The following is a 72,089-nucleotide window of genomic DNA, read 5'->3' on the forward strand; positions in this document are numbered from 1 at the left end:
TTGAGCGTATATATAATATATATATATATTTTTTTTTCTTATTGAATAGAAATTACGCAAATTTAATTTTTGAAGTTATAGAAATAAAACTTTTCTTTCTTTTTTTAATATCAATATTAATCTTTTATAAATATGAATGTATGTACATGTATATGTGTATATATAGAGAGAGAAAAAGAGATAGAAAGGAGAAAAAGAGAAGCAGAGGAGACACACACACACACACACACACACATACACACACACACACACACACACACACACACACACATACACACACACACACACATGATAGTTATTATTATTGTATTTTTTTATTTTATTATATATATATATATATATATATATATATATATTATTTTATTAATGTAGTTATTATTATTATTTCATTTTTATTTATTTAGAAAACAATAAAAGAAGATAATAGCATGAAAAAATTAGATGCTTTACAATATATAAAAATGTTACATCGTAAATATTTAATACACTCTATAAATCTCTACTAATTGTAAAATTTAACATAAATTGTATTAATTCAAAAAATCTAAGAAATATGAGAAAGCGGTGATAGAATTAAATTACAACATCTGTAGAATTTTTTATTTTATTTTATGTATTGTTAAGATTAATGAATTAATTTAATAATTTTAATTTTTTAAATCTTTATTATACTACACATAAAAAGAGCAATGAATAATTAATTAATAAAAATAATTAATAAAAACACGTTAAATAAACAGCAGTGTTTAAATATTCAGACAAACAAGTAATACGCAAAATTTGGGTCAGTAGTCTCAGATGTTTTGCTTTCAATGGTGAATGTGGGTTAGTGAAACCTGCGGACCGCATTACCGATGATTCTTGCCGAATTAAAGTGCAATAAATATGCTCAATTAAAAGGAAAAACTCAGAGAGAGAGACAAAGAGAGACAGAAAAAGAAAGTATGCAAATTTTATCTGTAATTTTCATGATTTTTAAGTGCTCCAAATAATATTTAAATGCCAATACTTATCTCTCACAATCAGTGATAATATTATATATTTTTATGTTCAATATTTTTAACATACTTTTCTCATTATTTTTTACTGTCTGAAATAAACTAGAAAAACTCTGGATTTATATTTTGTGAAATGTGTTTTATTATAACTTGCTTTTATTATTCCAAAATATCTTCGCTGCGCAGGCATGTAAAATTTTTAACAAAATTTCCCCTTTCGACAACATTCTTGCCGTCGAAAGAGAAATTTTCTGTATACTTCACACGAAAGCGTGTCTCAAATTCTATGAGTGGGGATAAGTGAATTGCATGGTAAAAGCAATGTGCATGTGATATATTGTAGTGAGACGAAGCTCTCTAACAGTATAATACCAAGATTCGACCTTTCACCTCCTCTCTCAATGATTTCTTTCAGTTTATTTTCTATATAACCTTTATCACATACAAGAGAAGATGTCGCGCAAATAATCATATGTATTTAGTTCACGACACGTACTTACTTTTCTTAGTTAGTGATAGTATGATTTATATTACACATCTTTAATAAAAGTGAAATACATTTAACTCAAAAAGCTATTATTTTGCATTAGATAATAATTGAAATTTCATAATATCAATTGTTTAATTATAATATTATATACTATAAATTGTTTAAATTAGAGCTAAAAAATTTGACTTTTTATTTTGAAAGATATATATACTGCTTTGAACAATATCTAATTAAAAATAAAAAGAGATATTATTATAAAACTTTCTAATATACAACAATAATATACAATATACAAATAATAATTTGTAAAATTGTCATTTGATACATTTGATTACTTTATTAAAATTACGCACACTCTATCTCTCTCTTTCTCTCTCCCTCTCTTTCTCTTTCTCTCTCTCTCTCTCTCCTTTCTCTCTTTAACATTATTTTAATAATGAATTATTCGAAAAAAAATAAGAAATGAAGAAAATTGTTCAATTATATAAGAAACAACATACGAAAATATTGTACATAGTGAACATTTTTGGAATATAAGATTATTGGAGGAGTTTTGCTTCGCATTTTTATGCAAAAATAAAAAAATACGCCGTTATTTCTTCTGATTCTTTGACAAATTGAGAAAATTTACAACATTTGTACTGTGTGTACTGAATGGGACCGGGGCGATGGTAGCGGAGTGATAGTGAAAGAAGAACTTTCTTCGCAACCATAAAGACCGGCTAGCTCTCGGTCGATCAGTTCAACTTCTTTGTGGAACTAAGGTGAAAGCGCGCAAGAACGACGGTCATCTTCGACGGACTCGAGTATCTCATAGCTTCTCCACAAAATTCACAGAAACGAAAAGGACGGTGCTGGAGAGCGAAATTGTCACCGAATGTTCGTACGTGTGCAATATAATGCATGTTTCTTGTGGAATCCTGAGAAATGCATGGTGTATAGTGCTATATTGATAAAAAGAAGAGCATATTTATAATTTTGAATGACATTTGTGAATGACAAATGGAAAATGTTTTTGCACGTGTTTCGTTACAAGATCCCGATCTTAATCACTTTCTACGTACTGTCAATCAAAAGTCATCGACTTCATCGAAATAGTGTAATAGCATCAGTGATCTCTACTGTGAGTACTAATTCGACGGAGATAAAAAATTTCAAGACAGCAAGAGATTATGTAAAAAATAAATTTTATGTATGTTTTGTGTTTGTGGAATGGTCTTATGAAATTGGAGTTGTTATAAATAGTTATCATAATCATACATATATTATTGACTTTTTTGTCAGTTTACGAAAACCTTTCATTATACCTTTCAGTTTATCTTTTCAGTAAAAAAGTTTTATGTAATTAATCTAAATTAATCTAATTAGTAAAACTTATTTGTATACATATACACATAGAAAATATATCACATTGATATCTTGTCTCTAATTTAATTTTTTCTTTAAAATAAAACAAGTTATATATATATATATATATATATATATATATATATATACATTTTTTATAAAATTTATTTATATTTATGTACTTATTTGTATATATTTTATAACATTTGTGTATACAGAAAAAAAGACAAGAAAAAGAAAAGTGTGTTAATATTTATAAATTTATTATAAATTTCAAATTCCATAAATATGTGCTTATAACTTGCTTTCATTTAGCAATTAATTGTTTACAAAACGCCATATTATGCAGTAGGTTTAATGAAATATAAAATGGGATTTCTTCATTCTCGTTTATTCTAGCAATTGGGATAAATTATGCATCAGCGAATTAAAGAATACATATAAATGTTACGTGCACGCAATGCTTACGAGATATTTAGTTAGTCAATACCGAAGACAATTTGACAGCTTAGACCTTGACCTATAATTCTGATCATGGTTACTTTCTCTCATCTTTTATGTCGTTTTTGCGGTGGAAAGTGAGCGCGCTTGACTAGCGCCGATCATTTGCATATTGCTTTCAGGAAAATTCTTTGAATAATTCGCAAACTCGTAACGGAAGGTTTTTATTTGATGAATTATTTGGTATCGACATTGCCACTGATATTGAAACGGATGACGAAAAATTAAGAAACTGCACATGCGGTAAGAATTTTTCTATAAATTAAATTAATTTTTTCTAATATGATAATAATAATATCATTAATTGTTAATAAAAATATAAAAATGTCAGTTTATCTTTTACAATTACATTATAATCTTATAGAAAAACTTATGCAATAAGCATACAATGCAATGCTCTTTTAATTTATTTTTACCAGAGAAATGATAATTCTTTATAAATTTAATATTTTACTCTTCTTTATACGTATAAATAAAGTCACGTTAAAATTTTTTGTAAAATATTTAAAATTAATAAAATAATAAAATATCTATCTGGTATCATTTTTAGAATGCGGTTTATTTAATCAAGAAAATCGAATTGTTGGTGGGCGTCCTACGCTACCGAATAAATATCCCTGGGTTGCAAGGCTAGTATATGATGGTCGTTTCCATTGCGGTGCTAGTCTGCTTAACAACGATTATGTAATTACCGCTGCTCATTGCGTACGCAGGTATATATTTTGTATTTCAATATATATATATATATATATATATATATATATGTAATAAAAAAATTGCTAATAATTAACAATAAAACAAAATATTGTAATATATTGTAATAAGAATTAAAAACATTAAAAAATTACTAAAAATAACATTATTTTTAAAAATACCATTTTTAATATAATATAATCTTAATCGTGCAACAAATGGTTTTTTATTAATATATCGATCTCCTTGAACATATTGTATCATGAATTAATTTAATAATATATTAACATATTTTTAACATATTAGATTGAAGCGTTCAAAGATTCGCGTAATACTTGGCGATTATGATCAATACGTAAACACTGATGGAGTTCCTATTATGAGAGCAGTGAGTGTTGTAATACGTCATAAGAATTTCGATATGAATTCCTATAATCATGACGTGGCTTTATTAAAATTACGCAAATCCGTAAAATTTTCAAAGAAAATTCGACCGATTTGTTTGCCTCAATCAGGTAATATGGATATAAAATAGTGATCTTCTTTAACACATTAAATATTCTTGTATTTATTCTTAATATATATTATCTATAATATACAGGAAATGATCCTGCTGGAAAAGAAGGAACAGTAGTGGGATGGGGTAGAACATCGGAGGGAGGAATGTTGCCTGGAAAAGTGCATGAGGTACAAGTACCTATATACAGTCTAACGCAATGTCGAAAAATGAAATATCGAGCAAATCGAATTACTGAGAATATGATTTGCGCGGGCCGAGGTAATCAGGACTCTTGTCAAGGTGATAGTGGTGGTCCCCTTCTTGTTCAGGAAGCAGATAAACTTGAAATAGCAGGTGAAATATATTTGTATTCATTATAATAATTATATTATATTTTTTAATTGTTATATTTTTAATTTTATAAACATATAATTATTAATTTATAATTATTGATTGTGAGGTTTAAATAAATAAACGTTGCGTAAAAAATATTCTTTCTCTAAATAACTTTATATTTATGTGATTAAATATAACAAAATTGTAGAAATCACGTTACTGTTGCAATATTTTTGTTCGCCTACAACTTATGTGTATTATACATATATAATAGGTATAGTGTCTTGGGGTGTAGGCTGTGGTAGACCTGGTTATCCCGGAGTTTATACGAGAGTATCACGATATCTCAATTGGATACATACAAACATGAAGGAAGGCTGTATATGCAATTGAAGATCTACTTTTGCACCTTAAATATATAAATTTTCAAAGCATTTCAAGTATATAAAATTTCAAAACACATATAGTGATCATAGTCAAACGTGCTGCAATAAGTACATTTTATATACATGATTTACATCTGATCAATATCTACTAATCAATCAGCTGATACTACAAAGAATATAAAAATATCTTATGAGAGAGAATATCAAAAAATCGACATTTAATACTAAAACATAAGAATTATACAAGATATATCAATAAAATGCAAGACAATTAATAAATATATATATGGACAGAAAGATATATCACTGCAAAAATTATGTGCAGAAATTCTCGATACTAATAATACTACAATTTGAAACTGCAAGTTTAAAGTTATTATTACTAAATAAACGAAAATCATTACAAAGATTAAATGAATCAATTTTATGAGATAAATGATATTACATCTCATTGTCAGTTAAATAGAACTACAACAAAGTTTTCATTGAAAGAACAAGATTCTTTTCAAGATAAATTTTTATCTTTAAGGCACAAATAATTGACTCGGGAATCGAATCCGAGTTTTTTGCTTTCCGGGCAATTGCTCTTAATTACTGAGATAATCAGATCTCACACCTAATAATAGCTACTACTGGAACCTCACTCAATGGATGCAATGTCGATTGCTACAGAGATGGACCGACTATTAAAATGATCATTTGTTAACCAAATGAAGCCGGTGGAAATATTTGCATGCAATACTGGCTTCCGAATGATCTTCCGTAGATACGGTATCGATGTTGATAACAATTGCGTAGAAACTGAGTTCAAAACTACTCAATGGAGTATTTAATATAAAGTTCCTTGCATGTAGGCCATTATTATTGTTATTAATTAGCACTTGTTTATATTCTCACTTGTATATTAATAAATAGTACGAAAAATATATTATATTTTTATGGAATAATGGAGTATGGAATATTTTTGATAATCTTTGTACGATTTATAGCACAACCATACTTAGCTCGCTCCACACGTTTCTATCACGCATTTCCAATCGTATGAATAGCGGTCGAACGTTTCCGGAATAATCAGCAACTGATAACGGTTCACTGTCAAACCGAGCTAAAATTAACGTATGCAAATGTAAAAACACCTTCGCACATGCAATTTTGTACATAATTTAGCGTTGGTCGTAATTTTACATATTATTATAATATATATAATTTATATATTATATAACATATAGTACAATAATAATATAAACTTGAAATATATTCGAAATATGTACACACACACACACACACACACACACACACACACACACACACACACACACACACACACACACACACACACACATATATATATAAGTTTAGAGTAATATTTTGATAGTTCAAAGAACATTACGTACATTTAAATGAACCGCAATAATAATTTGCAATAATAATTTGTTTTATATTTACATACAAGTCAAATCTTATAAAATATAATTTCAATATCTTTATCAATATATTTTACAATTAGATGTGTGTGCATGTGTGATTCATTAAAACTTATCATTTACGCTCAATCAGTTTTCAATGAGTTAAATTTTATAAGGAATTGAAATAGTATAAAGTATAATATTAAAATATTTATGTTTTACATGTATTATTTATTAAAACATTCATTTCTTAATTATTATTAATCAGTAGTTTTACGATATTAATAATAAATAAAGAAAATTCTAAATTCTACAAATATTATTTTAAAATTTTTATGTCCTTTTGCAGAAATATAAAATCGATGGCCAATTATAACGATGACGTAGTTGCAGAACCTGATCTTCAACCGAAACTAGTTCTAAGAGATAGTACAACATCGGGTACGATAGCAAACAAATAAATTTCGTTATAAATTTTAGTCGAAAGTGGAATATCAGGGTTTAATCTACGCTATATAATAAAACTATTTTCTTTTCCCAAAACTCGACAAAAGATATCATTAATACGAATTATTCCTGGTTGACGCACAAAATGCATATGAGCATACAATAAAATATATAAATGAATATTCATATACAACCTGTTCTTCTGCAATCTTTTTTATTTCTATTAAGAATTTTATTTCTATTTTTTATTTCTATTCTTACTGGCATGTTGAAATAATATATGTAATAGTATATATTAATTAAATCTATATAAAATCATTGTTTTAAAAGATACCTCATATTTAGCAATATTGTAATATATCTTTACTTAACAAATAATTATCTAAAGAATTAATTTTTGTACTAGAAGAAAGAAATAATTAATCAACCTATTAACGTAATCATTTTAATATCCATGCTTTACAAATTTCAAAAAAAAATAAAGAAACAATTAATATAACAATTAATATATATAAATTTCTCTTTATTAAAAATATTATATTTTATCAAATGAAAAAGACATTAATATCAAACGTTTATTAATATCAAAATTTATCAAAACATAAATCACATCTTTGAAATAACTCCGAATATGATAATTGACGATGCCATCGTGGCCATGATGACGGTCAATAACAGTCATCCGTGATTCGACCCTGAACATGAACGTGAACTGGTCAGGTACCGGCCGACCGGCTGTGCCCGTCTTGCCTTCCGGAATAGCAATTACCTCTTCGACCTCAGTCCTCCGCACTCGGCGTAGGACGTCGACGATAGTCGCTCTCAGTCAGGGACATGTCCATGACTCGTTCTTGACAGTGCCCAAGTGGCAACTTTCTCCCAAAAATATCTCCTTTAAGATCTTAATCTTTAAAGTGAATTAAAGTGAATTAAAAGTGTCACATTATCAGTGCAATTATCAATTCATGAGGGGTTCAATCAGGTCGCAGAACATGAAACTTCTACGTTATTTAGGTTTATTATTCATTCTACTTTTGACGATGGAAAAATGCCAGGTAAACAAATTTTTCTCGTGTACATTCTTTATAAATTTCTTTTCATAATATGCAGTCACTGCTGTTCCATTTTCAAAGTAAGGGGAAACTTTGAAAACAAAAATCTGCATGTTTAAAAATTAAAATTCTTTAAAGAAATAATGATGAAAAAAAGATTTTAATTTTGATTTAAAATCTTAATCTCGACTTAAAGTTTTATCTATCACGATTATACTCGAGATATTGCCAACAAATTGCAAATATATAATTTTTAAATAGCTTTGACAAAATAAACATTTTTTGCTGAAATAAAAAAAATATGTGTGCACAATTATGAATATGTATAATTCTTTCCTAAAGTTAAAAATAATTATAATGAATATTATTATTTCTTATTATTCTTGACAATGTTATTTATTATTATTTATAAATCCATCTATAAATAGAAATTTATATATCTTTATATTTAAAATATATATGATATAAGTAAAATTATAGATTGTATTCTCAAAATGATTTTATTAGTAACGCACATTGATCAGTCAATATTTATAATCACTTCGATTTTAGGCTGGGGCATTCAATAATAAAATAAAAAATTTCTTTGGACTTTTTGGTAATAAGCCACCTACTAACTCTAATGATTCACCTGCTCCTTGCTACTGTAGTGAGTAACTTTAATTTGTTCCTCAATTTATTTTGTTCGCCAATACAACATTAAGAAAACATATTATAGAGAGAATATATCATTTAGGTTGTGGACTACGAAACGAAGAAAGTCGTATAGTTGGTGGTACAACAACGAATATGAATGAATTTCCATGGGTAGTTAGATTATCGTATCTAAACAAGTTTTATTGCGGCGGAACATTAATAAATGATCGTTACGTCCTGTCAGCCGCACATTGTGTGAAGGGGTAGGTATGATTTATAAATTTTACGTATATTTAATGGAAGTAAAATTAATATTAGGATCTGGTTAATTTTAATTACAACTACTGTATAATTTTTGTCATAAAAACCTTATATTAATGCTTTATTATTTCTTAAATATTTTTAATAAGAATTTTTAACATCGATTTTTATTAATAATATAATATAATTACAAAAAAATTTAACATATTCTATTACTTGAATATAATAATACAATAGGAGATATGTTTATTTTTTATCTTTTTGCACATACATAAAGGAAAATATTGAAAATTTAACATTATTTTTATAATTAGTATAAATGTATAAAATTGCTATCATTGGATTCACTACAAAATGCGTAAACAAGTTGAACTTCATATTTGCATCCTCAATTAGTGTCACGCTATAAGGAAAAGTTTAGTGCCGTTAGCTTCTCTATCCTGAAGCTAAATTATTCAATTCTTAACGATTTGCTTACAATTTGCTTAATATTTTGCTTAACCACATATCAATTTACTTTGCCTATTTAAACTTTAATAATATAAATCATCATATAAGTACAAACATCTCTTTAACAACTAGTTTATACATTCAATACATAGTAAAATAAAAAAGACAAAATTTAAAGTGTAGAGAGATCTGAAATTTTTGCTTAATATATAATTTATTGAATATTTATGTATTATTAAATATATTTCTTACTAATATAACTTTTATTAATATATACATGTTAATAATATAATATATTCCTTGAAAAATTTATAAAAAATTTAATCTGAATTTTATATTGCTGATAAAAATTGCAAAAAATACATTTTACTAAAGGCCTTTAAAGTTTGGGGAAAAAATTGAAAATTGGCTGTATTTCAGAAAAATTATTATTTGATCTTGATTTTGACGTTACCCCTCTCTTGAGAAATAAATAAATTTGCATTGCGGGTGTTTGATCAATTTCACACACATCAATTTTTAAATTTTAGCTTGGAGGGAAGTTCATTTGCGGACCTATGTTCATAAAAAAAGTCTTATTTTGACCTCTAGAATATGCTTCTAAAGTTTAGTGCATCATTTCAGATACACTCTGTATAAGTAATATAAGTTTTAAGATTTTCCTGTTAAATGTTCTTCTATTTTGAACAAATTTTTCCATCACAATCTTATTTGCCAGGCGAATGTGATCAGTTTTTCTAGTCTTATTTTCAGATTTATGTGGTTCATGATCAAGGTTACTTTCGGAGAACATGATAGATGTCTCGAAAAGCCAACAGAAACCAGATATGTGGTACGTGTCATGACCGGTGATTTTAGTTTTTTGAATTTTGACAATGATATCGCACTACTTCGTCTCAATGAGAGAGTGCCATTGAGTGACACGATACGACCAATATGTCTGCCATCAGTATTGGGTAAATATTATTTATTAATATTTCTTATATAAATATGTCTATATACACACACACACACACACACACACACACACACACACACACACATGCATATACGTGCACACATACGATAAAATAACGAGATATATGATAAAAATATTATTAAATTTCATTGCATTGAAGGAATTAAATAACTATCTGCTCATAAAAGTTATTAAATCTTAATTCAATATATTTTTAATAATTTCCATGATTTTTCTTTCTAACTTTATTATGACATATAATTTTTGCTGAAGCATGTGCCTATTATAGTATAGTCACAATCTTATATGCCAAATGCATTATCGATATATCTACCTTCGATATACACTGATAATTTCATGCTTGATCGATATTAAATTAGCGTATCTACAATTAATTTTAACAAACACGATTTTTCATAATCGAGCGTAATATTGAACAATAATGCGCGCTCTACGACGAGCCGTCATGTTTATTATGCCACGATTACGCGATAGTCGGCTATAAATTAGAGAATATATACGGGTACCTCTCTCGATTGTAATGTGTATATGTATCATCGAAGCATACATATACACATATAATTGCGTAATAATGAAGATTTCTGTTTGAAATCGAGGTCTTAAATTTGCATTTTGAACGCTCGCGATAATATTTTTTGAATTTGTTAATGTGCAGTGACATGGTACATTTATAAACATATTTACTGCAAACGTATTCACACCAATAATAGATTACATAATAGATTCATATCCAAAAATTCTCTCTTTCTTTAAATGATTTTCATATAACTTTTATTTTATACTTTTAATAAAAAAATAATTATAAATTTTTTGATGAGAGTTTTAATTATATCTATGTGTGCAATTATATATTAAATTGGACAATATTAGTTAGCCAAGATGTTAAAAAGAATCTTTTATTAATTGCATTTTTATAGAATGCAGAATGTTTTATAGTTGTTTAATTATTTATTATAATATGTAATGTAAAATTATCTTCCAGATAATGAATACATAGGTGTAAATGCAATTGCGTCTGGTTGGGGCACATTAAAAGAAGATGGCAAACCGTCCTGTTTTCTCCAGGAAGTCGAAGTTCCGGTTATGAGTCTTCAGGCTTGTCGAAATACCAGCTATAGTCCCCGAATGATCTCGGATAATATGCTATGCGCGGGTTACCTGGAAGGAAAAAAGGATTCGTGCCAAGTAACTATCTCTGAAATATATATGATTAATAAAATGAAATATATGATTAATAAAACGAAAAGCAAAACAAAATATTGTCAAAACATATAAATATACGATAAGAATGCAGCTAATTACGATTTAAGAATATTAAATATTAAAGCAGATATATAGAATATAAGTGTGCGATATAATTCTTTTATAGGGAGACAGCGGTGGACCCCTTGTAGCGGAACGCGAAGACAAGAAATATGAACTTATTGGTGTCGTGTCATGGGGTAATGGATGCGCACGACCTGGTTATCCAGGTGTATACACAAGAGTCACACGCTATATGGATTGGATTTTGAAGAATTCAAAGGACGGCTGTTTCTGTGAGCACAATTGAATATGATTACTCGGCACTCCTTAATGGTAGATATGATGAAAAGCGAACAAAAGGATTTTTGCATATTACCGAATGTTCTTTGAATCTATTCTCAGGATGAAAATAATATCTCGCTGACGATATTTTTTATGCATAATTTATATATTTGACAATATGAACATTATGTTAGACTCGAAACTGATAGACATAAAATATTCTGATTATTACATTATAATAGTATAATATTATTTTCGCATTTTGATTTATTGTTATTATTTCCTATCGCTTCTATCTATCTATTAAGTGACATAAACGATCAATATATGAATAGAAATAATATTATAGAGAAATCATTGTAATATTAATTATGTTACCAGAAAAAAATGTTTGTGGAAATAATATTATACTACATAATTATTTTATTATTGCTCAAATATGGCCAAAGGCTAAAATATTCAATTTTACTACCAAGGAAATTAAATAGTGAGATTGAGATTGTAGGTTTAAGCTAGCCAGTGTCATATCTTTTATGAAAAATGTTTATTATTAAAATATTTTATATAAAAATGTAATAAAAATTTGAATAAAAAATTATCTCTAAATGCATTTACGTATATTTTTTTACAAAATGTAATATTTATTACATTCGTAATTCGTAACTTTTTATTTTATATTTCGACTTTTAAGCTACTATCTTATTAATTTTAATAAATTTTAACAAATTTTTATAGAATAATTTAGCTTAGTTAAACGTCACATATGTATAAAAATTAATAAGTGCAAAGATTTGTATTACATGATCAAAATTTATTTCTAAGCTTCTTCAAATATCGGAGTTATAAATAAATCTTGTTGATATTAATTGACATGCTGGTCGCGATACCGCAATACCGCAATATCGCATGTAACGGGATCAGCGGACCGGTTACTGATCAGCTTTAAGCCAAAATAAAATATAAAAGAAGCGAAATATAAAAGAAGCGAAATAAATATACACAGATACGAGGATAAAACCCGCAAAGTGCGAATTTGAATGCAAACATAAGGAATATGTGGGATGTTCACTTTATATTCTCGAGGATTTATTTCCTGAGATGCGGGCGATGATAGTCCCGCTATACGACGCAAACCAGTTACTTGAACGAAGACCAGTATCGCTTCGACTACCGACAGAAAAGTCATGAAGCTACAGGATTATGTCAAATTTCTTGTTTGTATTTTTGTAGTGAATTTTGGTAGAACCTTTTGCAACAAAAGCACTATTTCTTCTCTCCGTTCCGTAAGTGTCTCCATATTAATCTTGTTATATTAAATTCTGTTATAGTAATTTATTTTTACAAAATTTTTCTATACACTCTCATAAATTGTATATATTTGGTATTGCAACAAATAGTTATTATTTTAATACATATTCTACATATTTTCATTCTATGTGAATAATGATTACAATGTTTTTTCAATTTTTTTTTCTTTTATATTTTTTGTCCTTCCGGCGAAAACATATTGCTATAATCAAATAAACCTTGTAATGCAAACATATGCTATAATCAAATAAACATTGTAATGCAAACATATGAGAACTCGCAAATGCATTTGTTAACTAGGATAATGATCAAATTGTATCCAGACATGAACGCAGTGTTTTGGATTTACTTTTTGGAAGATTCCGAACTTGTGGTGCCTGCTGTGAGTAACTCTGATAATTATTTTACAATTAAAGAACTATCAATTTAAGCCACAAAGCAAAAAATTTATTTATAATATTTAAAATTAAATATTTTTGAAATTGTAGAAGCATTTTCTTAAAAGCTTCCTATATATTTTACGGTATAAATCAAATAATATTATTGCATTTCTGATTGAAAATACATTTTGTGTTCACAGTTTCGCATATAATTATTTATAATATTCTTTTCGTATATATTTAATTTAAGTTATTATACATATTTGATAAAATATTTCTTTCGATATTTTATACTTGTAGTATGTGGCCGACCAAATCGTAAAGCAACGCGATTTTTGGGTGGTGAATATACAGAATCACATGAATTTCCATGGCTTGCAAATATTCACATAAAGTCTAAGTTAACTAGTGGAATATTGATAAATGATCGTTATGTCATGACAGCAGCTAGCCAAATTATTGGGTTTGTATATATATATATATATATATATATATATATATATATATATATAGAGAGAGAGAGAGAGAGAGAGAGAGAGATTTATATATATATATATATATATATATATATATATATATAAATTATATATTTATATATTAATTATATATATTAATAATATATATTAATTTATAATATGTATATATAAATGTATGTATGTATATATAAAACAATACTAATCAAATAGACTTTTGGAGAAAGTTGAAGAAGAATTGGGAACGAGTCATATGTAATTAATATCTTTTCCAATAGAGCAACAGCACCTGAAATAAAAATATCTTTGGGAGAATATGACAGATGCACGTTGGACATTTCATCAGTAAATATTAGCATCGAATCCATAGTTTTGCATCCAGAATTCAATCCGGATTCACATACTCACGATTTAGCTTTAATTCGTTTAAGTCGACCAACTAAATTTGAAAAAAGAATATCGCCAATATGTCTACCTAATCCAGGTTTATTTAATCTCATAATTGCATTATAATTTGCATTATAAAAATATGTGAATATCTAAAAAATATGTAATATATATTTTACATAAGATATATGTTTTATTTTTTTTAGATATTCACAAATATTTATAATAAAAGTCATTGGATTACATATCCAAATTTTTTTCTCTGTATAGGTTCAACTTATCTTGGTCAAGTTGGAACTTTAGTAGGTTGGACTACGAGCAAGTCCGAAGATAATATTGATACTTGGACATGTAGACCACGAAAATTAGGACTTCCTATTCTAGGATATAATGAGTGCATAAAGTCAGGAATGAATCCGATGAATTTTAATGATGATTATGGATGTATCGGCATTGTTGGTACAAGTTCTTTGGTATGCGAGGTAAATTAAATATATTTTATTATAAATCTACTTAAATTGTATGTTTGAATAAACGCAAATAATATGGCAGTAAAATGATATTTCTTTTAATTTACAATCATTTGTCTTGCGTAAAAAAATTTATTAATTTATTAATATAATATAAATAATTTACAAATTTAATTATATATTATAAAAAATAATGTTATATACTTGTAGAATGATGTTGGGTCTTCTGTGCAATATCGATCATACGCTGGAGTTTACGATCTTATTGGTAAGTATAACCGTTTGCCTTATACGAAAATGATTTAATAAAAAATATAAAGTTACTTTAAATCTTTATATGTAAAAAAGGTACAATTAAATGATAATATATATATTTAAAAATACGTTTTATTCAAACGTGAATCTCTCAATTTATAAATCCCAATCGGACGCGCGATTATATGTATTTTTATGATTATATGTATTTTATGATTGGTACATACATATATGTATATATGTCAAATATTAATTCTTGAGAAACTTGAGGAAATATATGTCGATAAAATGTATGTATTATATGTGTTACAGGTATTATTCCAAGCGTGAATAAATGCGATAATGTTACTAGATCAACTGTCTTTACGAAAATTGGTCCGCGTCTCGACTGGATATTGCAACACACTAAGGATGCATGTTATTGTACTAAATAATCACATGCAAATTTTCTTAATAATATTATACAAATATTTTTACATAAATATAATAACTTACATTTTAGAGAAAACAACTCTAAAATTATTTTTCATATCAAAGTACATCAAACTTGGTATAAGTATATATGTATTACACTTTTTATTATTATTTATACGCACAATTTATATGTACAAAATATGCATAATAAAAAATAATATATATATTAACGTGTTGTGTATGATATTGTAATATTATCAAAATATTTTTGCTCTATTACGAAATATAAAATTGCATCATATTTGTTTAAACATCTCCACTTAAGAATAATTTAAAGACACATACTCAAATTGTTAACATATAATATTCTGATGTTAATGCATTTCTGAACGCACATCTGAATAATTCATGATATTTTACAGGAAACAGTTGTAAACCTTAAATATTATCTTATCTAAGAACTATTAGCGGGTTAAACCACGTCCGCAGTTTACTCATGCACATTAGAATATTATAGGCATTAAAATATTTACAGCACGCATATTTAAATATTGCGCATGTTAAGTCAGTAAGAAAACTTTCGTCTTAGTGTAAATATAACAAGCCTTCCTTTAGCATTACACATGCAGTATTTTACACTAATTAGTTTGTTGTGTTTAATATTTGAATATGCAAACACATTACTGTGGTTTAAACGAATGAATCGGCATACGGATACGTCTTATGAAGATCTCGATTATGAATATTGTGGTAAAGTCTATTTTGAATAATTTCAGAGTTTTTCGCATATGATAAAAGAACATAATGATAAAACATTCCTAATATTAAGTGAAATTGAATATTGAATTTATTATAAATTACTTTTATTTTTTATAAAAATACTTTATTCCTTATAAAAGTTTATTCCTCCTAAAAAATTAAAACGTGATAAATTATTTAGAATATTTTAATGATTTATATATACGTAAAAAAAGATAAAAAAAAAAGTTAAATTACTATAACAATACGTAAATGCAATTAAACTGTTATAAACATATTATTTATGTGATCATTATCCTAGAATGCGGGAAGAAAAATGTATTTTTACCATCATCCAGAATAATTGGAGGACGAGAAGTTTATGAAAATGAATATCCTTGGATGGCTAGTATTATAAGTGTTAATAGATCACAAGTAATTTGTGGAGGATCAGTTATAAATGATCGTTATGTGGTAACAGCAGCTCACTGTATTATTTATGGGTATATATATATATGTTATATAATAATTAATATACATAAAAAATATCATTGTTTCTTATCATAATATGTATTTAAATTAAATAATATGTAATTTTACACAGATAAATTATATTTGCAAAAATTGTCCAAATCTATAATATATATATATATATTTATATTGAATATTTCATAGTTTCAATAAAGATGATCTGAAGGTATCTGTCGGTGCTCATAATTCATGCAAATGGGATGCGAAGAGTACAATTTTTTCTGTTGAGAATATTTTTCCACATCCAAATTATAATAGCCAAACAAATTTTGCTGATATTATGCTGGTTAAATTAATTATGCGAATTGCCTTTAGCAAATTCGTTAGACCAATTTGTTTACCAAAACCTGGTAATTATTATAATCTCATCATATATATGATATATATTAATATACATACATATATCTAATTAGCACTAAATAAAATTTACAATTCTATAAAAAAATTAATAATTGCTCCTAACTTTTTTCTTTAAACAGGACTTAATGTTGTCTCTCAATTTAAAGAACAATCCGTATCTGCACTTGGCTGGGGATTCTCAGAAACTGACTCTTTATTTAATAAAGAATGTGGTTTACGTGTAGTGGATTTAACATTGTTTAAGCGATCGGAATGTCCTACCGACATCTCGAGTTTAATCTGCGCAGGATTTAAAACATCACCACGCGGTACTTGCGGGGTATTTAATCAATTGTAGCATTATCATAATTAGCCATAATTTAATTTCTATTTTGTATTAACATTAAATCATCTAAAAAGTTATCATACATACATTTCTATCTCTATTATACATACATTTCTCATGTATAATATTTCTAAAGATATAGATATTATTTCTTTAATTTTTAAGTATATAATCTTTTATGCGCCCTAGAGTTTAATAATTTTCTTGATTTTTACTTTTAATTATTAAATTATAATAAGCAATATTACAATTATATAATATCCCCTTCTCCCTAAAAATTTTCAAAATACTCTCTCTCTCTCTCCCTCTCTTCTTTATTCCCTCTTTCTATTTCTCCCTCTCCCTCTTTTTTTGATTATATAAGTAAATTTTATTTTTTGTACATTTATTTTTTTAGAAAAAGTATACATATACATATACATACACATATGTGTATATGGATAATATATTTTAATTTTTAATTTATACAGAATACTTAATATATAATATTTATTAATTTTACTTAATGTTTGCAATAAAATTAATCATATTAGTTAATTAATTAAAGTTATATGAATAAAATAAGTATAATATTATATTAGAAAATTATAATAAATTATAATTATAAATATAATTCAGGGTGATAGTGGTGGTCCTCTTCAAATATTAAAAGATAATCATAAATATATTTTAATAGGTGAGTTATAACATAAATAATAATTCAATAACTATATATATAATATGGAATTAATAAAGTTTGTTTTGCAGGAATTACTTCAAATGGAGTATTATGCGCCAACGTTAATTATCCAGATTACTTTACGGATATCGCGCAAATGGTTCCATGGATATTGCAAATAACAAAACATGATTCGAAGTATTGTTGGCATTAATACATAATTAATGATCATTTTTTACATATCTTGTAATAATCTTTGTAATATCATATACCTATAATTTTATAATCATTTACAACGTTTTTCGATAAGAGGTGGGATAAAGAAATAAATAAGTAAATTTCATTTTTAAATACATAAGATAAAATTATTATGATTATTTTAGTGAATTTCTCAACACCTAGTCCGCAAATATTTACAAATTTCTCACAATACGCGTCGACCGTTTATCAGTTAACATACAACATAAACCTAGACGTCTTCGTTGACCGCTTTTCTATTGTACATAACTCATAAAATGTTCTCGTAAAATTTCCGGTATATATTTCTGCTATATATGACCTAATCGATAACGTCTATGATATGGTATCTGCAGAACCGTGTCAAGATTCGTTCGTATTTACGACGAGGGAAGCAAAAAAATGGTAACTCACCGATAAATGTTCACTTAAGCTTAAGAAATATTAAAAATTATATAGGCAATAATACTGTTATAATTATAATTTTATTTATGTTGTATCGTAAAATTATTTGGCAATTACACAAACCTGCGAGAGCTAATTATAAGGGACAGAATAGGTGAATGTAATAGATTTTTTGACGCTGAAAACGAATCTGACCGCACAATTTCCCCAGCATGTCAAATTTTTGAGTAATTTGTAGTTAAATAGTTCAAAAATGACTATTTCAGCAAATTTTATAAATTTATTATGAGGAAACCTAATTTTTTGAAATATTTCTAACAATTATTCAAAAATCTAACGTGCTAGAGAAATTCTGCGAATAGATTCGTTTTTCGCGTCAAAAAATCTATCAGATTCATATACTCTGTTTTTTATAATTCACAAAACCTAGAATTTCGCACACAGCTTGTGTTATTAATGAAATCATTCTTAACTTATACACATTCATTGCATTGAATTTTTCACATATTCTGAATTTAAATATTACATAAAAGACAATTATTTTCTCGGATTTTTCTTCTTTTTTGATTCTTTTCAAATCTTCCGCTTTTTTCTTCATGCACTGACTTTGGCTACAAGCATATAATATATAGAAAGTACTTAAGAATTTATCTCCCATATACTATCTTAACACTCAACCTTCTTTCCAGCTTTTTCTGAGAATAATTTATAACGCTTTCAAGAGAAAATCGAGCAATCTGCAAAATCTGCAAAGAATTTCCTGAAACATAAGACATTTAATATAAAAGTCTAGATAAAGTTCATATTGAATTATATCAAAAATATTATTTCATTACAAATTGTTTTATAAATACGAAATAATATTTTCTTCCATCATCGCAGAAATTTTGTTGTAAAGAAATTTTTATGTATATAAAAAATTTTTATTGTTAAAATTTTTATGTATAAAAAAAATTTTTATTGTTATGAGAAAGAGAAAAAGAACATTTATCTTATAGAATTTATCTTATAGAATATATTTTTATCATATTTATGTCCAATATCTCCCTTTTAAGATTAATTTGAATTGTATAGCTTGCAATGTATTTCGTATTGTACAAACATTCGTTAGAATTTGTCATTCGATGTCAAACGTTAATAAGAATAACGATTTACGAGTACATGTTTCTTACGATATAAAACGTCGACGAGACGATACGCTTACCGATAGTTCGACACCGAAATTGGTTACCGTTGTTATTCGTAGATTAATATAGAAATAAAGTGTTCTCCGCTATCGCATTCAGTAGTTGCATCGGTTTTAGCAGATGAAATGTCGCAAGAGTCGCGCAGCATGAAGTCCCATTTAATTTTGATGGTCTTGATTGGAGTCCTTCTAATCCTAGACGTTCGTTGAGAGAGTAATTAAGTGAAATTATCATGAGGACAAATTTGAACGAAACACGGTTGATAATTCACGATTTACTGAATAATTACATTGTGCTCATTTTCAGGCGTCACGCGCGTCAAGACATCAGCTACGTCTACGAGTAGATCCAAATTGTGGTAATCATTATGCAAGTAATACACGCATATATGTTCAACGAAGCTCTCGTTTGCACGAAAAGTGAATAGACGCTAACTTTAAATTACTATCATTCTGGAGCACTTTGTTATTTTACTTAATAAAGATTTCAATTCAATTAATTTTACGTTAATTAGACTTTATATCGATAATAATACCAACAAAACCATATATGTTACATACATATATGTTACAAAATTGCAAAATAAAAAAGTTGACAATAAAGTCCACAATTAAATTTATCTGAAAAATTTCTAAAAATATGCACAAAAAAGTATACAATATATATATTGCATAATATTATATACATTTATCACATGTTTCATATACATGTAAAATTTTAACCGATTTATTGTCTTTGCAACATTTAATCTCTGCATTTAATCTCTTTGTAATAGAATGTGGAGTATCGGGAGGAATATCAAATCGCATTGTCGGTGGAAATATAACAATCCCGCATATATTTCCTTGGGTTGTAGTAATATACAACAAAAAAATTCTTCATTGTGGAGGCACATTGATTAATGATCGATATGTATTAACTGCCGGACATTGTGTTAAATGGTATTTATCTTTCTCTCTTTCTCTCTCTCTCTCTCTCTCTGAAAAAAACATTATCATCATATAGTTTCTTGGAAAATTTATATGCAGTATATGCTCTTATATATGTAATATTAATATATATAATTACTTTATGATAAAAATAATGATAAATTAGAAAGAAATATATTAGATAGATCTAAAGAAAACATATAAAATAAAATTCTAAAACATTTATAATTTTAAATACATTAGCTTTCTCAATATGAAACGTTTATAATAATATTGTTAAAACAAAAGATTTTAATCAATTTTATTAAATATACTATTTTTTATTCTGGTATAATTATATTATCGTAAATATAACGCGATCTTGTAAAATTATTATTATAAATAATAATTTATTTATAAATAATAATTTTACAAGGCTGTAAAATGTATTCTGATTCTCCCTCGTATTTTCCTGTGAGTTGTATAGGGTTCAATCTGCCGATCTCACAATCGGCTTAGGAATACACGACATTGAAAATTCAAACGAAGGATATATAGTTCAAATTGATAAAATAATCTTACACGAAGACTTTGAAAGTGATGATCTCCATGATACAAATGATATTGCTCTGATTCGGCTACAAGATCCAGTTGAAATCAATGAAAATGTGAAACCTGCATGTCTTCCGCATAAAGGTCAGTCTCTTTCTACAATATTACAATAATTCTTACAATACTTAATATTTGAACGAACATTTGAATTTGAGAAATTTATAAAAATATTTATAATTCTTTTTTCCACATATTTCAAAATTTCTGACGAATATAGAAAAGAGTAGTAAAAGTAAATTTTCAATGATAGAATCCGATTACACGGGATACCATGTTAAAGTTACTGGATGGGGACGTGTTCAAAGGGAAGGAAATACATCCAGATTTCTGCGTCAAGCTACCTTAAAAGTGATGTCCTGGGCCTCATGTAGAAATACTTCATTTGCAGAGCATCTTACGAAATCGATGATATGTGCTTATAATGACAATACTGATGCATGTCAGGTATTGTCTCACATCATGCTCAATTTAATTCGTTGATTCTGGATATTCTGGGATCAAAATAATATTATATCCATTGTATAGAATTTTTTTACATATATCTTTAAAGAAATTATTTTCCTACAAATGTTGTTTCAAATTATATCATATGAGTTTAAAAATTAATACAAAAAGTCAAGTTACATTGTTTCTTCGATAAATACATATGTATATCTCGCATTTTAATGATATTAATAATATTGAAATTTTAGGGTGATAGCGGTGGGCCTCTTTTATATGAAAAAACGGATGGAAAATATGAAGTAATTGGTAAGAGTGTCATATAATTTTTTATGTAAGACATTTTCCATCTCAACAAAAATAAAGAATGATTACAAATATTATTTTTAAGATTGTTAAAAAACATTATATATGCAATTATCAAGATTATTTTCTAATGATGTGACTTCTCAGAAAAAAATATTTTTAACTTCCTTTGTCATTTCTAAGTATAAATGATTTTTCCTTATAATTATACATGCAGTCTTATAATTATGTATAATACTGAAACGCAAAATTTTCCTTCAACATACGTACATTTTGTTATCATATTTTTAATATTGAATATTAATGAAAAAGATTTATCTTGTGAGATCATGTCATAAATTATGTCACAAGATTTAATTCATTCATGTAAGATTATCTTCTCCATGATTCTAACAGGAATAGTCTCCTGGGGTATCGGATGTGCCGAACCTGGAAACCCTGGCATATATGTGAAGAACACGGATTATGTGAACTGGATAAAATATCACTCTAATGACGGTATTTATTGCATAGATAGATAGATTTCATGCAATAAATATTAATAGAAATAAATGTAAAAATTTAATACTAAATTTTATTTATTTTAATCATATATATAAAATATAAATATTCCATGAAATATATATTCGAAATGTGAAAATTTTATAAAAAAATTCTTATACATAAGGACTATGTATTCATAATCATTATTACTATGTATTCATAATCATTATTCATTTAATCACGAAGTTAAATATTATATCTTATTCGATATATAAATAATCTAAAATACAAATTTGATATTTGCAAGTTATATCAAAGAACAGCATCTCATTATAAATGTTAATACAGTTTGTAATCACTATTTTTTCTATTTCTGTTGATGGATTTCGATGGGCAATTTTCAATTTTATTTTATCATCCATATAATTTATAACTTTTGTGTCGATGATAACGCAATTGTTTGAAACAGTCAACGTTGATTAAAACGCATATGTCTCAGTCTTACTATAACCGATGATACGCTAATCTAAAAAAAACAAAACCTTTACGTAGCATATTATTTTTCTTAAAGAGTTAGATATGTAAGATATTCCATAAAATATTTTATTTTGTTAATGACAGAATCTTTATCCAATTTTCTTTAACTAAAATATTGAGGAAAATTAGCATTTATTAATCGAAAAATTAATATAAAAAATTCACAAAAGTTCTACGAATTATACATTAATATCTTGAACAATTAAATATTTTTATTTTGTTAAGACAAGTAGTGTCTGCAATTTAGTATTGCTTTGTATAAATGTGCTTATTTTATATGTACATTTATATTTTAAAATGTATATAAATATAAATTATACAATTACTCATAATATAATTAATATAATATAATATAAATTATACAATTACTCATAATATATTAATATGATCATATATTAACATATATCAAAATGATAAAAATATTAACTAATATAAAGTAGTATAAGTAATAAAGAAATAATTATGAAAATAGTTATTACATTGCAATTTAGCTATTAAATGTTATATACAAATAATTATATTACTATAAATAATTATTTATTTCCAATAATAATAAAGAAATTAAATATAAAATAGAAGTAGCACTTGCAAAAAGAAATATGATAATTAAATGAAATTAAATTTTGCGACTCCTATATTATTTTTGAATTTAAAAATCCTGTTCGTCTTCTAATATCATTTATTTCATATTACTATACATATTTTAAATCCATTATTTATAAATTGTATTGTATTGTACATTTATAAATTGTATTGTAAAAACTTACAATAGTAGCAGTGAATTATAATTAGATATAATTGGACGGTTCTTCTTATGTTGATGAATATAATATCAATTAAAAAATATCACATAAATATCGTTTAGTTAAAAACTAAATATTTTAATAAGCTTTCGAAAAAATTAAAATTTCAAATTAAAAGATCAACTGTGCATTTTAGTAAATCATAGTGCATATTCAATATTGCATATTAGAAGCTTTTTTTTGTTACAAGAAACCAAAAACGAAAAACGCATAATACAAATAAAAATAAAATATTAAGTAACATCATTTAGTAAGCATTGTAAAATGTAGCAATTACTGAAACAATTATTAAAAATATGGAAAGGATGTATGTACACACATTATAATATTTATACACTGCATAAGGTTATATAAGAGCGAATAAACAGAAACGTAAAAAAAAATTTAATAAAGGTTTATTCAAATTTTCCAATATGATATTCTTGAAAATGATAATCTGATATCTTTCTGTTAAATATGTATTATGAATTCAATGTCTTATAAAACTTATATATTAGCTATATCCATATATATTAATTTCTTAAAGCATATTTTTTCTGCAACAATAATACATTTAGCAATTAATAAAAAGTAAAAGATATTTATTATAGACATTATTATTTCATATATTTTTAAACTTGAAAATATAATATAGTTTCATAAGATCTTTTTCTATCTGCGAAAGGTACTGAAATATTAAGGCGAATTAATTAATTTTTCGACAATATATGTAATTATTTTAATATGCATAATCGCTTCAAATGATTTATCAAGAACCATAGCTTTCCAATTTAGTTATTCATATTCAAGATGGATCCTATTTTAATGAATCTTAAATCTTTAATGAATCTAGATTGTTCTATTAAGAATATTTATGAATAAACTTTAACATATAAACTTTAATTTTTAAGATGAAATTTGATAATATAATAAATAATATATTATAAAAGAACAGAACTACATTAATAATATTTGAACATTAATGCTCTAAGTAATAAAATTAATAAATGTTACAAATTAATGAATGCTATATATAAATGAATATCACACAAATTAATGCTGATACTTATTAAGCAAAAATACAATTTGAAACTATTACATATACATAGTGTGTGCGTGTGTATATACATATATGTTATCTAATTAATTATTCATTATATTACTATAAATAATTAAAGGATTGTCTGACATATTAATTTGTGTAAAAATTAGTTATATTTAAACATAATATATTTTTTATAATTATAATTTTAACAAATTTAGATATATATATATATATATATATATATATATATATATATATTGTGATAAATTGTTAAATTCACAAAATATGTATATATATACATATATATATATATATATATATATATATATATATGAAAAAACTTATTATTATTAAACAATATTTTTATAATATATTATAATCTACTTTATGTAAACAACCAATGGATAACACAAAATCATTTAAAAACTGAAAAATATTAAATATTAAATAAAGTTTCGAAATAATTTTGTTTCATGATTTTAGAATATTTAAACTTTAAAGAAAAAAAATTTTTTTGCAGATTTCCATAATATACTATTAATAAACTATATTTTAAATCTTAAATTATGCATTCGATTTAATAATTTAAAAAAAAAAAAATATATATATATATATATATATATATATATATATAATTATGTGTATTAATTGTATGTTAATATCATTTTTTGAAATACATCGTATCATCACGTATATACATAAAATATACATATATATATTGTATATAAATTTTGCTGTCGTGATGGGTCAATATACGATTTGCTAAAATATAAATAATCTTTAGAAAATTAAATGATATACTAAGAAAAAGTATGTGCTTAAATACAAAATATATATTACACTTGCAATACTATAATACAGATATAAAAATTCGTGACATTTTACTCGCGTTAATATATGACATGAGTAACATTAGCGTTACATTGCGATGTAACAGCTTCTTCAAGCGTACAGTCCAATTTTCGGTAATTAGCCGTGCTTGGTCGTCGTCTACTACGATTACTTCTGGATCTTCGACCCTCTAATACAATAGCAAGTATCTAAAATATAAAGAAATTGATAAATGAAACAAATTAAAAACAATAATACACAATGCTATATAAATGTGTATGAATTAAGCTCACCTTCTGCTTATTATGATAACCTATATATCCAGCAATACATGCCACTGTAATCACAGTGAAGTAAGTAAAGAAATGAGAATCATCCTCTGTTCTTATATTGGGATTCCGCAAATTCTCCTGTTTAGAACTTTCTGCATTTTCATTTTGATTCCCTTTTAAAAAAATGTATATATAAGTAGATCATTATATATAATTAATTAATATAAAAACAATTGTGCAGCATTCTTACCTGTTGATTGTTGATTTGTATCTTTATCTGTATCTGAAAATTAAGTAAATAATATACATATATTATATACGTGTATTACATTTATAAAAAAAAATATTATAAAGTACATTATTTGTAAAAATAGATTAGTAAATATAAGATATACATTTTATATTTAAATATACATGTGAAATTTAATGTTCTTTAACAATAATTATGTACATACTTCTATATAAGTTATTTTGTACAAAAAATTGACACAAGTTGATACAAGTTGATTATTTTGTACAAAAATATTGACACAAAATATATAATTATATAAACATATGCGATTCTCCAATCAATTTTTTTAACTTTTATTCAAGATATAATCATTTTCAATTTTCAAATATTTTCAAAAATAAATTAGATAAATATAAATTTATCAACATTAATACCTTCTATATTGCTAGTTTCTATATCTCTAGTAGTGTCTATATCTCCATCTGAATTTTTAACATCTTGTATATAATCTTGTGTATTTTCAGATAATGTACTAGTTTTTAAATCATCACTATTTTCTTCCTTAAATTCTTCTCCTTTTTCTTTACTTATATCCTTCTTTGGCACATTACTTGTAGGATTGTTCATTGATGAAACTTGCAAATCACTTGGAGGGATTGGAAGGATAGTTTTTATAGGTTTCACAATTTTAACAGTTTCAGTTTCATCAATCTTTTTATTTTCGTGAAGCAGTGGAGATGATTTATGAGCAGATGTTTTTAAATCAGTATTTAATTTCTTTTGGGCCTTATTTAACTTCTCATCATCAGATTTTTCATTCTCCATATCAAGTTCTGCATGTATGGTTGATTCAGTTTGAGTCACATTTAAGGAAGTTTTTTCAACATTACTGTTTTCAGAAATATTAGATATAAGTTTATTATTGTTTCTGTATTTTTCTTCATTGGATTCTTTCATTTCATTAGCTTCTATTGTTTTATACTCTATTTTATTACTTGTTGTCTCATTTATTACAAAATTTTGTTTTGTTCCTGTTCTATTTGCTTTTTTGTCATCATACTTCTTGATCCAAGCAAATACTGCACATAACGGTTTCAATTTATCATCGAAGTCAAAACACATTTTCTGACATTTATTCAATTCCTTAAGCATTTCAATCAATGTTTTCAAATATGAATCTATTTGATTGTATGATGATGTGAATCCTTGTAAATTAACGCAAAAATCCTTTTCTTTTTTCAGAGTTGCATTAAGAACAAATTTCTCCAAATTTAGAGTTAATATTGTTGTATTAGAGTTCTGACTAGAATATTGACAAATCTTATATGCTGCATCATAAAGTCCTAAACACAGGAAAATATTTAAATTCTGTTCATTAAAGTCCAAAGGAACTGTAGGATACGGCAATGATGCACAAAGTTTTGCATATTCTGATTCATATAAACATTTAGATGCCGCACATAGATTTGTGTCATTCTTCATAACTTCGATGATATTCGGTTTCTGGATTATCGATGCCTTCGCGGGAGAGCTTATCACTCCCGTGAAGGAAACAATTAGAATAAGAATGTTTAGCACTAATGCAACATGAAATAAAACGTAACGGTTTTCCATTATTTCCAGAGATAAATTTCCAGCCTCTATTGTGCAAGTCAAGTAAACCGTCTATCAGTTACTCAATATTATTCATAATTTTGTCGCCTTAATTTTTGTGAACACCGATCATTTCCTAAAAAAAGTCTCATACACTCCCACTCTCGCACAGTCCGTATTGTTCTAGGAACGTTGTACGTCGATTAATATATTTTTCTCTTTCATAACCTCTTTTATGTGTTCAATTTTCTTATAATACGTATCCAGACAGAAACTCGAGAGAGCGACCATTTTCGCATTTTTCGTGCAACCAGAGAGAAGACTGACAGATGTCATGGCCTGCTTTTAGATGATCCCTGAAAGCGACACTCTCTCTATGGACATTGAAAACGTGGACATGAACTACAAAGCCAATGTCCATGATTGTTTTCAGAGGGTAATATATAATGTGCACAATTTCTGGTTTCATTCCGTGCTATGTGCACGAAATGCCGGTAACACCAGAGTATAACAAGACACTTATGTATATAAATTGATAGTAAATAAATTATTCAATCGCGAAAGATACTGAATCTTCTAACGTAATGTTCAAAAATGAAATAAATATTTTTCTATATTCATTGTCATATTTATGTTATATTTTTATTTACAAAACACAAAAAATGCCTGCTGTGGAATAAAAACATTTTTTTTAACCGTATTTCTATAAATTCTAATTAGCAGTAAACTTTAATCTTTAATATTTATTAATCATTTTTTTAATTATCTAAAAATTTAATTATTAATACATGTATAGAATTTGTCAAATTAATCACTGATTCTTCTAAAGTTTTTATAATTAAGATTCGAAAAATATAGATGTTATAAAATATTTTAAATGTCTCTTCCTTTATATAAAATATAAAGAATTCATATGTTCCATTTTAATATAGCCAACATTATTTATATATTTTTATTATAATTTTTATACCAGCATAATATTTTTATGATTAATACTTTATATAATACAATGTACTAAATTATAAAATTTAATTATAAAATGTAATTACAAGATAGTATTACTATTAATAAATAGATTGTATGCATACTGTCTTTTAGTTTCTAATCATTTTCAATCACTATGCATTTCTATCCAATATATTCTCTTCTTCGAGTTCTTGGATTATTATGGTTTATTGTATTCCTTTGTGTTAAAATCATAAGCATTACCATTTGTCATGCTTATTCCTTTCTAGGAAGTACTCCCTGGAGTCCAATATTAGAGTCGAAATATTTTCTATGGACATTTGTTCTCTCGGTTATAGATATTTAAATCACTCAGAGAGAGAGAGAGAGAGAGAGAGAGAGAGAGAGAGAAGAAGAAGAAGAAGAGAGGGTTCCGATTTATATCGAATTTGATGTCATTTTAATCGCAAAATTCTCATTATTTCATTAAAATTATTTTCAAAAAAAATAAAATGCATTTTATTTTTTATAGTAAGATAACATACATATATTCGTGAAATGTTATATTAGAGAAAAGAAATCTCGCGTAAGAGATTTCGGAACTCTTTTTACGATACATCATCTCGCTTGCTCTATTCGTTCTCGCTCTCGTTTTCAATGATATCGGGAATTTTTTTGTTACTTATAATAATTTACAACTTTAAATATCCATAAAATAACAACTAAAATTTTTATATTTTATTTAATCTGTTTGAAAATAATTAAAATAGATTAATGAAATGAATTTTTATGTTTAAAATGGCATCAAGCATGACATAATTCAGATAAATTTTCCTTATTGTTAGATAAATAAAAAATTATATCTAATCGAAAATTAATATTCGAATGACAAATGTTGGGTTGTTAATATGATTATTTTTTATTTTTATTTTTTTTTTTTTTTTGCGAGAATCTCGATAACTTTAAAATTATGTTCCATAAGATAAACTATTAAGAAATATAAAAAAATTTAATTTCCATATATTCAATATTATATTTACTGTTTTTTAACAAATAAAATTCAATTTACTGAATTTTATATAAGTTTTATCTCTCTCTTTTCTATTTTTTATGACGAAAATAAAATATCCTAAACAATGTATATTACAACAATGTATATTACATAAAATTTTATTAATAGCATATATTGATGTTTAGAATATATGCTTGAATGGAAAAAAGAAATCGCGCTAACGTTTATTATTAATTACGTCTATATTATCGTCTATATATCGTATATATATACGAGACGTATTTCTGGTCTATAAATTGTGAATGTAGCACGGACATGAACCAAAATCAACTGTTTTATTGGCACCTAAAAGTGGATGTGGCCATGTAGTTCCAGGCAGCATAAAATGGATGTACGCACCGCTAGTGTACGATGTAGGGAAAACGTTCCCTGAAAAATGGCAGCATGGCCCCTCTCAAGCTTCTCTCTGTTAAAGCTTGCTTAGTACTGACATCTGCATTCACTTTCGAGGCTATCTTGAATTAGAACATTGTTGATAAAATCACCTTTTAGTGCTATATCCATGAATTATGGATTAATGGACCACATCAGGAACACATCTCATATATAAATTGAATTATATCTTTTATTAAATGTCTGATGTCTGTGATTTTTATTTATTTTAACATATTGCTTCTAAATTAATAAAAAATAGATAATAATTAAATGAGAAAAGATAATTATACCTTTCATTAAATGTCTGTGATTTTTATTTATTTTATCATGATGCTTCTAAATTAGTAAAGAAACAGATGATAATTTTAAACGAGAAAACTTGATTATTCGAAAGAATCTTGAATTATTCGAAAGAAACGATAGCATTCTCGTTTTTAGGACACTCGGACTTCTGTCTAATATATCATTCGCAGGTTCGTGTCAAATATTGATGCATCGTGAGATAATTGCGCTATCTAAAACATTATTGTTACCTATTCATTGAACATATCAACTAGCCAAGTCAGACAAACAGAAATTTATTCGTAATGTTGATGTATGTATGTTGATATATACTATTATTTATATACCAATTATTCGTATTTTGATTAATAAAGATAAGAAAGGCATACATCAACGAAATATTTTGGTGCTTTCATCAAAGGTATAAAAATTACGTTACAAGGCATAAATTTAATAATCACGATTAATATATTAATATTATACACTCATATCAATCGATTTTTGTGAATCTTTATTTATTATAATATAATTATATAATAATTGTTATACAATAATTTTATAAGAATTTTAAATTTGCTTACATTAATGTTATTGTATTTTTTATTTTTTTAAATTTTTCTAAATATATATATATTTTTTGGGATAATTATAATTATTTAGTGCTTGATAATAATACTCATTAATGTAAATATATCGTAATTATTCATTACACACTTAAAGAAAGACAATAAATATATAATTAAAAAAACAGGTGTACTAATTCTTGAATAATTATTTCTTGTTTCTAATAATCGATTAAAACCAAAGGAATTTTATAATCATACGCGCATTTAATGAATTTTACATTAAAATTCATATAAAAATTAATATAATAAATTAAAATTAATTTACGAACTTTTTTACGATTGAAACAAGATAACCCAAAACAATATGAAATTATATTCAGCACAGTAACCTAAAATGTAACTCTCAACCATGAGAATATTCCATATCAGTTATTTCCGATAATTTTACTATTTTCACAAAATCATAAAAGTTTTATTAAATCATGCAACAACATGAAAGAAAGCACAAATATCGCAAACAGGAAGAAATCGATCCGTTAAAACAAGAAGAAACAGCGCGAAAAATTGCGGCGAAAGAAGCCAAAAGACAGCAAGTCATAGAGGATGTGAAACTTTCTTTAAAACGAAGACGATTTGATAGAATAGCGATAGAAAATGCGCGTTCCGACATAGAAGCAAACATTCGACAGAAAGAAATTAGAGATATGAAAAAGTTACGCGGAGAAAAAACAATGTTGCAGGTTATATCATAACATAAAAAATTTTTACTGCTTCGTATCAAATGAATAAGTTGTTTTTTATGCTTTAAATACCATGAATACTTATTACTTCCTCCCTCTTTTCCCCCTCTCTCTTTTCTTCTCTCCTCTCTCTTGTCTTTATATATATATATATATATATATATATATATACATATATATATATATGCATATTAATCACTCAAAAAAAGAAAGAAAAAATTTATATCTTATTTTATATATATTATATTATATATTTTTATATATAATTTATATTAAATCTTAAAAAAGAGAATTTTTGTCTTTTTTATTTCATATGCGACTTTTTTATTTTATCTTTTTTATTTTATCTTCATATGCATCTTTCATATGCGACTTTTTTATTTTATCTTTTTTATTTTATATTCGACTTATGTTTTAAATACACACATATTAACATCAATTTTAGTAAAAGCTACATTCCATTCTTTCCATGTACATTATCGATATATATACAATATAAATAATCTTCATAAATAAATGTTTCCAATCATAAAATTTTCAAAAAGGAATAATATTTTTGATCTCACATGACAATATTTATGCATATTTTAAATTGTTAATAATAAATACTCAATCGAAAATATTAACAGTTTGTAATGCAACAATAATAAAATGGCATAATTTTATATCATACGTTTATATTTGAAGAGCATGATAAAAGTTATAACGTTATAATAATTATAGAAATAATATTTTAGAGATCTCTACAAAGTCTTTATGCTTTAGTATATAAATTTACGTAAACTATCGAAATTCTCAATGGATACAGATTCGTAAAGATCTCAGTGCTATCATCGAAGCGGGTATAAAATGCATTTGTCCATCAATAATTATACCTAAGAAGATTAAGTATGATGGTCGTACGACGCTAACAATTAACAATGTCAAGTATAAAATAAAAAATAATTTACATATTGTTGGCTGGGGCAAGGAAGTTGTTACAATGAGTTCGGCGTTTGAAAAAGTGGTTGGCAAACAACTGAAAAGAGGATTTATAGTGGTACCTCGCAAATCGATCTCTATGATGTGGAACTTTCCAGAAGCGTTTCCAAAGTTAGACAGTCGTATAACTTTCGTTGAAGCCGGAATGAATGGACAACCAGATGAGAAAACAGTCGAAATTACGCAGAAGATCGTGAATTACTGTAAACGACTGAAAAAACGTGACTTATTGATAGTTATGCTGTCGCGAGATCTAGATGATCTTCTGTGCTGCCCGCAAAATACAATTACATTAAAAGATAAGTTAAGAGTTCTCAACAGGTTAAAAGCTGCTAATGCGACTCTCGAGGAGATCAATATCGTGAGAAATAAACTTTCTGCGATAAGAGGTAAATGGTTTAGTTAGGTGCGAGAAAATTTTATTAGTCGCTTCTCTCTGATGAAACTTTCAACTCACATTTCGATTCTTATGTTCCATCGAAAGTCTAAGCATAATCTTATTAAACAGACAAATGTAATCTAAGACAGATTAATTTCCTCATTACTAATATTTAATATTACAATAAAAATTAAATTACATTGATTATTTGATCTTTCAATTATATTAATGTATTGAAAAAAAAGAAAAGAGAAAAATTATAATTTAAAATATAAAAAATTATAATACAATATAATTTTTTTTTGTTTGTTTCTTAAGTTAAAAGGAAAAAAATTTTCATGTAAAGAAAAAAGAAGAAATTTAAATAATTTTTCAATTATTCTTTTTCTCTTTCTTCTTTCTTTATATATCTAACTTTTCTCAACTATGTCTAACAATATTATCGAAAAGAAACTTTCGTCGTTATTATAGATAGTATAGATAGTTATATATATAAACATGTACCTTTTTCTACGATTCTAAAAGAAAAAAATATAAATTAGATCTTATTAGATCTTTCAATTTTAAATAATAATTAAAAGATTATGGGCAAAATTAAAAGATAATTTTTTCAGGTGGTGATCTGGCACGTTTGGCATATCCAGCCAAAATCATCACTCTCTTCACATCTGACATGTTAGCAGAACCATTGGAACAATTGGGAGGTGGTCCGTGTGTTTACGATCCAAAGAACCAAAAAGCTCTAGCGATTTTGATCAAGTATAAACTTGTCGACAAAGTATCGCAAAACGTACGCGAGTTGTTAGGGGAATCCGGCTCCCGGAAGATGAGGGCGGACGCCCAATTGAACGAGAAGAAGAGGTATAAGTTCGTACAGCAATATGTGATCGCGTGCAACGCCGATGCTATAGAGTGTATGGCGAGGGAAGCCCTTAAATTGGGACTGTCCCCTTTGAAATTAAACTCCACCTGTAGCGGAACCGTCGAGGAATTCGCGCAGGAATACGTAAAGATCGCGTCGCTAATGATCCTGGCGGTTGAGAACAAAATTACCAAGTTGGAGATGTACGAGCAAATGAAGGAAAGTCCGATATGTCCTCTGACCGACCGGAAGGTGTGGGAGATGTTTCCTACGAAGGACAAATGGAGTTTGGGACTATGTCTTTTGCTGGGAGGTCGACCAACCTTTAATCTCGGCGAGAATTCCGGCAAGAGTGGTCCCAATCAAGAGCTCGCCCTCTACTTTTCCTTATATTGGTACATGCGTACAAAGCAATATCCAATTTTGCGAGGATACACCGTCTGGTTCCTCGGCGGTAGCTCTTACGGAAGAGACGGCAATACCAGCGCATCTGGCGCATTCGGATACAAGAGCCTCGCTACTGACATTCACCCGGAATACGAAAAAGCAAAGAGTATATATAAGACTGCCTTTCTAAAATGGCGGAAGCTCGCCGAAGATAAACAGAGCGAGTCGAGGATCGTGGTAAGAGCGCGACAGCGATAACCTACTTTATTTTTTATCACGCTCGCGTACAGCCGAATAAAGCGGAAGCGATGAAATATTGAAACATCGCGCACTGGGGGAAGTCGATGATATTGTCAGCCAGACGCGGGGAAAAAAGGGGAGAGGAGGGTTTTCAATGCAGAACACTTTGCGAAGCACAATGCATAGAACTTTAGATTTGTATTATTGTGGCATTGATTCGCAACGCTGTAATTCATGCGAAATCTTTTTGCAGAAAGCTCGCCAAACGATGAAAGACGCGGAGGAAATGAAGAAGAGGTATGCCGCTATTCTACCGGAACGAGTTTTAAGGGAAAACAATACAAATTTGTTTTTCTCGAGTATCAACAACGGCGACGAGTTATTACAATTAAAGAGAGAAAATTATTACATGCTCGCGGATGTCGGAGATCTTCACGTTATACATATCGCCCGTTTCCAGTGCAACTGCAGCGGTACCTGTCACGTAGACGAAGATAGGATATACGCCGATAGAGACTATCCTGTCAATCGTATGTTATCGGCGACGGTAGTCCCAGTGTTACAATATTGTTGTCGGGTCGCAGCACCGAAGAGCCTTTGATTATTTACGACCCTGTTGTGTGCCAGATTTTGTGATGGATTTTACTCCGTTTTCCTCCAAATTCATACACGACCTGATTTCTTGGATTAATGTATAGACATCTTATTTCCGATTTAATATTTCACATATCGAACATTCATAAATCATTTAAAACATATTTGCGTTAATAATGCATATTTAATTTACCAACATGTAACTATACATTATAATAAACATCAAAACAAATTCAATAAATCAATTGTGCAATAAATATATATAAATAAATATCATGTAGAAAATTTTATTACAACTTCCAACTACATTGCTGCTATATTTGCGCTTTATCACGATATATTTTTAAATCTTAATACGTCTTTCCAATTCAATATGAATATTTTATTGTCGATAGTAATAAATTGTATGTTCTGAAAGCAGCTACAGATCTATTATACATATCTATTTTTAAAATTTACGATGCCGTATACTTTTCTTATTTTGAGATTCTATTATAGAATTCAAAAAATCCTTCTACGCTATATAAAATGCATTAAAGATTTATTTATTAAATTAATTATTAAATTATTATTTATTAATTAATTATTAAATTAAATTATTATTTATTAAAAAAATATTTTTGCTGTAATATAAGACACAAAATAAATTTATTACGAATAGAATTATTACAGTGCACTCAATACTTGAACTCTAAGTTTATCAAATGTAAAATTATGCTAACATTTTATCTTTCCGCTGTTTATACTTATTGATAACGTATTGATTTTTATAGCCTCATATTGCGCGTTATTTGACATACAATAGCATTTATAATAAATCCAACAAAAATATTAATGCTGTAAATGTTAATGTTAATTATGTCTATACAATTAAAATCATAAGCTATAAATTACTCCGATTTAATTTATTATGCAAATTAAGTCAATAAATCTGTTTTGTAAATCAAAAATTTGTCAACGATAAAATAATTCCTATTGAGTGAGATCGACTTTTTGAGCGAGAACGTACGAAACGAAAGTCCCAAGAAGCTCATTTCGCCCTTCCTTGACATAATAGAGATCTTCTAGCTCGGCATGTCCCCTGGGATCGGTATCAATCCCGTTCAACAAAGCCCTGGGAATGGACTCACCTACCGACGACATATCCGCGATACGGCGTAGTTCTGTGAGTGCGTTTCTTTCTTACGTTTCTTTGTGACCAAATCCAAAATGCCTTTGAGAATACCACTTACAGAATGCGTGTGCGAGCTTCTTGTATTTAACATTGCTCAATTTAATTCGGTTAAGCTTGTCTGCTGTTGGGAAAATTGTAGCAAGATATCGATGTCGGCAACAATAATTCTAATAAAAGCAAAAAAGGTGAATTTAAAAAGAAACGCACTTTAATTAAATTTAATTGAACTATTTAATCTGTTCGTAATTTAAGAAAAAATAATTTTGTAATATTGCATTAAAAAAATTAAATTTAAATTGCAGACTTATGTTGAATTTTTTCGAACCTATATTATAAAAAATTACTTGTTTTATTAGTAAATAATGTAAAATTTAGCTATAGAGAGAAATGCTAAAATGTGTTTTGTACACAATATAGTTTATGAATTTTACTACTTTATTCATTAATTATCAAATATATTGTAAATATTGCACGCTATCGTCTTTAGCTCATATAAAAAAGCATGATTACAGAAAACTATATTATGTAACGTGGGAATAATCAAGCGCAAGATGCAAACAGTTTCACAATTTTATCTTCATCTCTGACCTTACAACTATGCGAAGCATTATAAATTTAGTTCGACATTAAAATTTCTTCATAACAGTTCGTTGAATCTCTCTCGTGTAACAACATATATTACACAATGAAACGTTTTGCAGTGTTCTGCATTTTCCTTCTGTTCGTGCATTATTCAATGCAGATTCCTAAATATGGTATGTAACTTTACTATGAGATCCTGTAAACTTATTTATTCGTTTTCATACAATGCGTATAGGATAATTTAAATAAGTTTGCGAAAATATCTTATATCTTAATCTTATATCTTATACTTTATATCTGTTTCTGCTAAAAGAATTAGATTATTAAAAGATCTAAATGTATTCTTTAACTTCTTTTTTGTATAAATAATAAATAAAATAAAAGTTTTTTTCAATTATATCATTTCATCTAATCTTTTATCTTATACATATTAATATTTATTAATATTTGCATGTGTATATGTATGTGTATAAAAATATTCAAAAATCATTTAAAAAATCAATTGTATATCCTGCATGTAAAAGAGATATTTTTTCCTTTCATATTTTAATTTGTCATAAAAATTATTATAGAGAACTGTGTTAGTGAAGTACTTCCTGCAGGAGATCAGCAAAGATGTGTGAAAGTAACATGCACGTCGCAGAATAAATACAATATAGAAGAGTAAATAATTTATAAATTATATAACAAAACTTAATATTTCCCTGTACATATTGGTTTCCACTAAAAATTTCAATTATTGATCTAAGGTTGATATATATTATTATTTGCTTTAGATGTAACTGTAACAAGAATGCAGGACAACATCTTGGAGAACGTCATTCTGAATACCCTGTTTGCTGTCCACGATGTAATAAAAAACATTAAATATGTAATATAAATGTGCGATTTTTCTAAATTTTTATATTGTGTGTGAATATATGATTAAAGTGTCATTAATTTTATGCGAACAATAAATAAATTCCGTCTTCATTTCATCATCATATATATGTATATATATATATATATATATATATATATATACACACATACATAAAATAGTATATACACTCGTACAGTGTGTTCTATATTTACATATATTTATTTTCTATATTTAGAAGGAACAGAAATAAAATTATAATTGTAAGAATTAAATTAATTTGACAATCTTTATATAATTTTAATAAATAACATATTCATAAAATTATATATAAATAACAATAATTATAAATAATAATAAAATAACATAAAACATAACAAAAATAACATAACATAAACCATATGTAGTTTTAATGAGCAAATAAAAAGATTATTATATATGTATATGTATTTAATTATTGTAGAAATAATATAAAAAAAATCAAAGATAGAAATTTATATTGTCTTTACACATCGGAGATTTATCAAAATGCAAAACTTTATGAAGAATGGTTCTCCGGAGTATAATGGCCAGCGAAATCTTGATTAAGCATGAAGCGGAGTATATTTCACGTAGTATAGAGGCAACCAACCAAGAGGAGCCATCGCTGTACATTTGCATGTCTCTGCAGAGAAGCCACGGCTAAATATGCACTGCTCGTTACTTAACCAACCACCAAGCAGTGTCGGTGAAGCTCTGCCTTTGCAACTATAGATTCACCGCGAAATTCTACCGTACTTACACGCACCGTGTCGTTTTCCGCGATTTCATGTTGAAACGCCTTAATTCAAACAGGTTTGATTAATTAGCTCGACATTTTTATGACGTAAAATTACAGAATATTTTTTTCCTCTGAATTTTTTAGAATATTTTTTTCGTCTACCAAAATATTAGATACATTTTAAGTTCTCTGAAATTAACATGGAAATATTGTTAACGCGAAACTAAAATTTTTATATGTGATAATTTCATAAACGCTTGACGTTGATACTGTATTATATAACTCTAATGTTCTATCTAAAAAAATCTCTATGCGCTTTTTCCGGTTAAATCTACAATGCAAATCGAATGGCGGATAAAAATGCTCGCGAGCGAGACTTGAAGAGACGACATATGCTGTGTAGGTACATTTTTTTACCCTAGAGATCTCCAACTAAAATACATGAAATATAAGAGGAACGGCAAATTTCCATATAAATCTCAGAATTGTTCTTTTGCACTGGAAGAACTGACAGACTATGAAATAAGCGTTAGCAATGATATATTGCCCTAAAACAGATTAATCTAGTTGGCTTGATACCAGGGTTACGATGCTGCCTAAAAGATATGCGATGTGAGATTTTTCTTCATTAAAGTTGCAATACCAGTACACTAAACAAACGTTTAAATGACGTGTAATTTATTCTACTAAAGGAAAAAACTACTTTCTCGTAGGCAAACGTTTTAAAACGTTTCTTCGAACAAAGTTAGCAGAATGTTCCAAGACTTTATCTTAAAGAATGTATCTTGAAGGGGAGAAAATGTAATTATAATAATAATGATAACAAGATATTCAAAATGTGCACTATACAATAAATACTAAAAGTTAAAAACATTTTTTAATATATAGCTCTATAGCTGCATGATAAATAAATATATGCCTATGAAATAAATATGATTATATATTATATATTATATCGTTTGCAGCATATTCAGGAACAATGAGGGAGATTTTTTAATGAATGATAAATCTTTTAATTTAAAGTTTCAAACTTTTTCTTATTATAATAAATTTTTCTGTATAGATTTCTTCTTATGAACAATAGATAATAAAAATACAATAAATATTAATATTATCGTAGAAAATATATCCAATTTTTTAAGTTTTAATCAATCATTTTAATTGATCAAAGATTGAAATTATCAACATAATCGAATTATGTTTATATCTCTAATAAACGTGGAATGCAGTCCAGACAGTTTCTCTCCTATTGGTTGACTGATTATGGAATAATTGGATTGGCAGATGGTAGCAATTCTGGTCGATGCCGATGCGGGGTCTATATTCCAATGCATTTCGTGAATACACGGAATTAACGCGGAAAAATGAAACTGTCGAAACTTTTATGAATCTGTATAGCCCTGTAGACTATATGTCGTATTTGTTAAATAAATCACATTCTATAGATAGATCATGTTAATCTAAACACGATAGGAAAGAAGTATTGTATGAATACTGAGTAATAATTCCTATGAAAGTGCTCTCAGGAGAAAAAGAGAGGCTAGGGAGAGATGTAAATTGTGCAGATGGAAAGTATCTCGTGCTCAGCTCCGCAAATACAGTGCTAGGTGGATCTAATTGCAAGCTGCATTTCATCCCCAGGTTGGAAAAATCTCCAGAGACACACGACAAAGGTACGCGTACTTACAATGCCCACCACGTTTCGTAACGAGACGGCTTGAGAAATGATGTAAGAGATTATCAACTCTGAATTAATGTCCGCGTAAGATGTACTAGTACACGAGAAAATCTCTTGTTAAAAAAGTAAATTATTATTTCACAGTGCTAATAACTGCGAGCAATTGTGTATAAATAAAAGCAAAGAGATGTAAAATCATTTAAGAATTGTAATCTAAGGGAAAATTCTCTTTACTGCAAAATCTAGTTTGAAGCAAGATATGAATATTTTTTGCAGAAAACATCATAATTTGTAATTAGACATATAAATGTATATTTTAGAAGCGAAAAAGAAAAAGAGAAATAAATATCTCACTTAACAAATAATTGTAAAATAAAGAAATATAGAATAATAATATAATAAAAACCATATATTTTTAAATTATCAAAATTAGAAATATCGTATTACGATAAATAAAATTTTAATATGACTTTTATCAAGTTGGTTTATGCTTTTTATACTAATCCAATCAACATTGATTTGTGCTTTCAAACTTCTATTGACAATTGCACGGCCGGCCGCTTAAGCAGAATGGAATAGTATGAACCTAGGTCAGCGATTTCAAATGCTCCGGATTGCTTAAACTCTTGAGAAAACAAACCATGGACCTCATTTCCTTTACCGTTTCCGTTCCGAGACGAGAAATTTTCGATCATTCTGATTACACACATCGATATTTACTTCCTAGTAGATCAAAATTTAATATAAATAGGTAACTTTAATAATTTATTTATTAAAGTTATTATAGTATTAACTAAATATTAATCAAGTTCAAATAAGATGTAGAAATAAAGTAAGATATTGCATTAAAAATGTTACACTCTGTTTGTAAACTTACTTTGAAGTCTGCTTTTTAAAAAAGCATATTAAATCGATATTCGAATGTATCAAAGTTTTCTCGAAAGTTTCGAAGATTGTTGTTGTTTCTTTTCCGTAATATACCTATTATTTGATTAGTTTTATGTTATCATTAATTAAATATATGTATGTATGTATATAATTATTGATAACAAAATTAATTGTCTTTTTTATATATATCATTTATCATATTACATGTAATTTAATTGATAACTTAATTTTGCATCAATTAAAATTTTCTAATAACATATATAAATAAACGGATGGGCCAAAATCCTTAGAATGTAAATCGGTACATTATAAGAAAAAATTATTATTTACTATCAAAATTATTATTTACTATCAATAAAATTATTAATACATTTGTTATTAAATAAAATAAATAAAATGTAAAATAAAATTCTATGTTTCTTTAATTTATACTTTAATTATACCTGTAATTAGTATAATTAGTGCATATTAAAAGAATATATTAAATATCGTTTAATTCGTTCTAACCTACCCATTTTAAGGAAACGGATTTATCTACAATCTACATCTATAATATCTACGAATCTGTTATCTCAAAATAAAATAAAAGTTTGTCACTAATCGATCGATTACGCAACAAAGAGTTGATGATATTGACGAAGCTACGTTGACACAGTTACTGTAACACAAATAGAATATCCAAATTGTCAGCATTCAAAATAATTAATATTTCAAAAAGTTAGTATTATATGTATTAAATTTTATAGTTGATGCATGCATTAATAAAGAAACATATAATGAAATAATTTTATAAATTTTAAAAAGATTATTTTTTTTAAATAAATATTTTTACAGAAAATATTTATAAAAAAATATTGATAAAAATATTTCTGTAGCTCTCTTTTATTTAAATCATACAGATAAACAAACCGAATTAATGTGCAATTTATATAACAATTAGTATTATAAATAATAAATCTTCCTCCTGATTCCTGATGCTTTTTCTAGATCTTTCCTTTTTCTTATATTGTTAGAATCAACGTCATTAGAGTTATGATACATACGTTATACTCGCAAAAAGTTCATACAATTCGCACAATTCACTCACGAAAAATTCATACAATTATTACGCATAACACTTTGCACAACATTCTCGACTTGGACGCGCGACTTGGACTTTTAACGATACTTTTTCTTGAATTCACGATACAGACGAACGAACGACACTTTTCACAACAGTCCCGATTTGCAAAAAAATTTTCATTTTACACGAAGATCGCACTTCGAATTGAGTAACTTCGAATAACTTCAAGTAAGGATTAAGATATAAAATTATAACGAAAGAAGACGAAATCAATGCGACACGAGTGTGTTTACTCTAACTCTTATTTTAGAACACATTCTAATTTCAAAATGACTTAAACTCATTTAGATATAATTCATTATAATATCATAGCAGCTTAAATGTTAAATGTTATGATATCGCATAAATCGTGCTAAATTAACCAAGCCAAAATTCATCAAAATAACACATATGTCTTCAAGATAAAAAAATTATTTTAGGAAGAAAAGAGGCTGCAGTAATCGATAAACTACATGAAAATATTATATAGTAACATTGACGTATAGTCTATGTGACAACAGACGACGACGACGATCACATCTGCTCTTATCGAGCAATCGATTGAACTCCAACTGATTCGGGCCGAATCGCTTGTCGAAGCAAAGCGTATTTCCATTGAGCATTGTCTAGCAACATTCAATGAGATTTAATCCTGTTGGCACCGAAAATACGACTTTCGCTAACAATAATCGTAAATCGAGATATCATGCAAAAGCAAACTATACGCGATACATTGAAATCGACGCACTAATGTGTGCTCAACAAAACCTAGTATTGTCATAAGTCACATGTAGCGAACGTATTTGATGCGTTCAATACATGTGCTTTGTGATAATGCTATGTTTTGTTTACTTAGCTTTCCCTTCAGGTTAATTCTTCCAAGTACTGAGCCTTTCAACATCAAAATGTATTCATTAGGAGAATGTATTATATAATTTTGTAATATAATATATATTTATAATATGTAATTTATTTTTTATAATTGTAAGAGATCTACATATTACATAAATAAATAAATATATAAAATTAAAAATAAATAAATTTAAATTAAATTACGATATTCAAGAATATAATTTACCGATTGACATGACAGATTTTTATAGAACACAAGTATGCGATAAATAACAGTATTTATATTACACATCTCACATTATAAGAAGATGTATGAATGGTAGACATAAAATAAATTAATTTATTATTATTAAATTATTATTAAATTTATTATTAATTTATTACTGTAAAATATTGTAACATAATACAGATAAATTTATATATAATATTTTGCTTCTTAAATTATAAATTTAATTATTAATTAAACAGTTAGTACATTATTATTTTCTATCATTATGTTGCATTTAATCTTATTACTGAAATCGATATTATAATTTGTTCGTTACATGAATTCTGAATAACAAATTACGTTCAGATCAGAAAAACATTTTAAAGCATCAGATAAAACATTAGATCTAACAACTTGCGAAAGATACTTCATTCTTTCGCTACCTCTTTTCGAAACATATTCTCCTAGTATATACAACCAATACAAACTTTTTCGATTCTTTTTATAAATAAAAATAAGAATAAGATTCTTTTTATAAATTTGTTTTTGTACTTTTGTACAAAAACTATTCGATGAACATTTTGCTATTTATTATACAAAAACAAGAAAAATTGCATTTATTATATATATTAGGAAAGTATATTTAAAAAAGAAGTAGAACAAAAGAGTGCGAACTGTCTGTTTTCTAAGCCTAGAAAATCACAAAAGATACTAAGAAAATATACAGTTATTTTGCTACCTCTTTTCAGAATATATTTTACTGATAACTTTTGTGATCTTTCTCACAAAATTATCTTTAATAATGTTTAAAATCAAATATAACTCTCTCTCCAAACATTATTAGAGAAATAATTCTCAAGGATTGTGACAAAACAATTTTATAATTTTTTTAAATTTTACAAAATAATTTTTATACAGTAGGATTTAATAATTTATAATTATTATTAAATGTTGTGCTTTAGTTTTTATTTGAAATATGTATTAAATAAGACGCACTTTAATAAAAATCTATCGATACAATATACTTTCGTATTATTTATGAAAATTAATTAATTATTAATAATTATAGTAATTTAATTATTAATTATAATAATTTTTTTAATATATCATTTTATAAAAAATATTTATAAAAATATATTTTAAATATATTTTAAAAATATAAAATATAAAAAATATAAATATAAAATATATTTTAAATATATTTTATTATAAAAATATATTTCTAAAAAGAATTTGACAATATACAGAGCCTCTTGCATTATTACCTTCTTGTTCGAGTGGCGCAGTTGTGTTGGAATGACTACCACGTGTCTTAACAATAATATGCTGGAAAAAACAATAGTCAAATACCATGCGACAATTAATTTGTTACAGTTTCGAAATATTCAACATTCTGTTATGTAAATGTAAACTACATATTATCTCTTTGCATTTCAAATTAATTTCAATAATTGGACATATAAAGTCTAAAACGCGTTCACTTAAATAACAATTTATCTTAATTTAAAAAAATAATTTATGTAAATTTAAAAAAAAATTGAAAAAACTATTATAATTAAAAAACTATTTATGCAAATTAATATGATATCTTTTTATATCCGAGAAAACATTTTCTCTTTAAATTTGGAATTCTTAATTGCTATTTATTAAATATAAAAGAAATTAATGGAGCGTACATCTAGCGCATATATTGTTATATATATTTTACCATTATATAAATGCAATATCATCGTATCATGTATTTTATGCAATATAATGTAAATATTCATTTATAATATTGCTTCTATGAAAAGATTCTATATATCCAATTATATGAGAACTGTAAAAGATATTCAAATGTATATACATATAATTTAATAAAAATGTTATCATACGTTCGAAAGTTTATGCACACGTATACACTTCAAACATACATCATTATATTTTAATAATGAAAGCGTACAGTTTATTTTACAATACAAAATTTATTTTCACGAAAATATTATATCATCAAGCAGATAATTAAAGAAGATATTGTAACTGTGTGAAGAACTATACAAACACACATATGTATAGATACAGAGAAAGGAAATAATAACAGCTCTACTGAGATAAAAATATATTTAAAAAAAAAATATATATATATATATATTAAAACATAAAGAATAAAAACATATAACTACTTAATATTTTATAAAATTAGATCAAGTAGATGAAGATAACGTCATATAGAGAGAAAATATGCATTATATCAATTATCTTCTTCATTAGAATAAATATTTATATTATATAAATATATAAATATAATAATGTGACAATTTAATAACTCTGATGCTGAAATATATATATATATATATATATATATATATATATATATATATATAAATTCGGGTAATGCTTTTTTTCTTGATAAACCTTTTGTAATATTCAAAACTGTTCTAATTTTGTCTTTGAAAGAAAAAATATATCTTAAATATATATTTTTCATTATTAATTAATGATCTATTTTGTCTTTCAAAATTATTTATAAAATTTATTGTACTGTATGCTATGTCATAATTCTTCAACGCTATTTATAGAAAGAAACAAATCTTTGATTTATTCAAAAGATATACGAATCAGCTCTATTCTCTAAAGAGATTTATATATATATATATATATATATATATATATATATATATATATTTATATTTATATTTATATTATTTTTATATATACTGGTTTCTATTATATTTTTCTATATATTTTTCTTTTTTTCTTCTCTTCTCTCTCTCACTCTCTTTTCTCTCTCTCTCTCTCTCCCTCTCTCTCTCTCTCTCTCTCTCTCTCTATATATATATATATATATATATATATATATATATATATCTATTGAATTATGCATTGAATGCAGACTTATGCGCACTTATGCGGACACATCTTTCTTACAAGTTATGTCTCTTGTGGCACTTGATTTCCTTGGAGATATTTAGAAACGAGAATCACGTTATATATATGCCTCTTCAACTTAAACATTAAAATTTAAATCCATTTAACAAACATTGTTAAAAATAATATTTTATTTATGAAAAAATATTAGTAAATTAAACATTTTTATTTAAATAATAAAATATAACTAAATATACACACATATATATGTATATATATGTATATAATTCTAAATACATATACATATAATATCTACATATATGTAAAATTAAAAATAGGAAAAACGATCAATAAACATATAATATCAATCCGAAATAAATCGAACCGATTTATTTCGAGAATTAAAAGTAACATTTTTTTATTTTTGGTCGACTCTAACATCGAATTCCATGTTTAATAATCGAACATTCAGTTTCATATGACATGTTCACATTTTAAGGCCTACGCGCACAACGTTATAGTAAATATCCCGATGGCCCCATTGCTGTACGCTATTCAATATTGACACATTGTAGTAAAACAATGGAAATATGTTGCGCAGCCACGGTGTCGAGAGAGAAGCGTAAATATCGAGTAAATTAGCATTAATCTGTTGGCGTTTGCATCGGCGCCGTTCAACGGCCGACTGTTAACGGTTTGAAAATCACGACGGCCGAATTGCCCAGTATCGTTGTAGTCTCGTGTTTGTCGTTCATTCGAAAGCCCTCTAACAGACACGTGAGTCATTTTTGAAGCCATCCTCTGAACATAAAACAGACCGATCCAATCGCATGCCCGCCTGCGTGGGAAAAACGGGATGTTATCTCTTTGCCCGACGAACCGGTAAAGCAAATATTTCGACATATGTACGAATTTGAATTTGATGAGAGAAAGGCGGAAATACGGTCAGACCAGTTATTTCATTAATACAATCGTATATTACTAATACAATCATATTTATGATAAGTATTTTGCGATATCTATTATTCTCGCAGGCTATTCTGGTGCAAAAATATTTTTATTAAGGCTTTATTAAATCAAAATTCTTTAATTGAGATACGTCCAAATTGCTTACTATGCGTGAATAAAGATAGTAAGAAATCAAAACCTTGAATTAATTAAATTAAATTCTTAAATTAAATACTGTAATGAAAGATATTTTTAATTAAGTAAATCACTTTCCAACTACAAATGAGAAGAGTTCAATTAATAATACTTCAGCTGTTAAACTATACATAATAAATCTTCAGTTATAAAAGACTAACGATTAAAAAGTTAAAAGTTAAAATTACTAAACATTGGCTATCACTTTAGATATAAAATTTATATAGAATTTATATAGAATTTAATACACTTATGAGAAAAGAGCTCATAATACTTAAACATTATTTAAATACGGAGATTTACATTATATTTTAAAAAGTCAAATAAAATAATGAAAGCAAAAATATGAAAATATTTATCGATAAGAAGTTTGTAAAATAATGATAGGTCTATAATTTTGTTACTTAACTAATAACAGATTTGTCGTTCAAGAAATCTCATAATTTTACGAAATGCTGTGATTCGGCGGCGAACACTGCGATAAAGCGACCGAAAATTCGAATTCCGCCAACGGAAAACTCCTGGGACGAAATATGATTGACATCTTACCCAAGTTGGAAAGGTGAATCGCGGGGCATAGACGCGCACAACACAGATGACATAAACCATCAAACGTGATGGCAGAAGAGAACAGATTGGCTTCAGCGCACAATACGTGATCGGCGTAGGTAGAGTTCTCTGATTTCTCTACATGGCTGCAGAATGCGAAAGAGACATTCTGGAAAGTAGAATAGCGTTTAATGCGCCGGGCAGGCGGGGCTGGAACGCCGAGAGAAAGATGGAAAGATCGCGAGAGAGATCGGATGTGACGCCATTTCCATTTTCTGAAATTTATGGGCCAAGTTTTGCTCACACGTGGCCTCGCTAATTACGTGAGAATCGCAGCAGGTTCAGGAATAACGATCGTACGACGACCACTGAAATAGGAAGATGTGGGAAGGATATATATTTCAACAAAATCGTTGAAACAAGATCGTTTATTAACGAAATTCGGATGGAATAAGTTTTGTATCGTAACTTGAGAAAATGAATAATTGATGTAAATATCAAGATAACAAAATAATAAGAATTAATTTAATTTCACCTAACTAATAAAGACATAAATGTTCTCTGAAAAAAAATTAGGAAAAGAAAAAAGAAGGAAAAGAAAAAAAAGAAGGAAAAGAGAAAAGTATAAATATATTTTCTTTCTTTTCTTTTTTTTTCTTTTCTCTCTTCTTATTTCTCTGTTTATGAAGTAATATATGTAATATGTATATTGATTTAATTGTAAAGATATTTATACACAAAATATATCTTTACTTAAATCTCTTTCATTCAACAAGGATTATAATTTAAGGATTAATTAAGTAAAATTAAGGATGAATTTTTCAAAGAATAATTGTGGCATTTAGTAAAATTATTTTAAATTTGACTTAATTGAGGCTAAATACACGTTAGAACTTCGCGATTACATAATTATTAAAATTTACATATAGTTACTAATAAAAAAATTAATAATCTATGTTCATGTTATGCATTTATATAAAAAAATAATGAAAGTACTATGATAATGGCTGCGTTCAGCAGGAAAAAGCTGCTTTGCAGGTGTTATAACATTCATGAATCTGATTGATGTATGCTCTTAGATTCAGTCAAAATTAAGAGCTTCAGGTTTACGAATTTTACAACAGTTGCAAAGCAGCTTTTTCTGCTGAACGCAGCCAATGATTCATTTTTTCATCTATTACATTATGCATTACTCTGATTTCTAGTAACCTCAATCAGACAAATCATTAAAAGTTTTTATTTATAGGAATTTTACCAAAGTTTCTGCTAATTATCGTCTTGTTAATTACGCGAGGTCAAGAAGTTTATTGGATTTGGGAGAAGGAAAAATAACATGCGCAATTCCGACGCAAAATAGAAAAAGAGTCAATAGGTTTTTTTCTTTCTCTTTCTCTCTCTCTCCTTTGTTGTGCTGTTTCTGGACCGAGATGTGCAAAGCAGAAGTAGTATCGTTCGATTAAAATCTTATGAAACGCCAGAGTTTTAAATTTTGCGCGTTCCGTAATATAGTTTCTCGAATTTCAAGTATTTTTGTATTACTTTCTCCCGCACAATACATTGTCCGCATCTATAATATACATCGAGTAATAGCGTATAAAATTCGTCATAAATTAATCATACGAAATTTCATTGAAGGATCTCTTGAATAGTCGCAATTAACGTCGTTTTGGCAGTAGCAGCCAGTGTCACAACTAATTAATTGCTTAGTGAAAATCTGTTGCTCGTGATTCTAAATATAATTTTATTAAATGTAGTTTCAATATAGGGTTTTCTTCTACTTCTATACAAAATATTTGTTTTGAAATTGTAATAAAATGTACGAAATAGATTTTGATGTAAAAAATATTTATTTAATCATATATTGCATCATTATATGAAGAGTTTTAATAGCTTGATAAAGCAAAATCTCTCTCTCTCTCTCTCTCTCTCTCTCTCTCTCTCTCTCTCTCTCTCTCTCTCTCTCTCTCTCTCTCTCTCTCCCCTCCCCTCCCCCTCTCTCTTCACCCTCTCTCTCTCTCGCTTCCATTTTACACTTTATAAATATGCTATTCATACAATTATGGAGCAAATTTATATAATTTAAATAAATTTAATTTTTACATATATTAATTGTTATACACTAAAAATGCAAAAATAATCTTTCTATTATTAATCCTTTGCACTCCAGCAAATTTTGTATCAGCAAATTTTATATCAGCAACTCCAAGGCATTTTTAGTAAACATTAAAAAATTATTATTATGTCAAATAAAATAATCTATTACTGTACTATTATTACTGCTGCTCTCATGTATCATAAATAATTTCATTATAATCGAATGAAATGAAAAATAAATATCATAAATAATTTCATTATACTTTCATTATAATCTATCGTCATAGCGGCCATGGAGTGCAAAGGGTTAACAAAAGAAAACATTTAATAAATAGTATTTTACAGTTTCACATATACCAATATATTCATTAGATATATTCATTAGATAGATTCTTATATTTATATGTGAATTGTGGAATAATGGTTTTCATCTCAATATGATGGACCTTCCATAATATCATAATGAAACAAATAATACTTTTCTATGCAAATACAAATATATACGCAAACTATACGTTTGCTTAAGATATGTAAATTATATAGATCAAATATATATCGAAAAACTTAAGATTTATCCCAATTATATTTATTTTTATATGATTTATATTTTACTGTCTCCCAAATAATAGAGTGTAAAATATTAGATTATTATATAAGAAACACAAAATTTAGAAAAATCAAATTTTAATTTCGATTTTTGAATAGTTCTCTCTAACTTTCTTTCCTTAATCAATTTCTCAGATATCTTGTTAAAATGAAGTAACAAACATCTCCTTCTTCTTTCAATATGTAAAATTGATTAAAATTTCACTTGACATCTAAATGCATACACATTTTCATAAAAATGTTTCAATATGTTGTATGCACATAAATCTACATGCATGCGTAGCTACAAAAATTGTTTGAAATTTTGCTATATCGTGTTATATCTCGACATTCATCGTCCTAAACAATCATTGTAATTGCGAGAATTGTAGAACTTTATCATATGTTCTAAACAATGTTGGATTTCACCATGATGCCAGCATGACGTCACGTCCAGAGCCTATTTATCAAAGGCAACTAATGCAATAGGTGATCATTCTAACGTATCTTCCGTTATTACTATGTCATCGTTATCTTCAAGTATACTAATTCATGCAAAATAAACGGAAGAATGCACACGTTTCAGGAAATCCTTGGGGAACACGAAATTTATCCTTTATAATCTTGCTATTGAGAATACATCAATAGCGTATTTTCATAATATTGAAATAATGTATCCTATAATATTACAAATTTCGACATAATATTATGAAATACGATGAATAAAATATCATGGTTTAAAAAATACACTTTCAAATAACAAAATAATAATACACTTTCAATATCAATCAATCAAATGTATTACTTTAAATTAATTACTTTAATTACTTTAAATTAAATCAATTAAATATATTACTTTCTTGTACCATATTTACATCTGTAAAAAGTATAAACCTAAAATAATAAAATAATTCTAAACTATTATATTATCTTATAATTACATTAAGTCAGCTCTCAAAGAAGATAGAAAGCAGAAATATTTATGCATTAATATTTGAAGAAATATCTCTCTGTAATTTGCGTCAATTAATTATTTACACGCATATTTTTTTTATCTGTCATCGAATATTCATAAATTAATTGTCAACGTTGGATAGACGCATTTTAGCGTGATGTCCATGTCGGGCAAAGCTGCACCACGCATAAAACCGAATTTCAAAAGGTTTCGCGGAGGAGCCGCAAACGGTCCTTATCTATCGATCAATCTGATTGACAATCGTTTTGCTCGAAGGGCACATGAACATTTTCGATTATCGAGACTCAATACCAACCAGCCGAATTCTCTGCTCTTTGATTGACGCATCTGCGTGCCAGTGGGGCGTAAACACGACCCCATCTCGTAATGGAATCTCGCGAAACGCTCGGGGAAATTCGCGAGGGCCTCCTAGATCGGCTCCTTTGGGATCTCGTTTAGCGTTCGGTTGATATTGAAACGGCGTTTCCGCGCGAAGGGAGAGACGCACGTTTTCGTCGGTTGCGTGCGGAGATTACTGCAGTTTTGTTTATTTACACACACGTTACGCAGAGGTACATATTTCTACGAGTATACATATTTAATGTTTCCTATGGAAATAAGGATAAAAAAACGAGATAAACGAGAGTCGCAGAGAGAAGAGGGATAGCGTGGAACGGAAGAAATAAGAAGAGAAGCGGAGATGGAGAAACAAGATGGAGAATCATCTCTCGCGTCGTCGAGAGACGATTCAATTTGTATAAGTATGGCAGCGTCATCCCAGAGTCGCTGTACCAAATACACGTGACTGCCACGCGTGTACGATCTTGAACGTCGTTGCAAGCGGAAGAGTGTATCTCTACTATGTAAATTGTCTTATGCGCGATGCGCTCGATGCTCTCGCTTCCACATTATGATTGTACGCTAATAAGTTTCTTTGGGAATACATAGTGTGGAAGAGAAGAGCGCCAGATATTTTGTTCCGTTTCATGTCGAGTTACGAGCCGACGCGCGACGAAGAGATAATTCCCCGAGAGGGAAATTGTTCGCCGCGAGCCCGAGCGAGAACAGGTTCCGATTGTCCTCCGGGCAACACGGTTTGTCAAGTTGGTGAATATTTGATGCCTTTGCGTTTATGTACATACAAGCGCACAAAGAAATGTAAACCACACACGCATTCAAAAAGATACAAAATGTCTCGCGTCTCGTATTTACTCTCTTCTCCTCTTATTTAATCCTCTTATTTAAAGGCAAAAGTGTACCAGGAAGACGCATATAATTTCCTTTGGGGCAGTTTCGGTTAACTTATAAATATATATTATATATAATATGTATAATATATATAATATGTATATATAATATATGCATACACACAATTTATTAGGATTATGGAGTAGCACGAAAAACATGATTTTCCAGCAATCTTACGTATCGCCGGAAGAACCCATGATGGTGCGCTCTGGAGAGAAAAACACAATTGAAACTTTCGTCTGTGTGTGATCACGATCAAAATTTTTCAAACTCTGTAATACTGTCGTGAGTTTGCCGGATCATTGCCGGAGTTTATAGCGGGGCATTCTTGGGTTTTCGAACAGACGACGGGACCATCCAGACGCGGCCATCCTTACTCGATACGTTAACAGCTCTTGCAGTCTGAATAGGAAACTTTTACCGTGTAGGAAATCCCGCGATCAACTTTCGCGAGCACCTATTTTTTTTAAGCGTCGCGGCGACGGTGGATGGAATTGACGTGCTTCATAAAGTTTTTATAGGCTATCCGAAAGAAGTTGCTTCCTCGCATGCTATTTACGTACATGGCTTTTTACGAAAATTGTTTTGGCAAGAGACCCTCGCATTTGAAATGTAAACGTTGAAAATTTGTTGTCTATCACTATCGTTCGCCATCAATCATTCTACACATTTACACATATTACACATTTTAAACCTTTTTATTAAATATTTTAAAGCTGCATTTTTTTAACTAAAAAATATTCATAGAATGATATTCTACTTTTACCAATAAAAAATAATATATCTAATTGGTAACATTTCTCCACATAGCAACAGAAATTATTTTTGTATGTTTAAAATAATTATATATTATTTTAAAATAATTATGTAATATTTAAATTAAAACTATTTTCATTTTTGCATATAAACTTTGCATTAAAATTATTTTCATTTTTGCATATATTTTTGTACTATCGTTGAAAATATCTTATATTTGGAGCAAATTATCCAAATATAAAATCGCAGACATGTTCAAATTTCGTTCATCAATACTCGTTCATTGAATTTATTTTCATAAGTAACATTTAAAAGAATAATCTATTAAAAAAAAGTATTGGTTCAGACTCTAAGAGCTATAAAGTTACGTCCATTTAAATTAAATAATTTCTTCTTATTAGTATGGAAATCATAGAGAAGATAGTATAGAAAGCTTTTTATTCAAATATGTATATATTCTATATAAAAATACAATATATAAAATGTATATGAAATATATAAAAAATGTTAGTAAATTATGCATATTTCTAAATACGAAACTCAAAATTAAATAAATTTCCAATGCTGAAAGAGTAAAAATATTTGATGCACATTATATAGAAATTATTTTCTGGCATTGTGAAATCTATTTCGATTAAATCTACTCGTTCAATATCAATGCTTAAATAACTTATGACAAACAAATAATACTAATATATATAGTATATAGAATAATACTCCGATTGCTGTTTATTATTAAATACTTTGCGTAAGTTATCCTTCACTCAAATTATATATATATATATATATATATATATATATTTATATATTTATATAATAATTATTAATGTCAAACATTTAAAACATCATTTAAATTAGATAAAAGAAAAATTTCTGAATATTCACATAATACATTCTATGAGAATAATCTAATTTCTTTTTTTCGTTTTCTTTTTAAAAAATTTGTTATATTAATTAAATTATAAATATATTATGAGAAAAAAATATAAAATAATAAATAATAAATAATAATAAATAAACAACATGATACTTAAGAAACGAGCGATTAAGAGCCAAACGCGGATGGTAGTGCGTAAATTTCATAAACATTAATTGTTCGCGAAAATTTAAACGTGCACAAGGCATTTATACATATATTTTACTTGGTATATATATATATATATATATATATATATATATATATATATATATGATAAATATAAAATAAAGTTAAAATAAAACTTTGTTGCAATTTTATGAATTACATGTTGTTAACAAACTTAATATAATATATGTTACCTTAATTTAGAAATAATAATAACAATAATAATACACATTTGCTTAATTATCAGATCAAAGTGCCCGCTACCACATTATTATTAAAACAATCGTGTTACATCATCGTTGTACATGTTGAAATAAATGTGTGAGACATTTCGTTGTTCGTAATTTGCTTAACGGTCCATCTGGAATTCATTAATACAAATATAATCATAAATATACATTCATGCTGTGAGAAGCGAATATGCAACTGTAATAATTATTTTTAAATGTAAAACAAAAGGTCGAAATCATAAAATAACATTCGAGAAATTTATCGACGGCGCATTTGTACGTATTCATTTGTGTTGTGATAATAAAAGCAAACTTGGACTATGACAATTCCAAGGGATAGCAGAATGCACTTATGGATGTAGCAGAGATATAAATATAGCATGCGTATATATTTCTCGTTGTCGCGTTATATATACGTTCTCACAGACTTCTTTACAGGAAGGAGGACAGGAAGCAGGCCAATAGGGTTGCCGCAGAGTTGCCTTATCAGCGGTTTATGGTGGTATGACGTGGCATGGACTACCTCGAGGCGATTTCTATACGAACGGTCCTTGTATGAGCGTGTACATGGCATCATATATAGATAGGTACATAAATAGCTATATATAACTTCTATTCTCCCGTTTAACTCTCACTATATAAAGTATTGAATATTGTCGAATAAATCAAATGGTCTGATAAAGTGTAAATCGGACAACATTCATTTTAAGCTCAACAATATACTATATCTAGAATTATATTATTTATTTAATTTTGAAGTTCATATTCCATTTTTATATTGTATTGTATTTTTATATTATATTATATTGTATTGTATTTTTATATTATATTATATTTTTATATTATATTGTATTGTTGTGTATCATATATGTTACAATAGCCAACTTGAATTAGTATCATTGTCATTCAAATTGAAATAAAACAAATATCCTATATTTGCATGTCTGAGACTTGTTTCTTCCTTTGGATCTTATTTGAATTTGCATATTACATATAATATTGCAAAAGCTAAGGAATATTTTTAATTTCTTATCAAATATTTATTAAAACAAAATAAGCTAAAATATTTTTAGATAGAAACTAATGTAATTGAATCAATTAATTAACTTTGCAATACTTTATGTAATTATATTTTATATAATTAAATGTGCTTTTGCCATTTATAAATATGCCTATTTATGAATTATATAATCTTTTATTTAAATATCTGTTGTGTTTTTTGTTTCAATCCAAGTTAAACTATATGCGCATTTTTTAATATGCAAATCAGCATATCTGTTACTTTTACTTTATTTTTATATAGACGATTCAACTCGATATTAATACAAAAATATCGAATTTACCGATATATTTTTGCTATCTTAGTTGAATATCATTAATTGCTTAAATAAATAAATAGCTGAAAAAATATTAATTATGTACATTAAAATTTTGCACGTTATTACTATTATTATTATTATTTCCTTGTATTTGTTTAATTACACAATTATTTAATACGTCTTATGAACAGATTTCTTAATATAATAACTCTCTTTCTTTTATTTTTCAAAAGTATTAATCAAGCAACTGTGCAAGAAGCACATCTTATACTATGCTAACATTGATCAATAACATTGGTCTCCGGCTCTTCAGTGGCCAATTACGCATAGAGCACCAAGCACTTATCTATGCATATTGTATCTCCTCATCCACCGTATCACCGATACAAACCGGATCTCCGTAATTTCCGACCCACGGCGTCATAACGTCACCGCAACCGTGCGTTCAATTTGTCCACCGATGACCGGTCAGGCACACGTGGTGCGCTGCAATATCACCAACCCTCATCTCATCGGTGTATGCTATCGACTTCCCCGTGTATATCACATATTTCTAATGTTTTCGTTCTCGTGAATGATCTCCGTTTAAGGTGCGGGTGAGAGATGTTATTTTAAATCTCTGCGACATTAGCGGTGGAAAGCTTGTCGAATTGACTCACATATCCCCTCCTACCATCGCAATTTTGACACAAAGGGCTAAATGTTAATAAATATCTTTTCTCCTCGTTGGACCATTGGACACACATTTGAGGTCGATTGGTTGTCGAAGCATCGAACGGGCAGTATATTATTAACGATTCCACAACGACAATCCTGGGAGAATTGACGTTCGGACGAGAAAGCAATCGAACCGATGATACAACGTCCACTGGCATCGCTCGTGACGCTCTCCTATATCGAGGGAAGTAGGCCGTAAATTTCGCGACCTTATTCAGGACGACGGTGGAGCAGCGATTGGGAAGACGCGAACGGCAGGACAATGCACGTTCTTTCACGAGACGCTGACTTCCTCGGCTTCTTCGTACCGTGAGACATCGGCAAGCAGTGATGTGAAAGAAAACATACGAGACACATAAGAGAATGTTGAATCGATCAGTTTCCGAAATAATGATTTGTTTTCAACGGCATTTTAACGCAATACTGTAAAAATTGATTCTTCGGATCATGAAAATAATCTGCAATTGAACACAAAATAAGCAATAAAAGCAATAATAAACGATTAAATTGTGGCACAATTTAATTTAAATAGAGTTATGAATGATCTCAAACGAGTCAATGATATAAAAATATGAATAAAGAGAAACATGAATTAAATTTTTATCTATACTTTTTATCTATACTTTATATAAATCTATTCTTATATAATTACTTACAATTAGTATAACGCAGAAATGCAGATATACATCTTTTAATTCTTTTTTAAAGAATTATAAAATATTATAACAATTAAAATTATTGTTAAATATTCCTATAATCCTGTTGATTTTCTGAAATTTACTGAAATCTCTCTTATACATACTGCTTCGCGAGAAATGGTCTAAATAAATGGTTGTATATTCTGTTCAATTTAATCAATATTATTTTCATCGATATGCAGTATCTAAATCGAAGTGAGGAGTAGGATTTAATCGTACAAGTATCTTAATCGGTGCAGTCGGCAAGCAGACAAATAGTGGCCACAGGCTATTGGCTGGCGGGCTTGCGGCAAAGCTCCAATATAACTCAGGCCACCTGATAGTTTCATTACTACAGTAAATTTGCCAGCCATGGTGAGCCCCTTATATGTTCTGCATCGTATATGTGCAAGTGTGTTAAACGGTGAGACAGCGAGAGATAGAGAAAGAAAGAAAGAGAGGAACAGGAACAGGTGAAAAGAAAAGCGGTAAGGGGTAGTTTACACTGTTCGACGAGTCACGGTGCTGGTGGGTTGAGATGTATCAGGATCGGCTACGATCAGTAGAAAGTTTGGTTTGGAGAGCCATTCCATTTGTTCCGGCGAAAAAGAACACACGAGAAAGCGCTTTGCGATTAACGACACATTTCAAGGCACCCATTAGATGAAAATCTTACAACCTGCGAACTGATTGATATCTTTCAACGCATAAAATATTCCCGATACATTTATATGCATATATTTCCATACGACATCAATATTTAAGCATCGATCAATTATTTGCCCAATGTGTTTTAGTTATGAATAAATTCGTGAAAATTATTTGGTTAGAAATATTATTAGAAATTTAACTACATCTTATTTATGGCATAAAACACTTATTTTTTTCGAAAATTAAATTAGTTTATATATTTTCGTGTAATATGTAGAATAAAGTGCTTAGTTTATTTCATATTTTGCACTTGCGAGGAGCTTTTAAAAGACGGCAGAGACGGCATCGCGAGATACGAAAATATATTCTCGTCTCGAAAACGCCGGAAGTGTTAATTCACAAACGGACCAACGCACGTTTGATGCACCCTTTGAAACGTTGTTCGTCATAGAGATGACTCATTTTCCAATTTATTCCCGAGATTTTCGATGTCTGTATCTCTCACGCATTTCTCATCCCCATAATATAATTACGATACATAGATATAATGCCAGTTAGACAGTTCGTTTGATGTGGCTTGGTCGGCAGCCGGGTTCTCTGTCGGCACTCCATTTTCACATTGGATGCTAAAAAACTTTGCTCGCTCAAAACTCGAGATAGCGTTTTACTTATAGGATCGGGATCCCGCGAGAAAAAGCGCAGACGCTTTTAGCGTGCCTGCTCGCATCCGAATAGGCCGCGCGCGGAAAGTTTATGAAAATATGAATGCTTTGGGTTTATTTTTATTAGGACGCCCGTCACTCCCCACCCTTTTTTTCATACGGAGGGTTCGCACAGGATCCCCTCGCGATGGGAAAGGCGCGAGGAGGACGCTTTTCCATCAGGAAATATTCCGCCTTTTGATGTTTGAAGCCACTTCGCTCTAAATGACATTACGGGAATAGGGGATAACACGCCGCATTCCAACCAGCATTTTCAACATCCTCGTTCACCATCTTCGACCCCATATACCAAAGTACTTCGTATATGCAATGTTGTCTCTCTCTTTTTCTATATATCTCTATCTTTATCTCTTCGTGCGTCTGGTTTAGTCTGCCATTGAAAACTTATGGACGATTCTCAACATTCACGAGCAAATGTGTCCCTCCTCGGTCCCTCCCAACACGGCGACACTCTCAATTTTCTGTTTTTCCACTTCCCTTCTCTTCTCTCTTACATAGTTGATTAGGTAATAGGCATATGATACATGTTTCTTGCAAATTTTTCACGAGCATACTTCTTCTGACCCAAATATTACCTTTTACGTCTTGTGATATCGTAATCCTATCCTTACTGTGCTCTACAAAATGAAAGAATTAAATTTTTTAAATTTAAAATGTTTAAAATATTTTATTACATATATCTTTTGTTTTATATTAATTCTACGAAAACATAATTTTGAAATATATATTTTAATTTCATTTGTATTAGAATATAATCTATGCATTGATAATTTGCAGATAAAATAAACTGTATATTACTATCAATAATAAAAAAATAATAATTTTAATTATATTTATTTATTTATAATTATATTTATTTATATTTACAGTGCAAAAATATTATGCTATGTACTTTTAAAACATTTCGCGACACATGAAACATATACTTCTAGATTTATCGATCGCTTCCCTCATGAGAAGAGTTGGTCACTGCACGACTTGCTTCATTAAAACCATGCTGCTGCATTTCATAAAGATTTTAATGAAAGCACGTAAACGCCTATGAAATGTTCCGATAGCTAATGATATCAACAAGATTTATTTTATGGCTCTACTTTTCGACAACGATGCTCTAAATTCATTACAGCGAACATCGGAAGCCGGTACACGATCAATCGTTAAAATTATTAGTAAAATATTGTGTAATGCACAAGACCGAAAATCGACTTAATCACAATCGTTTAATTTACTATACGTCTATAACTATACAACGCATTACTCGTAGAAATAATGCTATTATATGTTAATATGATATATCAATCTGTTAATATTATGCTTGATTTATCTGACAAAGAGCTTAAAGTGGCATAATACTGCGGATTTAATGATCGTTTATATTATCAATTGTATACTGCATTTGTATATTACATTATTAAAACTCTTTAGCTTAGCAATTTTGCAATCTTCTTTTCTGTGCTTTAATAATTGTTAATTTAAAATCCAATATGAAGAGCCGACACGTTGCAATGTTACAGGAATTTCGATACTAATCGAAACTAACTATACGGCTTAATCAAAGTTTAGATAAACTTATGTTGCACTTACGTGACGTTATGCGTGAGGTAATCCTGTTGAAAACTATACAATCTCAAGACGAAGAGTACAAGTACGAGACTTATCCTTGTAGTAGAATAAAAAAAGATAAGATGTAGTTTGATATAAAATAGTTTAGAACGTATATATATATTTTTTTATAATAAAAAATAAAAAACATAGAAAATATTTAAAGATGTTGAATATAAGTCGCGTATAATTATAATAACACTTTTAAGTATAGTTACAAAATACAACGGAATATTAAACAGCAATTTGTATGAAATTACGTAAAGAATAATTCATATTCTACTTTTTTTATTCTTATATTCTTATATTCTTATATTCTTTATTCTTATATTCTTATATTTTTTTGTTTCCAGCTTTTTTATGTATGTAAATATCTATTAAGCTATTAACAACTACCTAACTACCAAAATGATTTGCGATTAATCATTCAAACTACGATAAATAATAATGTCGATAATGGAAGCAGTTTATTATCTCTCGATAAAACGATTACATCTGCTGGCAAATTAACGGAAATTGTGGCAACTCGATATTCCGTCTAAAAAGAGCAGTTTGTGAAAGAACTTCTAATATGTTGAGTCATTTATGGTTTACTAGTTTCCAAACTTTTTACTTAGGCTTTCACGAGAAGACAGCGTAAAAGCGAGTCGTAAAAAGTCCGAGCAATCATGTTTACGACGTAAATGCAAATTTAACTTTGCCCCAGAAAGTATATTGCAGAAATATCTGATAAAATGGTGAAATTTAAACTTATAAAACTTATAGAACAATTTCCACACATACGTGAAAACTAAAACGTCGAATATTTTTATTGATCTTCAATTTTATCTATACAATAAAGAAATAAACTAATGTATGAAATAAACTAAAATGTACTAAACGGTACTTATAAAAAGACAATTATTTACACATCTCAATTAATCTTAAATTTATATAAAAATATTGACACAGCATATAATATTCTAAATATTAAACAAAAATTTGACTTTTTCCTAGAATTATATTACAAATAGTTAAATTCATTGATTTAAAAATATTATAACAATCTAATATAAAAAGAGCATTTAACTGTTTTTAAAAAAATATTATTACACGTCATCAATATTATTATTATTTTATTTTAATATTTCAATTATTTCAGTTATTTTCCTTCTAATATTCTTATTATATATATATATATATATATATATATATATATATATATATATAGTTTGGCTTTCGCAATTTAAATATGTGAAATACAAAACCTTTTTCAGTGCAAAATATTACATGTATATATGTACTATTTTGCACTGGAAAAGGTTCTGTATTTCACACATATAAATTGCAAAAGCCAAACAAGCAATTGTAAACCACGCGTATGTTTCACAATTTTTCAAATCATAAAACAACAATGTTTAAATCTTCTTTAGCCGTTTTTTCAACATCATTTCGCAAGTATCTAGCGAGACAGGGCGAGTTGGTCAGTTGCTCTAAACGTTGTACCATGGCTGTTATAGAAAATAGTCGAAATGAAAGGAATCCACATCGCTATTGAAAGACATTCAGTCTCCCTTAATAGTGTCCGTGCAAAGGACGCTCTTAGTCAAGCGATGTACCGGTCCATAAAGCGTTGAAGAAAATTTCACACTCCACAATATATCCGTGTTTTTCTTAAATATACGTGTAACTGTCGTATTTGTCATCAGACTAATTTACTGTGCGACAAGAAAGTTCCTACAGCTTCTTTATTTGTCACATTAATGATACTTATTATTCATTCTCCCAATCGTCGATTCGATAATACGTCATGTTAATGAATTAAACAATTTTAATTTAAGCAACCATTGCTATATGGATTCTGTCACATTTGTGTCAACTGTTATCGAATAACATACGACTTCCAGGAATTCCATGGAGACAACCGTTAAAACATTCATGCACATGAGAACATTGTGTATGTATCATTTATAATACCATGTTCTGTTTCTGTTTCTATTAGACGTGTGTCATATTGTGCAATATGTATAATGTCGTTATACATGACATACATGCGAAATGCAACAGCTACTAAACATTATATCGCACTAACACATTGTTATTACAATGTAATAAGAACGTAAAGTAAGAATTATTATATAATAAAATTAAACATATCTTACATATTGAACAGAAAACTATAATAGATATTTCAATTTTAGCATGCTACAAATGGCAAGTTTTGTTTAAATTTTACCATTATCATTAATTTTTATAAAAATATGATTATCATATATAGATAATTATGAAAATATAAAAAAAGATTTTTGCATCCACAAAAGTCACTTCAAATCGAATATATTAAATCTTATATATTTACCGATAGATAAAGCCTAAAAAGAGATATTATGTCTGTGTGTATCAAACTCAAGGAAATATATATCGCACCACACCATCATGTATCACGTAGTTTTGTATTTACACCGCAACAAAAGGTGGTCGGGACAGCATCTTTCTATAGCAAACTTTATTGCTTGATAGAGGCATTTGGACTTTGTCCGAAGGTACAAGCACCTTTTCCTATCGCCGTGACCTTGCATACACAACTTAGCACATCAAATGCTCTCTCCAACCACCATCACCGCTCACATTCTTCGTCTTTTACGGGGCACCACTCCTTCTTACCCACATACGAGTTTGCTCACGTACTTCAGTAGTCCTATTACCCCGATTTCTTTGCTTTCCGACGCGATACATCATCGAAGTGGCTTTTCACCCCGTCCATCCCATCCACCCCGTCCAACCCATCTTGGCACGTACGTGCTTCTTCTATGCCGCCACTCGTCTCACTCTTGTCCATTATGAGCGTTCCACCTTCATTCGCTTTCTTCAGGCACAGCCACACATTCTTTTATTTATACACAAAATAAAATTATAAAATCAAAATTCAAAATTAAATTATAAAGATAATAATGCAACTTCTGAGTTTTTTATTATATAATTAACAATAATTAAAATCATTACCATTCTTAACATTATTTAAGTATATAATTTATCGTATTATTTTATAAGCTATTTGACATCGAAAAAGTAAGCTTAAAAATTCCAATTATCAAAATAATTTATAATGCTTATACATTATCATATAATTTATATTCAGTTTATAATACCAGCTTTGTACTTTATTTATACGAGTATATGCATTGAATATATACGTTGTATTTATACTTTGGATGATATTTTAACCCAAATGAGATTACAAAGGCTAAGAACCAAACGCCAGTGTAAAAGCGCAAACAAAAATTATTATTAGCAAATTACATTAAATATTAACAAAATTTGACATAAAAAAAAAGAAAAAATAACATAAAAAATTTGTAAAAAGAGGGACAAACGTTTCGACGTTTATCAATATCATTAAATGCGTGTTGAGCAGTTGAGCGCAAAAACATAAGCAAAGTAAGATATGCCTGGAGGAGGCCGAAACGTTTGTCCCTCTTTTACATTTTACAAATTTTTTATGCATGTTATTCTTTCTTCTTTTTTACGTCAAATTTTGTTAATATTTAATGTGATTTGCTAATAATAATTTTTGTTTGCGCTTTTACACCGTCGTTTGGTTCTTAGCCTTTGTAATTTTATTTGTTTTATATCGTATGAACCTCTCTTTTTTCTTTAATGTCATATTATATTTTGATATTTTAACATTCACAAACTATTCGTTTTTCGTTCTTAATATGTTTCTCAGTCGACATTAATCATCATAGAGAAGAGAAGAGAATCTACATGATTTTCGCAGCATAGAGTATCTTGTGGTGAATTCTCCGGAGATTGTGGTCCAGTTCACAGATGGAGCAGAGAGTTGCAACTCCCTCCCTACGGAACCACCATTAGAGATATCATAATCCAACGTTAGTATGCATATTGAGTTTTTCTGTATTTTCGCCAATAGTCTCACGACTTTTTAATGCAACGAATTACCTCCGCACTTAATACAAGCATTGAATTAATTTAATAATAACCGACTTTTTCATAATTTCAAAGCAAAACCAATTATAAATCATCATGTCAAAACTTTTAAATTGCTCTTATCAATAGTAAATAAGATGTATAAATAAATAATAGTATATAAGATGAGTAGATTATATAAATAGATAGATTAAGAATTTCAATAGCATGTAATATGTATGCACATGTATGTGAATATCATTAAACTTTTAATAATAACGTCAATAAAAAAATGCTAATTTTTTAAAGAACAAATCACATTTATTTTAATCCACAATAAAACATGTAAACGTTAATATATAAGAGAAAAAATTGATTTACTTCTTATATTTACTTTATCTTATTATGCAATAATGTAACTCTGCACGTTCTGCGTATTAAATTATTCAATATATTATAAAAATGTACATATATAATTATATACATATTTTTTCTCGAATTATATTACCTAGTAAAAAGAACTTGCGCGCATTTTGTAATGTTTCAATATACAAATTTGTATGTAAATCAAACTCTTAGAGCGCAATTTACAAGTATCAATAGAGAAATTAATTAATCGATGAATATAGAAAGCGTTCATTTAATATAAGTGCATCGCGTAATCAATTCCTTAACCACATGAAGTGACTTCCAAATATCTATGAAGATTACAATTACAATCGATTGAATGTTAACAGCATAAACAGCGACGATAACCAAAATTAACGATTACGCTGATGGCTGGAAAATTGGCTCGTCTGACGAAAAGTTACCACGGCACATGAAAGGCTGGGAATGTTCGGCAGTAACCTTTGATCCGTGAACTATGCGGCTATGTCATACCGCTTCAGCGGTTACGCGAAAGTAATTTAGTTAAACCATCCCATATGCGCAATAAAACGACTTTCCCGTGCATGTACAGTATGCGTCATATCAGAGGGGTGTAAGGTCCTAAAATTTTATAAGCATGCAACGATGCGTAGGCAACAATTTATACTGAACTACATAAACTCGCGTGGAATTTTATCATATTTTAGCTTATTCTACGTGTTGCTGCAAGCAATCTGTAATAATCTTAATTAAACGGTACAGCCATACAACTAAAATAGTGCGCGAAATTACTTAAAAGAATAAAATAAACAGCTATAAATGATGAATAAAATCGAGCTATTAATTATATTTTATTTTATTTTAAAATATTTAAATTTATATTATGTATTATATAAAATATTGAAAATATATAAACTAAAATTATACGGAAATTGAATATTTTTGATAAGGAAAGATTTAATTACTAATTTGTTACAAAAGTAGCCATATATATATATATATATATATATATATATATATATATATCTCTCTCGATAATAACATGATATATTTTTTAAATGAATACATGAAATTAGATTACACGGAGTTACATTACTTCTAATGTTTAACAAAAATAAGAATAATTCATTCTCACATGCGTTCAACGTATATGAATATTAAATATTCATAAGCACATAATTTATTGTGTACAACATTGGGGAGCAAATTTCAAGTTTCTGATACACGCAAAATTTATGCGCGCATTCGGACATTTTAAAAACACGCGTTGAAATCGAAGAATACTAGAACTAAGAATGCTGTTATGTGACATGCTGTGAGAAAATTGGTTGTGCGCGTAGTCTCTTCCGCTCTCTCCTTCGTATAAAAGTTTCTTTATGCAAATATCGCGACTCGCCCCAAGATTGACGACAACTTATACCGCTCCAGCAAACTTCGCGCTGTTCTTGTTGAAGGGACAAAGGTGCATGATATCATGAAGGCAGGTATTTCACCGCCGGAACTATTCGAATTATTTATCCTAAAGATTGCAAAGTATGCTTTTAAAAATGCAACGCATTGCGTGCCAATCAGTATATGATAAAAAAATTAAAATTATACAATATTATATGTCTCTATTGCGTAAAGAAATATTGTAGAATTGAATTTGAAAAAATTATTTTATAAAATTAAATAGTTATTTTTACATATAAATATAAATAGTAGAAAAATTTATAATTTTAGTTATACACGATTTATTTTCTTAAGTAATTTTAATGAAAATACTAAAAACTCTTTCCTATAACATTTTTACTTCATGTTGTTTTTTTTTGAACATGTTGCATATCAATTTATTAAAATAAAAATATATAATAAAATAATACCTAAACAGTATCTAACAAAACATGATGCAAATTTTAAAATTCTGTTTTTAGATTGATATATGCAATTTTTTATTTTTTTTCTAAATATTATAAGAATAAATTAGAGAATAATATTAGAATATATTATATATAAAAATATACAGATATAAAGAAAACATATATTATAAAAATAGAATAAGTTATTTGTGTAAAATAAATAATGATTAAAATAATATAACACATTATATATATAGAATTCGTTCTCTTTCTCTTTTATAAATCTAGAGACGTATGTGCTTGAGTCGTTAAAATAAAATGAATTGTTTAATATTGCCTAATTGTGCATTATAACTTAAAATTTACTTCCTGGAATTATTCTCGTTGTAGGAAATTTCGATACAGTATAAAATATTATTACTGTTTTCGCGAGCTTGCCCGTGTATTTTCTCAAATTTTCTTCCAGCCGGTTAGACGGTATTACATATAAGCGAAATGCAGCTATCGCTTGCGCTTAAGTGCGCAATTGTAGCTTTTCGATTTCATTTACGAAGGAACGCCTTAGTGGATAAGGCGGAGACCGGTGGTAACAGTAGGTATGGCAATTTCGATCCCTGTCCTTTCCACCTCACCCTAGCGAACGTAAAGAAGTGTTAGCCCCGCAACCAATGTTGTTCACGGTCCAATACATCTTATCGACTTTACTTCGTATCCCATCTACGTGGGAAAACTCTCATTCTTTCCCTCTGCACCGCACTTTTCGTCCTTCTTTACTCCCCCTTCATCTCTCCCTGCCTTCCTACCACTTTGCCGTCCGCTTTCCTTCTTCCTCCTTCTCAAGATTATTTTTGTCTACGGCTTTAAATCTTCTCTCGGTACTTTCAAATAAAGTTTACGGTAGCGCCGGAGTTGATTTATATCGAGAAAAAAGGAAGAAATGGAGAGAGAGAGAAGGAGTTGTGTCCGTTCTCGTGCCGCTATGTGGGCGCAATAACTGCAGCATTCTGCGCCTTTGAATTGCAGCTGTATCTTGCATAAAGCCTAACGCCCGAAGCTCGCGTACTTTATAGACCACGCTCTACGCGATATTAGCCGCGACAGCGCATTTACACTCGTTTCCGGGTCGCGAATCTTCGTAAACCTACGTCCTACGCTGACACGATTACCACCGGCTCGTGCGACGCTACCTGCTGCTTTTTCTCGGGAGAACCCGCACATTTATCCTACTTAGATCGCGGGCACGCTGGGAAAACGATCGACAATTCGCATTTGTCCCGCAGGTCGTTTCCTACGACGCTGCGCGCGATAAGATGTACAGATGCTCACCAAAAGGTTAAACGGCAGTAAACGAGATTTTCCAGAATCTTCTTTGTGCTCGGAAAATGTACAATGGAAAATGTTATATTGCGTTCACATTAGCATTTTAATAGCAACATATCGTTTTTTAAGAAAGATGATTAAATATTAATGTAAATTTATCACGATTTTCCGTTTATAAAAATGGCTCTACTGATTCAATAACTAAATTTACATTATTCGGCCAATAATTTACCGTATCTTGTCTGCAAAGTTACAAGCCAAAAAGAATTTTAATAATTCATGGGACATAGCATGGGAAAGAAAGAATTCCCGAAAAAAAGTTTGCTTATTTTAAATAAAATGAGCTATCTTTTAATGATAATGTTGCAGCGCGCCTCGTTATAAATTATACACACCTGCTCTCGTCAGTTAAATTGACTTCCATTTAAATCCTTTCGGTTTTTACATGTCTAAAGTAAACTGTGAATCTCTGGCTTTGTTCGCTGCTGGATACGAAATCTTATCGTAAAGTATACACCTCATGAAACAAGGGAGAGATACAGTGACTATTCTATCGCAAGCTATTACGCGGTGACTGCACCCTCGTTACCGCTTCCGCGATTACAGATAGAGAAGGAAGCTTGATTTATCGATTCGCTTAATTTCTGTTCCCTTCTCATTGCGCGTGGGATTAATTTTGTTTTACGCGTGAAAAAGAATTAATTGTTTGTGAATGCATCCACCAAAAAAAGCTTTTATAATATTACCTTTGAAGCTACTATAAATATATATTGCATGCATTTGTATAAAAATAACATTAATTTTACATAAATAACATAAATATGCTATAAGTTATTTAAAACAAAATTAAATTACACGATCCAATTAAATAATTTTAAACAATTCGATAATTTCTTATCCCAAATATGAAGATTATAAAACACTACCTGAAACAAATAGATAAATCAATACATTTTTGCGTAAAATAGTAATTTTTAATTTATGTTCTGATTAGAAAAGAATGTAATAATATATCCATATGCATTACATGAGATTCATATTATAAATTGTTAATTTATGAATAGCTTTAAGAGTATTTTAATCAAATATTTTTTTTTAATTTAGGCGCTATATATTAGTTAGGATTTTAAAAATATATTGATATGCACGATTGATGCAATGGCTCAAAATGGCCGCGAGTATGACAATATTATTGGATAACCACAATGTTATATTCCGGTCATACATACGTCTCACTAATACCCCTAAATCTCTGTGTAATGTGGGATTTTACAGCGCGTATCCAGGTGCAACGCAACGAGGTGCACATCTGGTAGCAAACCACGTGTTCACCTGCACACGCTTAATGCCCAAATAGCGTGCTTGTGAAATTGGAAGAAAACAGAAATCTGACATGGTGAGAACTTACATGTAAGTTATATCACATATAAATCGTACATGATTTCGATGAGCATCTAGCAATTTACGTAATAGCCAGGGATCCTTCCCAAGAGATAAAATTAATCTTCCCGTATGACATGTACATACACAATTTGAAACATACCTATAGCAAATGCGCTTAACTCAAATATTTAAAGTACAGAATTAAATTTTCTCTCATTCTAAGAAAAAAAAATGAAAATTCAATTATTGTTTTATCAAATTTTAAAATCAAAAATATTTGTATATGTTGCGACTTCAACAATATCCGATCTCGTTTTTTTTTTTGAATGTTTATAACATTCAAGGGATCTTTCGATTAAAATATAACAAATCGGATTATAACTCATCAACGTACTTTGTTACACAAGAATTTTGTAAATGGCCATAAGACCGTTATTGATTGCGCTCGCATCGGTCGTGCACAATTGCACAAAAAGAAATAGAGACCACTTCCTGATTATCCAATGCGCGCGAGCAAAATTCGCTAGTAGAATGCTAAAAAGTCCGCTCTTTACAGAAACTATGTAACGCGACTGGATTCCGAAATCTTCAACGTGAAGGATCGTTTCGTATTCCGAGTAGCGAAGATGTAAATTTTCTCGCGGCGCGGCATCTTCGCGCGTCGAAACCCAGGGAAAGACAAGCGACGTCTTGCCCGTAACCATCCTTATCCCCTTACCCCCGTCGCAACTTTCTTAAGGTATTTCGTTCGTGTTTTCAATACGTAGGCACTGCAGTATTTTCGTGCGTTACGAGCAAACTTTTCACTTAAGTTCCTTCATTTAGTCGGCCGCGGCAGTATATTGGTTCGGCAAGTTGTACCGGTCGAACTTCTCTCTCTCTCTCTCTCTCTCTCCCTCTCTCCGGTTTTAACGTTTCTGTCCGCACGCTGCAACTCGTATTTACTTACGCGCGGGCAGGGAATGTTTTACCTCACGGCGGTATGAACACTTACAAAATTTACGTCTCTTGCGTTTCTTACGTTGCGTGCAATCGAAGAAATTACCTTACTATAGCTCAAACTGCAACCCGGATTCCCTGGCGAAAACTCCCCGCGCTATTCTTTGTACTGTCGCGGTTATCCTAGAAGCGCGTTCACTTCAAATTAATTGCAAAACTTTCATAATTATAAGTTATAATTTATATTATCTATGCAAAAGGGTTCTTACTTGAAACATGCGATTATGTGATTGCATTATACATGCATCTCATTTTGGATTTGTAGGAAACTTCCATCGGTTATATATAATATGTACAATATTAATATCATTCTCGTATTCTGTTATGATCAATCACAATTATAATAATAGCAATTAAGTTTTTCAAAAAGTATCGATCATTTTGTTCGATTTTATACTGAAGAAAAATACAAATTATTGATTTTTTTAAAGCAGTCTATTAATTAAAAAAGTATATTTTGCTTCTTTATAAGATTTAACGTATCATCATATATATACCTAAAATATATGTAAGGCCTATCATCATATATATACCTAAAATATATATAAGGCGTATCATCATATATATACCTAAAATATATATAATATATACCTAAAATATATATATATGTGTGTGTGTGTGTAAGAGAAATCTTGACGCAAATTTTAAAGAAAATCGTATCTATCCGTTCATTTTCCTACACAATTTTTTAATTAGCCGTGTAATATAAGCTTTTCATAATAACGTTCATTGGCATTTATATAATATAATATGCCATCTCTTGTATTTTAATCTACATTATTTTTATTTATAATATATGTATATCATATTCCAAATACGCGGTGTAATAAATTTTTCTTAGATAAAAAACCTAGAAAATATACTTGTGACTTATTGTAAATAATAACAATATGAAACTATTATTATTATGTTAATTAACACATTCGCAATATTTTTTCAGGAGACAATATTCAGTATAATTTTATGTTAAACTATTGTAATTTTTTTTCCATTTTAATTCATTTTCTGAGAATTGAATTATGATTGTGACGCAACTGATAAATTGACATAATACGTCACATCATACGTTAAATTCACAGATATATGATAATGATTCGACTCAACATTTACTTAAAATTAATTTTGCAATTTGTTCCTCATATTTTACAGTCAACCAATTTTTCTTTCAAAAAATTCTAACATTATTATAATGATTAAAATAATCATACGATTATCTCTCTTTCTCCACAGTGTAAGACTATTTATAGAATTATTGAATTTCATTATACATTATAGAATTTCTCTAAAAATCCCTAAAGAGCAGAATAGTAGAAAGGGAAATTCCGTCTAAACTGCATGTGCCTATCTGGGATACACAATACTTTGCACCACTTATCATCAGTTTGTCCTAA

At 28.1% G+C, this 72,089-nt stretch overlaps 6 protein-coding genes across 9 annotated transcripts; 5 read left to right on the forward strand and 1 right to left on the reverse strand.

Annotated features, from left to right (window-relative positions):
• Nucleotides 1-2,265: 2,265 nt before the first annotated feature.
• Nucleotides 2,266-7,232, forward strand: LOC105252001 (trypsin-1). Of its 3 annotated transcripts, none has more exons than XM_025412472.1 (6): nucleotides 2,266-2,611; nucleotides 3,459-3,579; nucleotides 3,887-4,049; nucleotides 4,336-4,544; nucleotides 4,631-4,882; nucleotides 7,006-7,232. In XM_025412472.1, exons 1-6 carry the CDS (start codon nucleotides 2,471-2,473, stop codon nucleotides 7,011-7,013), a joined length of 894 nt encoding a protein of 297 aa, XP_025268257.1. In that variant the 5' UTR covers nucleotides 2,266-2,470; the 3' UTR covers nucleotides 7,014-7,232. The 3 variants fall into 3 exon arrangements, with proteins under 3 accessions (XP_025268257.1, XP_025268255.1, XP_025268256.1); XM_025412470.1 differs by lacking the exon at nucleotides 7,006-7,232 and adding an exon at nucleotides 5,139-5,474; XM_025412471.1 differs by lacking the exon at nucleotides 7,006-7,232 and adding an exon at nucleotides 5,160-5,474.
• A 642-nt stretch (nucleotides 7,233-7,874) lies between these two features.
• On the forward strand, nucleotides 7,875-12,239 carry LOC105251989 (trypsin-1). 2 transcript variants are annotated; one of them, XM_011259144.3, is made up of 6 exons: nucleotides 7,875-8,158; nucleotides 8,708-8,804; nucleotides 8,892-9,054; nucleotides 10,244-10,458; nucleotides 11,464-11,666; nucleotides 11,851-12,239. In XM_011259144.3, exons 1-6 carry the CDS (start codon nucleotides 8,069-8,071, stop codon nucleotides 12,031-12,033), a joined length of 951 nt encoding a protein of 316 aa, XP_011257446.1. In that variant the 5' UTR covers nucleotides 7,875-8,068; the 3' UTR covers nucleotides 12,034-12,239. The 2 variants fall into 2 exon arrangements, with proteins under 2 accessions (XP_011257446.1, XP_011257447.1); XM_011259145.3 differs by having other exon boundaries at nucleotides 7,876-8,158; nucleotides 10,256-10,458; nucleotides 11,851-12,238.
• An 871-nt stretch (nucleotides 12,240-13,110) lies between these two features.
• LOC105251990 (vitamin K-dependent protein C-like) lies at nucleotides 13,111-15,868 on the forward strand. The gene is made up of 7 exons (XM_025412473.1): nucleotides 13,111-13,291; nucleotides 13,617-13,698; nucleotides 13,997-14,159; nucleotides 14,448-14,653; nucleotides 14,827-15,038; nucleotides 15,237-15,294; nucleotides 15,594-15,868. Exons 1-7 carry the CDS (start codon nucleotides 13,193-13,195, stop codon nucleotides 15,713-15,715), a joined length of 942 nt encoding a protein of 313 aa, XP_025268258.1. The 5' UTR covers nucleotides 13,111-13,192; the 3' UTR covers nucleotides 15,716-15,868.
• Nucleotides 15,869-16,256: 388 nt separating this feature from the next.
• On the forward strand, nucleotides 16,257-22,924 carry LOC105252002 (transmembrane protease serine 9). The gene is made up of 13 exons (XM_025412475.1): nucleotides 16,257-16,445; nucleotides 16,756-16,936; nucleotides 17,109-17,314; nucleotides 17,444-17,643; nucleotides 18,268-18,325; nucleotides 18,397-18,518; nucleotides 20,196-20,336; nucleotides 20,443-20,494; nucleotides 20,912-21,077; nucleotides 21,532-21,740; nucleotides 21,907-22,100; nucleotides 22,349-22,406; nucleotides 22,800-22,924. The coding sequence occupies exons 1-13, from the start codon at nucleotides 16,319-16,321 to the stop codon at nucleotides 22,922-22,924; spliced, it is 1,839 nt and encodes a 612-aa protein (XP_025268260.1). The 5' UTR covers nucleotides 16,257-16,318.
• A 3,062-nt stretch (nucleotides 22,925-25,986) lies between these two features.
• Nucleotides 25,987-34,900, reverse strand: LOC105251992. The gene is made up of 5 exons (XM_011259148.3): nucleotides 34,704-34,900; nucleotides 27,020-28,534; nucleotides 26,604-26,636; nucleotides 26,375-26,526; nucleotides 25,987-26,290 (listed from the first exon to the last, which is right to left on the reverse strand). The coding sequence occupies exons 2-5, from the start codon at nucleotides 28,197-28,199 to the stop codon at nucleotides 26,141-26,143; spliced, it is 1,515 nt and encodes a 504-aa protein (XP_011257450.2). The 5' UTR covers nucleotides 28,200-28,534; nucleotides 34,704-34,900; the 3' UTR covers nucleotides 25,987-26,140.
• On the forward strand, nucleotides 31,772-35,736 carry LOC105251991 (glycerate kinase). The gene is made up of 4 exons (XM_025412485.1): nucleotides 31,772-32,158; nucleotides 32,967-33,528; nucleotides 34,133-35,004; nucleotides 35,261-35,736. The coding sequence occupies exons 1-4, from the start codon at nucleotides 31,901-31,903 to the stop codon at nucleotides 35,606-35,608; spliced, it is 2,040 nt and encodes a 679-aa protein (XP_025268270.1). The 5' UTR covers nucleotides 31,772-31,900; the 3' UTR covers nucleotides 35,609-35,736.
• The last annotated feature ends 36,353 nt before the right edge of the window (nucleotides 35,737-72,089 follow it).

This window comes from Camponotus floridanus, unplaced genomic scaffold (genome assembly GCF_003227725.1).
Source record: "Camponotus floridanus strain SB8 unplaced genomic scaffold, Cflo_v7.5 scaffold51, whole genome shotgun sequence".
NCBI classification, from domain to species: Eukaryota; Metazoa; Arthropoda; class Insecta; order Hymenoptera; family Formicidae; genus Camponotus; species Camponotus floridanus.

Bases quoted from the DNA above. Each gene is read 5' to 3' on its own strand.
- LOC105251992 (XM_011259148.3), bottom strand. From the start codon at position 28,199: ATGGAAAACCGTTACGTTTTATTTCATGTTGCATTAGTGCTAAACATT. The intron at 26,637-27,019 runs GTATTAATGTTG...CTTAATTTTCAG, and splicing joins AGAAACTAGCAATATAGAAG to ATACAGATAAAGATACAAAT. The intron at 26,527-26,603 runs GTAAGAATGCTG...TTTTTTTAAAAG, and splicing joins TACAAATCAACAATCAACAG to GGAATCAAAATGAAAATGCA.
- LOC105251990 (XM_025412473.1), top strand. From the start codon at position 13,193: ATGAAGCTACAGGATTATGTCAAATTTCTTGTTTGTATTTTTGTAGTG. The intron at 14,654-14,826 runs GTTTATTTAATC...TTCTCTGTATAG, and splicing joins AATATGTCTACCTAATCCAG to GTTCAACTTATCTTGGTCAA. The intron at 15,039-15,236 runs GTAAATTAAATA...ATATACTTGTAG, and splicing joins CAAGTTCTTTGGTATGCGAG to AATGATGTTGGGTCTTCTGT.
- LOC105252002 (XM_025412475.1), top strand. From the start codon at position 16,319: ATGCAGTATTTTACACTAATTAGTTTGTTGTGTTTAATATTTGAATAT. The intron at 17,644-18,267 runs GTATTTAATCAA...AATATAATTCAG, and splicing joins CACCACGCGGTACTTGCGGG to GGTGATAGTGGTGGTCCTCT. The intron at 20,337-20,442 runs GTTCGTTGAGAG...GCTCATTTTCAG, and splicing joins GAGTCCTTCTAATCCTAGAC to GCGTCACGCGCGTCAAGACA.
- LOC105251991 (XM_025412485.1), top strand. From the start codon at position 31,901: ATGCAACAACATGAAAGAAAGCACAAATATCGCAAACAGGAAGAAATC. The intron at 33,529-34,132 runs GTAAATGGTTTA...TAATTTTTTCAG, and splicing joins TAAACTTTCTGCGATAAGAG to GTGGTGATCTGGCACGTTTG. The intron at 35,005-35,260 runs GTAAGAGCGCGA...ATCTTTTTGCAG, and splicing joins AGAGCGAGTCGAGGATCGTG to AAAGCTCGCCAAACGATGAA.
- LOC105251989 (XM_011259144.3), top strand. From the start codon at position 8,069: ATGAGGGGTTCAATCAGGTCGCAGAACATGAAACTTCTACGTTATTTA. The intron at 8,159-8,707 runs GTAAACAAATTT...CTTCGATTTTAG, and splicing joins TGACGATGGAAAAATGCCAG to GCTGGGGCATTCAATAATAA. The intron at 9,055-10,243 runs GTAGGTATGATT...CAGTTTTTCTAG, and splicing joins GCCGCACATTGTGTGAAGGG to TCTTATTTTCAGATTTATGT.
- LOC105252001 (XM_025412470.1), top strand. From the start codon at position 2,471: ATGACATTTGTGAATGACAAATGGAAAATGTTTTTGCACGTGTTTCGT. The intron at 2,612-3,458 runs GTGAGTACTAAT...TATTGCTTTCAG, and splicing joins TAGCATCAGTGATCTCTACT to GAAAATTCTTTGAATAATTC. The intron at 4,883-5,138 runs GTGAAATATATT...CATATATAATAG, and splicing joins AGATAAACTTGAAATAGCAG to GTATAGTGTCTTGGGGTGTA.